The sequence below is a fragment of the Calliphora vicina genome, chromosome 2 (assembly GCF_958450345.1).
Source record: "Calliphora vicina chromosome 2, idCalVici1.1, whole genome shotgun sequence".
Classification (NCBI taxonomy): Eukaryota; Metazoa; Arthropoda; class Insecta; order Diptera; family Calliphoridae; genus Calliphora; species Calliphora vicina.
In genome coordinates this window covers 102,235,500-102,307,588 of record NC_088781.1, presented here as the reverse complement: position 1 = coordinate 102,307,588, position 72,089 = coordinate 102,235,500, and the positions used below count along the sequence as shown (strand labels likewise).

Sequence of the window (72,089 nt, the reverse complement as noted above, 5' to 3'; positions counted from 1 at the left end):
TTATGATTTATATAAAATATGTTGCATCTGTTCTAGATTTCTATAGAAAATATTGTGTTTCTATTGTGCTTTTCAAGTTCTTTATAGAAAATCTTGCGTCTGTCATTAAGATTTCTCTAGCTCATTTTTTTTGTAGCGAAGTATACGAATCTTTCAAGACTTCTTCAGATATAATGTCGATATTGATATTCCGAATTATTTTCTGTCAGTTTCTTTGAGGCGATTGCCTAAACTTCGGAAAATATGCCTCCGAAGAATTATTACAATTCCATAAAGAAAATAATACCACTCGAAAGAATATTCCAGGGCTTATCAAAATGTAATCTATTTACTTTGAAAATATCATGTTGGTATATCCCCGAAACAATTGTTGATGAACCCGTGAAGTCAAACAATAAACCATAGAAGACTGGGCTACAAATGCTGTTAATTTTTGTTCATTTCAGACGGATACCGGTTTGGGAACTTTCTCTAATGACAATACTCTCAGATCGTAAAGAGAATGGACAGCAGCCATTCTCTGGTCTAGCTAGGCACCACCTATTTTGTGTTTGCCCCGCTCTATAGATGTCTTATTAAAATACCTTAGAACGTGCTTCCCTCATTATCTGGTCTGTCTTAGATATGTGTCAATGACGGATCAGATTAGGAAAAAAACACCAGCTGGATTCTACAGAAGCCGCTGGATTTTTATTTCTTCCAGTCTGGTGTGAACGATTTTTATAATATTCAAGATCAATTTAGTTTTTAGTAATAAAAAGGGTCTACAAAAATTCACACAAGATTTGAATTAGCCGTCATTTGTGCATCAAATAAACTATTTGACATTAGACAGTTCAGGGTTAGTTAAAACAAAGCATTGCACGAGATAATAAAGAATTTTCATTGTAATAAAAGTATGCAAAGTGGGGGAAATGAAAAAAAAGTAGCTGAGTTTCAATTTTGAATTTGGACTTTAAACATTAAGGTGGGGCGGAGCCTCAAGGCCGAAATGGAATATCTCGAGTATATGAAAAATTAAAAATTATGACAATTTTTTGTTCTCGATCTGATTTGAAAGATTTTGATAAATGTAGAATCTACAAGAAGAGATCTACAAAAAATGTGGAAATAACTATATCTTAGGTTTTTTATCTACCTTAGTAGATCGAGAACACTTTTTTAAAAATCAGGAGCACGATATCGCGAAAAGATTATAGAGTTCTTTCTGCTTAAATTGGATGGTATTAATGTCATACATGAGCAATTTACTGTATCAGAACTGGCCCCCTAGATCGAGTGATTTAACACTATTGGATTTCATTTTATGGGGATATTTGAATTCAATGATCTATGCTAATAATCCCACAACTACTTGTTCATTGAAGGAGGAAATTCAACTTTGCATCAACAAAATTGAATCATGGAAAATGTAGACAAAATGCCAGCAAAGTCCTAGAGGCCATTTGTCCGATGATCTGTTTTATCCATTGCCCCATTTTCATATAAAAGCCCCATCATTATTTCTGAATGATTGGGGTGCATGGATTAATCACAGACCGAATTGTTTTAGGCAATCATACAGATTAAGACCCTCTGAATACTTAAGAGGCACCGGTTTTATTTTGTACAAAACAATTGTTGTTGCTATTTATTTTTTTTTCCTTTTCCATTAACATGCCATGAACTAACAACACAAAAAAACAACTTTGTTTATGATGGTTTTTGTTGTAGTTTCATATGTTTTAACAACAAAAACCATACAAACAACAACTACGGCAGCAGAGACAACATTTCAACTCAGCTGTTCAGCGATGGCTCCAAGCTGAGACAAGTCTCCAACAAACATTCAGTAATTAACGGACTTTCAGCGATCGCGGACGGTAAAACGGAATAATAAAGTAGCAAAAGAATAATAAAGAAGAAGAAAGAGATCTTAAAGAAGGAAAGAGTTGAAAGTGTGTGTCAGTGTTTAAAAAAGTGGTTGGTAACTAAAAGAAAACGGTAAAGAGTACAAAAACAAAATGCAAGGGAAAAATAACAACAAAGAGTGGGGGTCGGGCTAAAACGAAAAGCAGAAGCTCAAACGAATGAGAGAAGAAGAATTTTTGTAACTAGAAATAAAAAATAAATAAAATCATTAAACAAAGAGGATACAAATATAAAAAAAAACTAAAGAAATTCAAATTAAATCGAAAATGATGAAAACAAAATAAAGATAATTTAATAATTTATTTTTTATATTTTGAAAACAATAACAAATATGTAAGTGTTTAAATACTAAAAAACGGCAACGTTTAAGCTTAAAGTGAAATTAAGCAATTAATTATGAATATTTTTAAATTAAAATAAAACACAATTTTAAATGTTCAAATATGTCTTCAAGGGGTTTTCAGGCCTCTAAGCTGTGAATAATATTTAACAAAAAAATCTTTGTAATCGAAAACAAACATAAAAATTCAACAAGAAATAAAGAAATAAAAATATAATGACGTGGATAAAAAAAATTAAACACAGAAATGTGTGTGTTTGTGGTCGGTTCAGTTTTAAATAAAAAAATAAAACAAGAAAAATATACATAAATTGAAACCATAAGAAGCAGCGCCAGTAATTTCACCCAAAATAATTTGTATTTAATAAAACAAAACAACAACAATATGTAAAATTTAAAAAAAAAAGTAATTGGTGAATGTTTCAATTTTATGAGTTGGCTATGGAACGCAGGCGCATGGTGATCAAACGCTAATAATCTCAAAGCATCAAATACCTATTTTATAAAACATTTCTTTAAACAAGTTCAAATTGTAATTGTGCAAAAAAAAAAAACAAATTGTAATTTCTCTTTTCATTAAAAAGAAGAAACAAATAATTGTAACGAAATTAAATGATTTTAAATTTTGATTGGAAGTAAAATCGAACAAAACCATATCAAATGTTAGAGCAAACTCGAACAATAAAGCAGTTGGTGGGTGTAAACTTAAGCCATCAACTGTTTATCGCAGATAAAAACAGTTTTGTTAGAAACTAAACACAAATAAAAATTAGAAAACGTATAAAAATCTAACACTTAAAAACTTTCAAAATATTCAATCATCCATTAGAGTTTGTATTGATTGTACAAGAATATAATCAAACGGAATTCAGTGTTAATTTATTGTTCAATTTGACATACGAGTTTAATACTCTTTAACCGCAATGTTTAGCTACATTAATTGTTTCGGGTATTATCGTTTTAGCTTAAATGTTGGTGACATGATGAATAAAATTAATATTTAATTATACTGGCTTTATTGCACTCTGATATCCTTGTTTATTGACTGATCGTCACAAAAACCATATTATGAGTTTTGTTTAAAAAATATTTAATTTTTGAAATATTTTTCAAGTTTAAAACATAATTACATTTGCATTCAAGTCAAATTCCAACAAAATGTTCAAGTGCTTGAATTTTTGGAGCTTTGGTGCTTATTGGGAACTGATATGTTCAAAATTTTGGTTCGATATAAAAATTTATAAGATTTTTATTTGATTAATGTGTATTATGGGACCTATGACCAATTATGGGCCGATATTCATAAAATTGGTGAGGATTATTGACATCGAATTTAAAACTGATTATGATAGTTATAAGAAATTTATGCATATTTAATTGATTTTTGAAAGTGAAACACAAAATTCAGTAGTTTAATTCTTGGATACACATTGCTTATCCGCGTAAAGTATTAGTTCGAAATCGATAGTTATTTGTAAGCAATTTATGTAGGCCAATGTGGTTTTTGAAAGTGATCTTTATATGAAAGCTTTGACCAATTAAGGACTGATCTTCATAAAATTTGGGACGTGATTTCTATATATGTATTAGAGTGACAGCCGTTTTTATACCCTTCACCTTCGTGAGAAGGGTATATATAAGTTTGTCATTCCGTTTGTAATTTCTACATTTTTCATTTCCGACCCTATAAAGTATATATATTCTGGATCCTTATAGATAGCGGAGTCGATTAAGCCATGTCCGTCTGTCTGTCTGTTGAAATCAATTTTCTGAAGACCCCAGATATCTTCGATTTTTGACCTATTTTTGACCTATATCTGGATTACTAAGGCATTAATATAGACAATATGGATATCTAATGATAGATATTTCAAAGACATTTGCAACGTATATAAGACCATAGTAAGTTGGACCTACAATGGTTCAAAAAAAAAAAAAATGTTTAACCAGAATTTTTTATTTTCAAAAAAAAAAATTAAAAGACAAAAAAAAATTTTTTTTTAAATTTTAAAAAAAATTTTAAAATTTAAAACAAAAAAAATTTTAAAAATTTAAAAAAAATTTTAAAATTTAAAATAATTTAGTGAAGGGTATATAAGATTCGGCACAGCCGAATATAGCACTCTTAAAAATGCAAAATTCGGAAAAAATGCAAATTTTTCAGGTTTTGTAAAAATTTTGCTACTAAATAAACACTTTTGCAATTCAATGTAAAAGAATTGTAATGTGTACTTAATTATCGTTGTAATGAGATATAAATGTAAAAATTTGGTTAAAAAATGTTAAAGTTATTAAAAATTCGCCAGACCATTAACGTGTCTCAGGCCACTTGAACAAGAAATTTCGGAAAAAAAATTAACATATTTCCAGAAAAATTAAAATGAAAGCTAATTTTTATTTAAAATATATCCGTATTTACTTGTGCATGAGTTTTTGTCTTCGTAGGATACCGTTAACCTATTCGCAGGTATGGCCAAAAAAAATATTTTTTTAACGCCTGTTTCGAATCTCCATTTTCAAATTTTTAAAAATTTTGTTAAACAAATTTCAGAATTTTTTGATCATCGCATTGGGATTTATTGAGATCATAATAGGGCATAAAAATATGAAAAAATTATGTCAATACCTCTTACAGTTTTTCCGTACCTGCGATTTAAATTTAGCGATTTTCAATAAAAAATAATTGTTTGTCCATATTTTGAGCCCAATTTCCTTACTGTTATTAATTTTAAGTAAAATCTGTGCAGAATATTATAGTCCGGGTAATTTTAAATATAGTCTGAAACTTTTACTGAAATCGGAAGACGTTAACCCTTAAATGTGAATTTCAAAGTTAAAATGTTTCAATATTTGGAATTTCTAATGAAAATATAGCGAAATGTTATATATTTTGGGCCAAAATTTTAACAAACATTTTTTTTCCATACAACTGATTGTCACTCTAATATATGTATTAGAATTATTTATGTCGAATTTCAAACTGATAACGATATTTAAAAGAGATTTATGTGTATTTTGTGATTTTTGGAAGTGGACTCTATATGGCGGCTATAGTCAAATATGATCCCATCCAAACAAAATTTAGTTCTGTGATTTCTTCTTACATAGAACTTATTTTTCCTGATTTTTTTGTGAATACTGGATACATTCCGGGAATAAATTTGTATGGGGCTGTAGAAAAAATCAGTGTTTAAAAAGCTACGATAACTAACAAATTTTTAACTGTTGCTACAACTACTGCTTCAAAAAAGTGTATGTAGCGGTAGCAGTAGCATTTGTCTTTTTTCGTTTTCTTGTTTTTTTAAAACTACTGCTACCTTCAAAATATAAAACTCTTAACAGAGCAGTAGCAATAAAACATGAATTGTAAATGGAGTAGTAGCATAAAAATACAAATCATTGCTACTGCACCTTTAATTTTTAAGGTAGCAGTTAAGTAGCAGTTGATGCAGCAGTTAAGGTAGCAATAAAAGTAGTCAAAAAAAATCTTCAGTCATAACACCAAAATTGACAGAATTAAACACTGTGTGTTGTTTTTGTTTTGAGAGAGTTTGAAAGAATTATTCGTTTTTATTCATCTAGATGTTCGTGTTTCTAACAGAAAGATCGTGTTTTCTGTGTGTATAACAAAAAAGCCGAACTTTTGTTTATAACACGACCAACTTACACAAATATACATTCACAACAACACACTTTTTTGGCTGAAGATTTTTATTTTTGACTTATTTTATTGCTACCTCAACTGATACTTAGCTGCTACTTCAACTGCTACTTAACTGCTACTTCTTCTACTACCTCAACTGCTACTTCTATTACTACTAAATTTTAAAAGTAGCGGAATTGATAAAAAACTAATGACTGCTACAGCAAAACTTTTTCTTTTTTAAGGTAGCAATAGAAAATAAATTACTCTGCTACTTTTTAATTTTTCTTTTTTTAGTAGTAGTAGTAATTATTGACTCCGAGTTTTTATTAATTTTTTAACTAGACTACTTGTGTTTTTTCGTTGCTACTGCTACTTGTAGTCTTAAACACTGGCAAAAATACACCGATTCTTACCATTTTCAGTAGAACTTATCCTTCTATCATGTGCAAACTTAAATTTAAAGAAAATAGCAAACAAAATTTTAAAAATATGGACAAAATTTCCTCACATTTTGATCCATAACCCATTTTAATACCGAATTTTTGTGATAAATAAAGAATATATTGGGAAAATAGAATTTTAGAATTTTATAAGGACAGACTATATAACTTTAAAAATTTACAGGAATATTATGATTTCAAACACAATTATTCAAACACATAAAAATCGTTGCTACCTTCCAATTCTCAAATTATATCTTTAAGGGCCATTATTACAACTTGCCGTTATAGTTAAAGGTAACTTTAAGCAATAGAAAAAGGTACCCTTAAAGTTAACTTTAACTATAACTGCAAGTTGTAATAATGGCCCTAAATGTGTTAATATAATTAAATAATTAATTATATTTTTTTTATTATTTGCAACAAAGACTCATTCAATTTCCATATTTTCTTCTTGCCTGCGACGACATGTGTAATTTTTAGAAACACTTTTTAGTCGTAAAGTAAGTCTGGGTTGAGTAACAATATTTTAAGTGCAATCAGGCCCGTTTTCGTCTTTTTGCCTTCGACAATTTTGCGTCTCACTCTGGCGCGTGTGTGATGTATAATATATAGCTTTTATTTTGAAACATTTGTACAATATAATTCAAAGTATTGGCCATTGTTAGCTATGACCTTTTGCCATCTATTTGGTAACATATGGATTCCGTGCCAAAAGAACTGCTCATCTTTTAAGGCCAAGAACGAATTAAGCCAATTCGGATACTCTGTTCTGAAGTGAAGCGTATGCATCTATCGAAACAAATAGCACAGTCTGGGCTATAAATTGGGTGAGTCAAAACTTCCCAATCATTTCTTTCTAAATGTTTTTAAGAGGTATTGCAACATGTGGCCTATCGTTGACATGATGGTATATCACGGTTTCATATCCGGCCGCGACCAATGTTCGCTTCAAACGAATCAGTTGCGTTCGGTACAGGTTCCCTGTGCTGGCCTGGTCAGATTTCAGCAGCTCATAATAGATACTATGTCCTTTTTGGTCCCACCAAATACAGAGCATTAAATCAGTGCCATGGATATTTGGCTGGGCTTCACATACGATCTCTTATGCTTCGATTTATCGTAATGTATTCTGTGCAAAAATTATTTTCTTTTATAGCGATCAAGCAGCATTTCAGACTCTCAGTCTCTCGTCTTCAATTCGCATGGTAGCCAATTAAGTACCTCCCAATGATTTAGCAAGCTGTTGCTGAGGAGTAATGCCTTCAATTCGTTTGTCTTCTGTGTCAAAATCACCATTTCTCGGACGTTGAAACCAATGAAACACATTCACCATAACTATTCGCTGAGCAATTGGTGTGTTTTAGCGGCACTTTTTCACGTTCTTTAAAGCAGTTGCAGGCTCTTCCAAAACTTAGTTTAGCTCATCTCGGAGAGCATATCAATGATAATAAAGTTTGTGAGATGTATACAATTTGACCGTATCAAAGGCATTTTTTTTATCAAGTACTAATAAACCACGAGGATTAATTTTTCAAAATAATTGCAGATATTTGTCTATATAAAGTAATTATTTTGATATCCGACTCCACTATAGTTGGGTGCTGATGTTTGTAACTCTAAAAATAATAGTCTTACACCCACCTTAAAGTATACCTATCGATTTTAGATATTTAGGTAAAATTTGGCTCAAAGACGAAGGCCATTGAAACTGGTTAAAATCGGTTCATTATTCAGGCATATAAATCTGATTCTCCACAAAAATTTTTTTTATGAAAAATTAAATCACATTTAAACCTTTTGGAAGTTTTGATCCATAAATGTCCATAAATGTCATTTGCTGCATATCTGTAATAATCTGAGTAATCCCATGACAATTAACTAAATTAAATGTTTTAGGGCAATTTTCAGTCGACATTACTCGTCATTTCATTTACAGTTTAACACATTTAACTTCTAATGCTTGAATATTTGTATTCTTCTTTTGTTATACTTTATGCATAAGTATAAATTAAAAATCATTAATATCTTTTTTTTTGTAAATAATCTCTAAAAACGCTTTATAACAATTGAAACAAAATTTCAACTTTCTTACATACAGTCATTACCAGTCAGTGGACTTTACAAAGCAAAAAAATAAATAAAATAATATTACTTTAAGTTGCTGCTGCGCATGTAAAACTTTCTTAAAACTCAAAGCAGCCAGCCAAGTGTGTAAAAAAATGTTATTTATTTTTACACATTTTTATTTCTTTTAGCCGAAAATGATTACGTGCCCCTCAAATAGTAACGACATACATTTTTGAACACAGAAAAAACCGCCACTGTAATTACCGGTTGTGTAATAATTATTTTTAAAAGTCTTTTTTCATTATTATTATTATTTTGTTTTTCTCTCTCGCTCGCTCTTCTTCAGACTTGAAATTTTCATAAAACAAACAATGACTTTTAGATGGAAATTGAGTTTCCTCAGATGTGTTTGAGTTTGTATGTATGTATCTGTGTTGGAATATTTATTTTCATGCTTGCATCTCATTATGCTGATGAAAGATGTTTTTTTAGATCTTGAACTACTTTTCAAATGAATTCTTTATATTTCTTCAAGAATGAGTAAACAGCAGTGAAATATTTTATAAAGATAATGAAAATCATAAAATCTATCTATCTATCGATTAAAATTTAAAAGTTCGGTTCTGAATATAATTTTTTAGTTTTCAAATTTCCCAAGATTTCATCTTCTTAAAAAATCGAATAAAAACCTGCTTTTTCTTAAATGTTCCATATGAAACTTAAATTTCATATTTTGTCAGATGTCAAGGTTTATTTTCAGGTGTTTTTGTGTATGTTTTTTAATACAAAATGTTAATGATCTCATCTTAATTATCTTTTATAGAAATTTGGGATATATTTTTTTAAAACTTTTTCTTGTTATTAACAAATCTCACGAAATTCCTTGATTAATTTAAAATTCATTAAATATTTGTCACGAATATTATTTTGTTAAGCTGTTAATTATTCTAATTAATCAGGCTGTTTTTTTTTTTGGAAATGTGTCATTTACTTTGGCAGTCATATTAATTTAGATGTCCAAAATCAATGCACAGTGTCACGGATGCAGTATTTGCTATAAGAAAGTTATTAGTCTATTAGTTTTAGATTATTTCATGATATAGTAAGTGTTGTATGAGCATCGATATCTACTTGTTGTCTCTTTTTGGGGATTTTAATACTGTTACGTTTTTACCTTTTAAAAACGGTGGTTTATTTTCTTTAAATTCGTTTAATTGCAAATAAAAGCGAATAGTTGCTTAAAATTTTTAACAACTCTTTATTTAATTAAATTTACACAACATTTTAAACAGTCACTCTAGTTTAATACACATACACTTTAAAACACACTGGTAATGTACAATACTACACTGGTACTACTGTTGATGTTTATTCTAACAGCGCCTATAATAAACTGAACTGACTGTAATCGTTGCCACTATTCATCTCCCAGCAGTTTCATTAACGGACAAAACTGAAATGTTCTATTCCTAGAGCTTTTAGCAGTTTTAATGTTAATGTTAGCACCTTTAACATTTAATGTTGCCATACTTACAAACAATGTTAATAACTACGTGTTATCATCATTGATGGAAATAATAATAAACATGATGAATGTTGAAAGCAGTCGTTACAGACTGTTAAATTCCAATTGATAGTTCAATTTCGTAACAGTATTTATGTTCACTATTCCACGAAAATTACAGGTCGAATATACCAGTTCAGATTTAAACACAGTCACCAGAATGATTCACTTGCCTTTTAATTGCACTTTTGCATTTGTGAACTCTTTATCAATAAATCAGTTTCAAAAAAGAGTCTATAGTGGAAATCCCATTCGTATATCTAATTCAATTATTAAAACCTTCAGGATTTAGTAAAGCTACAAAAAAACATAAATGTTCGGATGGGTTTTACATGTCAGTTTGAAACGTAACATTATATTAAAGCCATTATAATGTTTATCTATCTCTATATCTTTTGTTTGCTTTTTTTGTATTTTTTTCAAAGAAATATTTTTTAATGGTCATTTATGAGTTAAATGTTGGGGGTATTTATTATTATTTTTTGCTCAAATCATTTCTGAAGGTCATAATCGGTAAAATACAAAAAAAAACATAAAAGACTTTTAACTTTTTTTTCATTTTTGTTAATTTTCTGCCAACAAAGAAACCAAAAAATGTTTAACAATTTATGTTGGTTTTGGTTTGTTTTCCTGTGGTATCACTTTAGCTCACATGTTATTATTTAATTATGAAGTATCGAATTTAATGGTTTCTTTTTCTTTAGGCATCCACTGTAATTGTCAATTTAAAGTTTTTGTTTCATTAATAACTTTTTGTTTCTTTGTCTAATCAAGAGTTTAAAGTTGAACATTAAATTGCAATTATTGAACCATTTTTCTTTGAGTGTAACTAATTCCATTTCAAGGTTTTTATTGTGGATTTAAAATGAGTTGCTTGCAGAAAAAAATCTTAGATTTTCAAACCATTAAAAAAATTATTATTTATTGTAAAATCATTGAAATTAATATTGATAAATTCTCATAAATTTTAATGTATTTCAATTTGTTAAAAGTGGAATAGTTTTGTGGGAATTTGTTAAACTTCTGGTTGCTCTAAAATTGTAAATGCCAAGTGTAATTATAGTCAAGGATTTTCGGTTTTTTTTTTTTAAAAAAATTTTGTAATGGGAAAGGGAAATTGTTTTTAAAATTCATAATTTCAGTTGAAATTATCTTAAGTGTCTTTCAATAGGGACTTCCGACAATTGACAATTGATAGTGGCTACATCTGTCGAATTGGCTGTCATTTGTTCAGTTTGTTTTCCCAAATCGCCATGGACGGTTAAAGCGTTCAACAACATGTGAAAATTATAAAATTGTTGTATCAAAATGGCTGTTCTGTTCAGACAATGTTTCGCGAGCTTCGCCCATTTTACGGTGAGGCCCATTTCTGGATGAATGGGTACGTCAGCAAACAAAATTGTCGAATTTGGGACGATATGAGATCCAAGAGCTTCCAATGCATCCCGAAAAAGTCCCTATTTGCTGTGGATTTTGGGCTGTCGGCGACATCGGTACATATTTCTTTGAGAACGACGTTGGCCGACCACCACCGTCAACGGTGAGCGCTATAGGTCGATGGTTTTCAACGACTTCTGGATTCAAATATATGGAGCTACGTATAACACAGCTTATGCCACATTGGACATTCTGAGATCGTAAGATTTGATCCTGTTTGACTTGTTCTTGTGGGGTTTTCTTATGTCGCAGGTCTCATAGCCAACATATTCCATGTCATCGTTCAAATTCAGTCGGTTTTATATGCCAGAGTCATGGAGAAATGAACATTTCGGATGCGCGCCACCCAGCGAAACCACAGCCGACATTTGCACGATCTTATTATAGCCATAGACCTTGCAAACGAATAAAATATTTTGATGATAACACATTCAGACTTCATCGAAATAACTTAAAAAATTCTGAGATGCTTCATTACGCAAATTTATAACTTTCGACTGAGCTGACTTTGTCTAAAGTATTTGAAAGTGAAAGATGTCAAAAAGCAGCAGAGTTGCGAAAGCTTGTATCTGAGAATTTATGGCGCATAATTATTTTGCTCTCATGTATATTTTTTGCATTATTGCCAAACCACTTCCTCACTTGTCTCGATTTGTATCTATAAATATGGTTGGTAAATAGAATTCGCAATAACCAATTCACATTCTCTTTAAATACACTTAAGACCAAAAATAAAAAGCAGAATTGAAAATAAAAACAAATAATGAAACACACACGTCTTAAGGTTTCTAAATATGTTCAGAAGACATTCATAAATATTTAAAGAATTTGAATAATTTTGTTGTATATACTCGTATTAGGAACAAACTTTGTTTTTTTTTACAAACTAATTATTACTCGTATTATTGTTTTTTTGTATTTCTGAACATAATCCGTTTTTGGATTCCGGCACAGAGGTATGATGACAGAATAAATTATTCACCAAATGGTCTGTCAAATGAAGTGAAGACATTTCAAAAATAGTTTGCACGTTTACGTGTTTTTATGTTTGTGTTTAAACTTAATTTATATTTAAATCATTTTATTATTATGAATCACAATGTTTAAATTTAGATATTCTAGAAAGACAAAATAAATAAAAAAAATAACAAAAATACTCTTTAAAAAATTATGAATAATGGAATTATAAGAAAAAACTTATATTTTAAGATAAATTTTAAAATAAATAACGAGTAATCATTGTTTATATATAATTTGAGTTAAATATTTAAAACAGCATCTAAAAGGGAATTTTTTCATTTCAGAAGAATGAAAAATTGGGAAAAGGTTTCCTGATGATGTGGCCTAAGCAACCAGTAAAATGCGCATAGGAACTAGCTTATCCCCCAACAATAAATTTCAAATTAAAAATTGGGAATTTAGCATAAAGCAATTTTACTAAAATACTAATTTTGTATTCCCGAATAACCTTTTAACGAAAAATTATTTAATTTTAAATTATTTTAGCCAATAAATCAAGGATTACCAATTACTTTTTAAAGATGAAAATAACCACGATTACTTTGAAAAACTGCAAGTTGCAATTGACACTGGTTTATCCACATTGAGGAGTGACTTTACATTAACCTATAAAGAATAATCTTACATTGCCAATTCAATTGTCTTAAATGTAAATTGATCGGCTAATTTATTTAACAACCGCTCCATTTTTATACCCTTCACCTTCGTGAGAAGGGTATATATAAGTTTGTCATTCCGTTTGTAATTTCCACAATATAATTTTCCGACCCTATAAAGTATATATATTCTGGATCTATATAGATAGCCGAGTCGATTGAGCCATGTCCGTCTGTCTGTCCGTCTGTTTGTTGAAATCAATTTTCTGAAGATCCCAGATATCTTCGGGATCCAAATCTTCAATAATTCTGTCGGACATGCTATCGAGAAGTTACCTATTTAAAATCAGCAAAATCGGTCCACAAATGGCTGAGATATGAGGAAAAAAACCAGGACCACCTCGACTTTTGACCTACAGTGAGCCTCAAAAGTAAGTATACACCAAAAATTATTTGATTTTTTTAAGATCATGAAAATCATTATAGTCAGACTTAAATATTTTTTTTCACAACCGAATCTATTGAGGCTCACTGTATATCTGGATTACTAAGTCATTAATATAGACAATATGGATATCTAATGATAGATATTTCAAAGACCTTTGCATGGATGTATATAAGACCATAGTAAGTTGGACCTTGGAGACCGACTGGAAGCGTAGTCACATGGCGCGAAAGTGAGACAACTTATTTATTTTACACACTAGCCGGGGTCTACAAACAAATCATGTAATTTTTTAGGTTATTTCCTAATCACTGATCCATTTTACACTAAACATTTTATATAACTTTAATAATTTGACAGCCTACCCTAAATGTGTGAAGTTAGACATTCAACCAATGTTAAGTTAGATATTCAACAAAATACGGACTTCGCCGATGAACACAATGTTGCACGAAAAACATTTATGCCAGCGATATAAAATATTATCCAAAAGCAAAAATCACAAATTTCAAGATCCGTCCAGCGGTAAAATGAAGAACTCCATTTCCCATTGAATAGAATATCTGGCTTCTAAAAGAAGAGAAGAAGTTTAATCATTCAACCAAATACTACATTCATGAAGACAATATTGCTCGAGAAACATTAATCTCATCGTTATAAAAGTTCATACACAACAGCAGTAAAATGAAAGATATCCTACTGGATATCCAATAATATCTGGCTTCTAAAAGAAGGAAAGTTGTCTTGAGTATGAGATCATTTAGAAAAAGCCTTCTAAAAGGACATCCAGAAATGTAAAGTGAATCTAAAAGAACGTCTAAGTCCCATTGCATACTAACTGTTTATACAATTTCTGAATCCCATTCTAAAACAAGTAAGAGAGCTATATTCGGCTTTGCCGAATCTTATATACCCTTCACCAAATTATACTTCAAAATAAAAAATTTTAAATATTTTTAGGTAAACAAACAATTTTTTTTTCCGAATTTGTTTATTAATTTTTTTGAAAAAAAAAAATTTCGAATTGTTTTTAAAATTTTGTTTTTGACCCATTGTAGGTCCAACTTACTATGCTCTTATATATGTATGTCGTTGCAAAGGTCTTTGAAATATCTATAATTAGATATCCATATTGTTTATATTAATGACTTAGTAATCCACAAAAATCAAGGTTATCCTCGTTTTTTCCTTATACATATCCCAGCCATTTGTGGACCGATTTTCTCGATTTTAAATAGCAAACGTGCCGAAAGAATTCGGAAGATATTGATGTATGAATCGTGTATGTAAGTTATTTGGGCGCTTCGGAAAGTTGATTTCAACAGACATAATCGACTCCGCTATCTATAAGGATCCAGAATATATATACTTTATACTGTCGAAAATTTATATTGTGGAAATTACAAACGGAATGACAAACTTATGTATATACCCTTCTCAGGAAGGTGAAGGGTATAAAAAGGAGAGTTGTCTTCAGTATCGGATCTTTTAAAAAGAAAGCAGAAGTTTACAAAAAGGGTTCAAAGAGTGGCAGACTGGAATGTGAAATAAAAAAAGAATAGAAGTCTAAGTAGACCTTCAAAAAGACCTGAAACTTTTCTTTATATGTATAGCAGTTCTGGTGACTGTTCTGGAAGTTATGATTGAGTTTAATAAATGTTACTGAACATAACCAAAATAATACTTTTTTAGACTTAGATTTTCGATTACAATTGTGTCATATGAATCATGATACAATTTGCAGATCCAAGAGTACTTTTAAGAAAAAAATACATTGAGTTTAGTTCTCTGTAAAGAGAAATCAAAGTTGACAATCAAGTCAAGGCAAATATTAAGTCAATAAGCATTTTTACTTGAATTCAATTCAAGCCTTGAATTATAGTCAAGCAATTGAATTACAGCTGTATTTCAATAGCATGCTCCAGTAAAAAGAAAACATAAATTCCAGCCATATGTTTTTTGTTTGAAAAATATTAAATTTTTTCAAATAAGTATGTTACAAGTTTAAAACAAAATTACCTTTGCATTCAAGTCAAATTCCAACAAAATGTTCAAGTGTTTGAATTTTTTGGGCTTTGGTGCTTATTGGGACACCTTCTTCAATGCTAGAAACTGTAAGAGGATAAATAATATTTGGAAAATTAATTTGTTAAGAATCAGGGACAATGGTAATTTATGTGTTAGATATTTATGAATTCAGTATCAAAATTCAAATAGGTTGTATAACAAAAACAACACTAAGAAAATATTTCAAAAAATGTAAAATTGTGATATTCACTACGATCAAAACGCTGAATTAAAATCTCAAAACTATAAATGACAATATAACAAAGCCAAACGTTTCTCCACAAAAAAATAAATAAACATTAAAAAATAAACTAAAATAAATTTCACAAAGTGTTTAAACTGAATTCAATTAAACAATTTAAACAAAATAATAATATTAACAGCAATTAATTAAATGTATACAAAAAATGTTAAAAAATAGTTACAAAATATAAAAAACCATAAATTAATACAAATTAAATAATTGTTACCAACCAATTAATTAAATAAATAAATAATTAAACAATTTATTTCTTTTCAGATAGAAAAATAATGTGATATTTAAACGAACAAAATACGAAATTATTAAATAAATAAATAAATTTTGAAATAAATTAAATGAAAAAAGCAAACACATGTCAAACACAAAGTGATAATAATTATTGTAATTTTAAGTTTAATTTAACGAATGTGTTACAAATCTACAAAAATTTTCAAGTGTTTGTTTTTAAAAATAAATAAATTATTATTTAATTTATGCAAATGTTACTAATACCACACAAATCATGCCCCCAAGGGGCAAAACGTCACCACTGGCTGCTGTCCCCTAAGTTGTGGTTTAGTTTAGTTGTAATTTTATTAGTTTGTTTGGATGTCAATTGTTATGGTGAGTAGAAATATTTTATAAAATTTTTAGTTTAAGTTAAAATTAATATTTATCCAATCTTATTTGTATTACATTTATATTTCGATTTCGACTAATTAAAATTTACAAGATCAAGTTCCATTGATAAAAATTAGGCTTGAAAATAAGTTGCTTGTTTCTTTTGATCTTATCAACTGTCTGTTGTTCTAATGATAAATTGACTGTTTCGTTGTTTGTTCAAACTAGATTAAGTTAATACCAAAATTGGCTTAAAAATCCAATTAGTTTTTTTTGTTTGTTAGCGATTTACTTAAATTATTTTATAGATAAAATATTGCGCAAAAACACAGATAGAAAAAAAAACATATAATGAAGTTATAGACACTTTTTGTGTTTGTGTTTTTTTTTTTGTCAATTAGTTGCAGCGATTTTAGTTGCCAATTATTGGCAACAAATAGTGAACAATTGAAAGAATTTTTACTAACTGTGGAAAAAAACAGGGTGTATAAAAATATATTAATATAGATTCGTATAGGTAATATTTGCAAACAATTATTCAACGGAAAGACAATATTTTTTTTTCCAATATTATTCCCAAAAGTTCTATTCTGTTTTGTGAATACATAGTCCTTATACACCACTCTTTTTAAAGAACCCTTTATAATTTACTTTTTCACTTTTAATTAAAATAATTCATTGCGATTTACTCTGTGTATGTCCATATTGGTTACTTTAGATCCTACCGAATAATCACAATAACACAACGGCCATATTTTACACCTTTTAAATTTGTTTATTTTAATTTAAAACCTAGATATAAATGTAGATAATCTTAGGATGTATTCTTTGCATTGCAAAGAGAGGTTAATTGGCTCATTATTTAAATATCCCATGTAAACTAGTGTAGAGTCAATTGTCACTTTAGTCCTAAGTAGTGTAGAGTGCAGTCACTTTAATTTTTTCTCAATTTAAATCTTTTCTCAAGAATTGGGTGCCCCGATAGACTAGTCCATAGTGTACTGGAATATTAATCTGAGGGTTGCAGGTTCGATTACCGCCAGAGACTCTGGGTGTATCTGCAGATAAACAAAACGCTTCGCAGTTAGTGTTTGTTTTTTTTTTAAAAAAAGGATTGTATTTTGCAGTTTTTGAATTTTTGATACTAAAGAGTTCTAAAATATATCTTAACAAATAAATTTAATCTATTTGATATTATTTAAATTAAATAATTAAATATTCAAGAGCTAAACAGCTGATCTCTCAATTGACGTTTGTTGATTCCATATTGAACGGACCAGATTCTCTCATAAATGAGTAGCTGTGTCTGAAATTGATCCTCAACTGCTTTTTCAAGCATAGCACAGTGGGGGATCTGAAAAAAAAAGTGGAAATAAATCTGTTACTTCTAAACGAATAGCCCGATTTTAATAAAATTTCCCATGGCTATAGAGGAGGTGTCGATAAGAAAATCGGGAAAGAATTGGATCCGTTATTAGCAAAATGGCAGACCAAGGTAGGCAAAAAAAATACAATTTTACTTTTCAAATGCGAATAACTCGTAAACTATAAGAGATAATATATGGCTAAAGCAATGTTTTTTGTATATCTCGTCTAGTACATTCCATATATATATAAAAATCTTTCAAATCGGATCGCAAACAAAAATTTGGCATCATTTTTAATTTTTGATATACCCGAGGTGCCCCAAATTGGGGCATTGTGGCTCGGCCCCCCCTTGTTTTTTTAAGCCCAAATTCAAAACTTAAACTTATCGACACCTCCTCTATAGCCATGGGGAATTTTATTAAAATCGGGCTATTCGTTTAGAAGTTACAGATTTATTTCCACTTTTTTTTTCAGATCCCCCACTGTGCATAGGTTCTCGCAAAATGTACGCTATCTTAAAGTTGCCAAGGTCGAACATTGCAAAATGCTGCTGTAGTCGTTGAAGCGTAGAACTAGTCTCATACCATAGGATCCAATGATGAATTTTCCTGTAATAGTTTATAACAGTAGCGTTATCTGCCAGCGACGGAATTCAATAAATGTGGACTGGTAGTTTCATCGGGCACCCAAATCTGGAATAACAATTAACAGTTTGCAAGTGGAATGCCAGAAAAGAAGTCGATCCTATTAGTAATGAACACTATAAATGCATTTCCAATAAGGACGCTTTGACACTTCCTTCCTGTGGTCATGTGTTTTTTTTTGGAGGTTTATTATTAAGTAACTGGTGCCAAATTACAATGGTGCATTTTGAATGGTGCATGTTAACAACCTAAATTTCCGAAATGGGACGACACCCACCCACAGGAGGTTTACTGTTACTTTGGTTACGATTTTGCGACAGCGGCATTATTGGTAGTGAGTCCGTGGCGAATGACCAAATGGCATTGATCGATTTGAAAGTATGATTTTTCTCTTAGGGAGCACAGTGGGTTCAATGGTACCCAATGTGGCGATTAATTCATAGAAGCCGTAGTTTTAAAAAATTTATATTTTTTATTGATGGCTAGCTGACCCGACAGACGTTGTCCTGTCCAAATTAAAAAAAATATTTGTGTTCGATTTGGGAGAAGCTGTTTAAAATGTGTAAAAATAGTAAAAAAAACGTATTTTTATTCATATAGGTTTGGGCTATGTTTGATGTACATTTGATTTGAAAATATGATGGTGGTCCGACACGGGAACCATAGAGAGAACCACGAGATGCATAGATTTTCAAGGTTAATGCCACAAAAAATTAATTTCCTTGAGATTTGTTAATTGTCATTGCGAATGCAAGCCGTTCCGGAAACTGCAAGGGTTTAAAATCGAATGGCATGTCGGTCTGAGCCATTGGGATCCGTGGCATCAAAACGTCTATCCTTTGTACTTTCTTTTAAGTATTGTTGCTTCAATGATATTATTTATCAGGTTTTTTACCGCAAGTCATGTCATTACGTTTCGTAACATTATGATTTCCGATCCGATTTTCAGTTGAAGATTGTAGTGCTAATCCGGGTATTTCCAGAGAGTTTAAAAACTGGGTTGGATAATGGACGACATCATCTTGGGAAGTAACGAAATCAACCGATTTGTACGTCATCAATTCGACAGCAATTTCACATTGAATCTTTTGCAAACAATTTATCTAAACAAAAAATATTTATTTATATAATCAAATACCTGAAGTTAATGGTTCCATTTTAATATTTCTACTTTTAACAGACTTAACAAATATCACAATTTTCAATTTTAACCACAGCTCGCATAATTTGTAAAAATTATTTGACTTTGATTGCCAATAAAGTAAGTTTCTCACAACTTAGTTAGTGATGTAGAATTTAATGCACTTTAACCCAATAACAAACATGATTGTGACAGATAAAGTTCAGCTTTTAAATTAATCGCAACTTTTGGTAGATTTCAACTCTCTGTGCGGAGCCCAGATAGACTTTTTCTTTTTAACGTTATTTATACATTTAAAGAAATGTTATATGTCGAATTAAATGTTACATGTTGGAATAATCGAGCAAATTTAAAAAGTTAATCACTAAAAACTTATATTCGATCAAAATTAAACTCTAATAATTGACAATAGTATACACTTTCAAGACACCTGTAGTACCCAGAGTCCGTAGCAGATTACGATCTCCCCGTATTTTAAACTCAAAGCAGAGTTGAGAGCCAACTGTACCGCCATCAAATCCATCATCAACATTATAAATTATGATTTCCTATGGCGATATCCTTACCGCTATCTGAATTTCAATAGTCCTTATATTCAACTAGCTTGACCCGGTGCGCTTCGCTACCCCTGTCGTAGTAAAATAAGAAAATATATAGCCTATTGACGCTTCCCAGTAAGGATCTATCTACGTTCCAAATTTCAATAAAATCGCTTCAGCCGTTTAGGCTTGATGCTCAAACAAATAAACAAACTTACAAAGACATTTATATAGATATAGATAGCCTTCTGCTGAAAAGTATGCTTCATATTGTTACGACATTGCATTATCAATTTGAATTTAACAGTATGTAATCTCTGCTTGCAACAGTCATCATGTTTATCAACATTTACATTAGCGGTATTCACTGTTAAGTGCGAATGGTCTAGCATCATTGCAAATGCAAAATTTTACCGTAATCCAATAACAAAATACACATAAAAACATTTACAATTTTGCATTTGCAATGATGCAATACCATTCGCACTTAATACTGAACTCCGCTATTATCTGTGAAGCAGATTTAAAAGCTCTGGGTAACCATTGTAGACGAGTGGTGTGGTCTTGTCAAAACGGGGTCCCTTCGACTCTACTTGATTGTAGAAATATATAGTACTATAATTCACTGAAAGATGGCGTTGTGTTTATAAATATTAACAGCAAGTTGCTGAGAAGTTAGTATATCATGTAAGCACTATTTGAGTTAGCATCAACCGTATTTCCAGTGTGTAATATAAGTGTGTGTATTAAAAGGAGTTGTTACAATTTTAAAACCACTTGGCGCTTTTATTTAAAAGAAATACGGTTTATTTAAAGGAAATAAACCAACGCTTTTAAAAGATAAAAGCGTAGCAATATAATGCCACAACACTATTACACTACAGCCTTGAATATCCAATTGAAACCACTCAGATAATTCCCCAATTAGTACCAATTAACTTCGGCATGAATATATGTATATACTCGTAGTCACATTGACCTTATTTATCCTATAGTATAGTCTTCTGATCAGGATTCTACCATCAATAGATACAAATCAACAGAAGCAGTGGTGCTCTTTCAGTTATGATGCGGGGAATTCTTAATGTCACGCACTTTTCTTCAACAATTTATGAGAAATATGCAATTTTCAAGAGAATTTTAAGAAGACGTGAATCGGGTTACCTAGTTGTCAAATAAAAAAAGCTTTCTCATCCTTTCACCATCTTTCCATCTCCAAAGTAACACAATTAATATATAGGCATTAATTGTCTGAGTGTTACTGCTCTTTTATATAAAAAAAACTACACTTTCCTGATATGAATTTTGTATCAGATGGACACATAGGCTTCAATAGAAGAAATAACAAAAATTATAGTTTATTTGTGGTACATTTATTTTAAAATTATTTGAGGAACTAAAACATTTGATCTAACTAGTTTTTAACATTTTGTTCACAATTTAAAATCAAGATTGTTCTATTCAAACCATTAGATTAAAAAATAAAATATTTAACATTTAACAAAACGTCCATTGACATTTGACTTTTGCGAGTCTTGAACATAATCTGACAGATAGATTAATAAAATAAATATAAAACTCACATGCATAATTGATTGAACGAATACTTAGTATGATTTTAATGATTTCTCTAATGTTTCAACATCAATTACCTGGCTCATCAGCCATAAATACATACATACGTATGTACAAGTAAGTACTTGTACAAAGAAAAAGTTTTCAATTCGTTTTTAATGATTCTTTGATACAAAATCTCCGATTACCAAGTGAAACGTGACCAACCAGACACCGTGGCAGACATTAGAAAACTATGCTGAAACTGAAAATAAAACACATTCCAGCACATACAAATACACATTCATAGCTACTCCGCTGGTAGTTATTGAACCTAAAATGTTCATAAACAAATTGATACTGAAAGTTTGTGTGTATTTTTTAAATACTTGATAATATTTTACCGGTTTTTCAAACAATATTTATTAAATTAAAACAATAATAATAGTCTGTGTTGGAGGCATTAACCAACAAACCATATGCATAAACTATTTACACTGCTCGTTTAAGCGTACTACGATCGCTGTGGAAGCTTCTTTCCATTGCTTAAACTACTACAAATTAGTGCCACAAATTACGGAAGCGTTTCACCGAACATCATTTGCTAATTATTATTCTTACAAAACATATCGCAACAGCAGCAACAATTCTAGCCAGCTACTACGATTCTAATGCAATTGAATTATTGAAGCGAAAAATCATTAGAATTACAAACAAATATTGTACTTATAAGCATATTCATATTTAGATATTTAATTTTATTAATTGTACAATAAATATTTGTAAATAATGACGTTGTTATTGTTTTCTATTTCCATTTAAAGTTGAATTTATGAGAACTTCCATCTAAAGTAAGTTGCTTTAAATAAAACGATGATGATACCGGAGAAAATTTATGATTGCTTGTGTAGGGAATTTGCAAATTAATTAACTATTTAATCGTTTACTTTGTTTCGATTTAATTAAAAGATTTCATGTTTTTATTGCATTTTTTGTAGAATTTTTTATAAATTTGCGCACCCCTTATTGTTTAAAAGGGGGAGTGTAGTAATGATATTTTACGAGTAATTTCAGTTAAAATTTAAAATATTTCACACCGAATTTATACGATAGCTTAGTGAACAAACGTGCTAAGTCCGCATTTTAATGAAAATTGAGATTTAAATACAAAACTTTTGAATAAGTAAAAAATAAGCTGTATCACATTTGCACACTAAGCCAACGATTTACTTTTTGATAAGGAATATATTCACATTCAATATATGCAATGTTTCTTAGAGATCTAGTTCTACACTATTTTTCATTGAAATTGAAAATTTCCATTTTAAATTGAGAAAATTCCAATTGAAATTGAGAATTTCCACTTGAAATTTAGAAAATTACAAATTAAATTGTGAAAATTCCAATTGAAATTGAGAAAATTCCAATTGAAATTGAGAAAATTCCAAATGAAATTGGGAAAATTCTAAATAAAATTGAGAAACATTATATGTATATGTAAATTATTTTAAACTAAAAAAAACAAAATTAACGATTATATTCAGATGTGGAAAGATGTGGTTGTCTGGATAGAGAGACCAATTTCAAATTATTTTGTCGTAGAAAACATGGTTGGTCTCGTGTTGGATCCCGAACAGTTCATTCAGAGGTTCGTACACTGCCGAAAACGCAAACGAATGGGTCAAAAGTGTTGACAGTTGGAGTTGGGTAATCAGTTATCTGAACTCGTTTTGGTATCTAACAATGCCCCTTGCCACAGTCGTTTACATGAAAATTTCGACAACTCTTCAGCAACATTTTTACCATTGAGTCCCTATTCACCAATGCTTAACCCTATTGAAATAATTTGGTTCAAAATCAAAAGTATTGTCAAGTCAAAGATGAATATACCAACCGTAAATCCTCCTAATATAGGAGAGCAGAGGATTTTATATCTTCAAGATATTAATTAACGATTCCAAGTCCTGTATAACTACTGGAGATTGCAGTAGAGCTATACAACATACAACATCATTCCACCAAAGCTCTTTGGAATTGCAAGATATGCCTGTTGGTCAATAAGACTGTAGAGTAAAATAAAATTTTCTCAATTTCATTCGGAATTTTCTTAATTTCAATTAGAATTTTCCCAATTTCATTTGGAATTTTCTCAATTTCAAATGGAAATTGTCAATTTCACTTGGAATTTTCTCAATTTAAAATGGAAATTCTCAATTTCAATTGAAAGTTTCTCAATTTAAAATGGAAATTCTCAATTTCAGTTGGAAGTTTCTCAATTTGAAATGGAAATTCTCAATTTCATTTGGAATTTTCTCAATATCATGTATAATGTTCTCAATTTCAATGAAAAATGGTGTAGAAAAGCCACCACAATAATAAGTAATCTGGATAATTATATTCCTTTATATCCAGAGAAGTATATATTGTTATTGTACCTCTCTTCATTATTCCATTTTCTCTTGATTTTACTTAGCAAACTTTGAAACGCTTCCCGGTTGGTTAGGATAAGTAATAAAGGTAGCAAATGATACCGGCTCACTCAGATACCAGGATTGCCTCTTTGTAATATAATAATCAGGACCTTTTCATTTCCGTGTGTGATTCAGTACCGAACCAACCAGATGTTCGAATGAAAGAATCCATCATCCTATATATAGTAGATCCTTCGTGCAGAAATGTACTGTCCATTATTGCAGTCCTACTCTCCGATAGATTAGTCTTCATCATGACAACATCTGCAGAAGCCATTAGACGAAAGATTAAATCTGCTAGTATCATCTCAATAAGGCTACCAGAACCCGTAGTCGATCCCATGAAAGTCCTATAAATATCAACCAATGAGCTAAAGTAGACTATAAAAAGTATCTACAAAAAAGCTCTCTTCGTTGTGATTTATTTCACATTTTAATTATTAACATTGTTTCCAGAAGAATAGTGACAATATCATTACAAAAATTCGATTAAGCCTTGATAATAGTCTTTCTTGCCCTTACTAAGGAAAGTGAGTTGTTTTATGTTCAACATAAGGAAACTGACAGTTATAATAATTAGACGTGAAAACGCTAAAAAGCTGTTATATTTTGTCATCGTGCTAAAGTTTTAACTGCTTTTCAAATAGTTATTAAACGAAAAAGTTATTATACATATAATTATGTAGAAAACTACCTTTCCTTCTCTATCTCTCTGGCTTAACTTCCAATTGTAGATCTCTACTTCTCTTTCTGGCTTAATTATTTCATCTAAGTTGCGCTGAAAGAGTATCAGTAACTATGCCGAATATATTCTTTCGCGCTAGCGCAGTTGAAAAGGTTATAGCGGATCTCAATATAAACAAGTCTCCTGGACCGGATGGTATACCAGCACTGGTCTTGAAGCAGTGTTCTTCTACGCTAGTCCGTCCGTTAGCAAACCTTTTCAACATATTATACTGTGCCGGAAAATTTTCTATATGTTGGAATTTTGCTAATGTAACGCCAATTCCAAAAAAAGCCTCTAACTTTTTTGGAACAACCCTGAAAATTATTGCCTAATAGCAATCTGTTCTGCACTTTCCAAAGTTATGGAGAGTATGGTTAACCACCATCTTGTGAAATATCTAGAGTCGAATAATTTACTTAGCGACCGGCAGTACGGCTTTCGTAGAGGATGCTCTACGGGGGACTTGCTTGCCTTCCTAACATGAATGATACACTTAACCGAGATCTTGTGACAATCTCTGAATGGGGTTATGCGACCAGAGTCGATTTTAATGCACGTAAGACTCAATGTAGTATGTTAACACACAAACGCACGTCAGATCATTTTGCTTCATCTGTTTTTATGGGTGGTGTAAATATTAAGGAATCAGAAGCTCTCGATGTTCTAGGCATGTCACTTATATCCGACCCAAAATGGAATACAACTCTCATGTATGGGCCTGTGCTTTGAAGTCTATGTTTGAGTTACTCGACTGCGTACAGGAGAAGGTGCTTATTGGTGACAGTATGGTATCCATCTCTATTGATTCTCTGGAGCATCGTCGCAATTTGGGTTGTGTTTCACTGTTCTATCGATACTACAATGGAATATGTTCTGATGAAATTAGGGAACTTGTTTCCGATACCCGTAGTTTTTTTACGAAACACACATTCATCAGCGGGGGCTCATCCATTCGTGGTCGATTGGCGACAACACACTAAACTCTCACTCTGTGACTGATCTCCACAACTGAATGATTACTGTCCAAAATGTTCGTCTTTTATACTCATGTTCCTGTTCCGTCCTGTCTCCATTCGTCTTAAACCCAATCCATTAACCAATATATTGTCTCTGCCATGTCAACCTAGCCGATCGTCCTGTCCCGTTCCTACATACATATATAAAACTTTTGCTAAACTATGACGAAAAGGTTTAAAGCACTGCTTGAACTTGAGATATATCCTGTTAATATGGATCTTAAAATGAATAAGCACTCTGAACAGAATGGTATGACTTCCAGATGGTAACTATGCAAGAACAATAAACAATTAGCCGGTTTTTGTTATATAGGTGCTGTACTATCTTCAAGTACGATATTCAAGCAGTATCCTACGACCGCGGTCTCTATAAATGTTGTTCAAAGCCACTGTATACGAATTACGATCAAATAGATCCTGCACAAACCTCTGTATGTTCTCCTCGTCCTGACATGTCTTGGTGGAGACTCCAACTGTGTGATGTCGAAGGTAGGATGACATCCCAGAGAGAACAGACGTTGTGTTCCATTACTGGGAGAACCTTAATTCCTTAAGGCAACATTTTGTTAGCTTTGTATATTTATCGCCTTTGATAATTTAGCTGCATTGATAGCCTCTGCAACTTCAGTTGATGTGTTAAGCACTTCGTTTTGCCTTGTTTCTCTCAGGGTGCTCAATGAAAGGCCGGAAAAACGCATGAATGACGCATGTCGAATATGTTGGTATTCGCAAACTTAATCGCGGGTTAGAGAGAGACCGAACTATAGACCACAACTTGCCAACTCCTGAACTGAAGTTTCAGCTCTTCAGATTATGTAACCATTGTTCCGCTAGTCCTTATTTAACAACCTCCTGGGCAATCATTGGGTCGTCAGGGTTGGTACTTCAAATGTCATCCGGCACATCTTCGAGTCTCACTGCTTTAGATTTCGAATTGATCAGACCCGTACTCTATATGGTTAGCTTTCGCCCATAATCCATGTGGGGCTGAATGCAGATTATTCGATTAATTCCGCCAACAATGCACATATTTTGTCTTCAGATTTGATGGTGTGAGATAAAGTCCCATAGGACCAGATATTTAGCAACCATTAGCTTTGTACCAGTTCCATTCCCTACGTACTACTTTGGGCCATGGTGTATTTTATCAAGACCCTGTAGTTCCTTCTTTCGATCTTGATTTTAAATACATTTGCTATAATATCATTATTCTGAGTGTGTAAATTTGGCATATGGCGCAAAAAGTGAAAAATATCATTACTTCTTGTTAGATCCTAGTCATCTTATTCTAATTAAGACCGTTTACCACACAAATTACATATTGTAAACCATTTCATGATCATTAATATTTACACTTAGTAACTAATATATATGTAGCTACTAAGAAAAGACATTTATGTTTTCATACAAGTATTCGTATCACAATATTGAAATTCAAAATTGAAATGTTACTTAAATTATAGACATTTTTAAATGCTGCAGGTGCAAGAAACAATCAAATGCTAATATTTCCATTTAAATATAGTTTGTCAATCAATTTATAGCGAAATTTAGTTTTAATTATAACTAACTTATAATTAATATTTAATAAATTTAACTTTTACTAGCATAGGTATAAAATAAATAATTAACATATTAATTTAAATAGAAAAAAATAATGTTGAAGAACAAATGTGAACTAAACAAATTGTGAGAAGAATTTGTTTAAATATTTTGAATAATAAAGGGTTTTTTCGAAAAGTTGATATAAAGTATGTTAATATTAAATTGATTGCAGGAGAGTAGATCTATTCATACTGTTCCCGTAATTAGTCGCTCGAGTTAGCGATCGGTTGTAGTTCTAAAACTTTATGTGAAAGGAACCTGTCACCGTAACATGATGATGGTGTCCTAGGAAGGGGTAAATTTAAATATTTTAGGATCTTAGTGATTGGTTCCTCTAGGGTAGAGACCTGTTCTTGTTCTAACATTTTATGTAAAAGGTCACAGGTCACTTTAAAATAGAGTTATCTTAGGATGGGGTGAATTCACAACTTTGAGACTATCTGTGACATGTCACGGTACAAACCGAAACGAACTTGTTATATTTTAGCTATTGGTCATAAAACTGGATTGAAATTTATCGATAAAATAGATAAATTGTGTACTTTTTGACAAAATTGTCCACAGATTGTGTCTAGCTTTTGACGAATGGGCCGAATTGTTAACGATCAGCTAGATCAGAAAGTTTCTTAGTAATTTTCAATGCGATTTTTACAGGGCACTGTTCTGAGTTTTAGAATATTTTTTTTCTTTCTCCAGTATTTGGCTTCCACAAAGTATCTCCATTATACGATTAGTTATTTTTCGCATAATTCCGATGTAAGATTGCACTCCTAGTACGTTGTTGCCATAAGTTCCAGTTTTATTGTTATTTTGTATCAGTTTCGGTTGTGGGTCCTGCGATACATGTACGATGTTGCCATAAGATCCAGTCTGTTCTTATTTTTGCCTTGTATCAGTTTCGTAAATCGGTTGTTGTTCCAGCTAAGTAGATGATTGGTCTGATGTAGCTGGTCTAGGATAATAGGGCTGCCATCTGTCGTTGCCTATTTTTTGGTGTAGTGGTTGGGAACCTGGCTTGTCTTTGATTCCTACCATTGTTCCCAGGGGGTGGTGTTATCCTCTTTTCCAGGGGGATGGCTGATCAGCTTCAGCTGATGGCTTCTTGGATGGATTTGTTTAGAGGGAGTTTAATTTTTAAAAAACCATGATGAACATTTTTCGTCCTCTGCCAGGAAGGCTACTAAAAAGTTTGGCACATATTCCCCCTAGTCACAGGACTAGAGCGTTTAAAACAATTGAAATATACATATTTCCCGCTGAGAATGTTCTACCCAATCATCCGTGCTCTCAGTCCACTCAACACACATTAAATATTTAAAGACAATATCAAAGTTGCTCAGGGTCCAGAAAAAAATCCAAAAATTGCCTGTAACACACACTAACCCCCAGTAACACGAAGGCTGGTTATGTATTAACTAATAGTTATACTGGCAGTTTTCATACAAAAATAATTTTAACCGACAGTATAACTATTAGTTAAGGCATAACCAGGCTTCGTGTTAATGGGGGTAAAGGGTAAATATTATTCTACCAAAACATTTTATTGCGATTTTTCCATGTTTTCTCTTGAATTAAGTCTTTGGCCCTTAAGATCCATGAAGGTCAGACATTTCAGATCTCTAGTATACATTTCATAAATTATAGCTATAATAACAATAAAAACAAAAACACAGAAACAGAAAAAAAACATAAATAAGTACCAAGTTTTGTGTATTAAAAAAAGAACAAAAAAAATAAATAAAATAACAATAATGGAAACCAGTTTTAAAACGTTAGTCTTTTTTGTTTTAGTTGTTGTATGTTTTTTGTATTATTATTAATGAACTGCAAAAATGAGAAGTCTTCAAACAACAATTAAGACGCCGAACATATGAGCAGAAGAAGAATCAACACAAAACAAATGACAGCGAAAAAAAAAACAAAGCAAAATCATAATAAACAAAGAGGCGACAATCAAAAGTTCGCTTTGTTGTTGTTGCTTGATGTTTTAGCAAATAATGAAAAAAAAAATAGTGACAATTACTCGGTTGGAACCATTTGGAGCACAACATAGTACAACAATTAAGTATATGAGTGTAGCAGCGTTTCTCATACAGGTGATCGATGACTAGAATTTAGAAACAACCATGATTAATGCAAACAAAAGCAAAAATTAATGAAACTCAAAAATAAAATAAAGAAACAGTGACAAAAATAACAGATCCGGTATCTTAAGCTACATTCGAATGTTATAAATACTATAAGACTAATTGGAATTTGTGGAAATTTAACAGAAATATAAAAAATAAACACAAAAAATGCAATTAGTCAAGGACAACTAAATGATGACCCTATCATAAGGTTGCTAGATTTGAATTCCGATTAACAAATAAATGTTAATGTTGTGTATTATTTATTTATGTACGTAAAGTCGAAAAGAAAAGAAAATAAAAATCAATCCGTATTTAAAGAAAGTGTTTTAAATGGAACGAAATACTATATTCCTGATGTAATAATTTAAATAATTTTATAAACAAATCAATAATCCGGAAGCTAATTCTCGCATTTATAACCGAAATAAATTTCGAATGTTTCTTAGCTTACGAATAAAAACTTGCTCGTTATCGAATGTCATCATAAAAAATGCGATTTGAATTAAACGGTCTGTAATGACTGCCTGCAACATTCATCATGTTTATAAACATGTCCATCAGTAGAAACTTGTACTTATCAACAATGTTGATAGCATGCGGTTGATTAGCATTGTGTTTACACTAAATGTTTATGCTGCTAACATTAACATCGAAAGCTCTAGAATTCGAATATACGAGTATTGACCGTTAGGAACAATCTAGGATACTCAGATGAAGATGGCAGTGTGTATAAATAGTGACTGCGGTTGCAGTAGTGAAAGAGTCTAATTTGAAGCATCGTTAAGTAAAGACATACAATGTATATTTGTACATTATAACGTGTATAAAAACACAGAGTGACTATTCAATTTTGTTGTTGTATAAATTTAAATAAATAAAGAGTTGTTACAAATTTTAAACTACTAAACTGCTTTTATTTGCAATCAAAAGTATCCAGTTTATTTAAGGATTATATTCGAGACCTGTCAAATATAGTTAGCGTTGTGTCCGTTCCCTTCTTTAGCGACTATATTGTGGCATGATATATTTCATCAAGACTCGGTAGTTCTGTTTTCGATCTTACTCAGTGTAAGCTTCATACGGGTATATGAAATCAAAGCTGTTAAAAATAGTTATATTCAAGAGGAGACAAAGGTAGTACATGTAAAGGAACACAATGTCATGCTGTTCTTTATGGAAGTCATCGGAGGTGTCATACATGCTATTCCAGCTAACCCTACTTCATTTTGTCTAGTGAATTTATGAACTCACATAATTATAATTGGACTAATTAGTAGTACAATTTGTTGGACTTAACCTACATGCAGAACCCCCAGATTAAAATTGGCATTATTCTAGAATCTAGATGTTACAACAACAAATATCATCCCAATTATGAATAATAGAAACCGCTGGTCTTTATTTTCCCAAAACCTTTTTTGGATTTTAAAATAGTCTTTCTGAATAACACTTCTGTGATCTGACTGACTGTAGCTAAGAATCATTGATTTAGTTAAGAAACTGCCCCAGTTTTAAAGAAATTGTACCGCATACTGTGCCAGGAAAAGCAGGCATTATATATAACATATCCCCATGAACATGGAAATGAATGTCAATAAGCATCTGAGAATCGGAAGTAAAATTCTCGACAAGCTAATTAAGCTACTAGCCTCAGTCTTTCCTTAACAAATGATTCATATATACTATATTTTACCACTTTTTTGGTATGCAAATAATTTAGTTTAGAAAGTGTATAAAAGTACACTTCCACTTGGAGTCCTATGGATCCAATGTGAATCACTTCAAGAAGAATAAAATAAATCTAAAATAATAGTATGTATCAACATTTTCATGGTCTAAGTCCAAAAGAACAAAATACAGGAGAATAACATAATGTCTAACATAATGCCACCTTATTCCCCTAAATATCCTCTGGCCTACTTCCCCCAACATTATCCAATCCCTTATGGAATTGTCGAAATAAATCTATGGCGTTCCAGATTCGAGGCAGTTCCACATTTTCCAACTCCTATTGTTCGATGCAGTAAGCCTCCCTTTTGTACAGCTGAGTCTTTATCTAAAAGGGTTTTGCAATATCGTTTTGCACAAATGTGTTTGAATTTCGTTGATGTAGCGTTAATTTCATTTTCTCTCTCACTGAAATGATAAAGCAAACTATCAAACAATTTCTCATACAGCACATCCTACAGTCGACTTGTCTTTGCCCTATCACTATAACTATTCTCTTATCCAGTTACAGTAGTTGTCTTGTACCTGTTATATTCAGTCTGAACCACAAGATCCTAGATTTCGTACAGTCCACATAACAGACATACAATATCACTAGAATTTTTCTTTTCCCTCACTTTTTCATTTCCCGGGAAATCGGGATAAATTTTTAAATTTCCCGGGATCCCGGAAATTCCCGCATACAGCAAATTATTCAATTTTAATAATATAGACTTCGTTAAAAATATAAACAAATTTCTTTAGTTTGAAATAAAAAAATTTAATATAAAAAAATAAACTGACTCGATTTCTAATTGTGGTTATATACAAACGTTTTTTCTACCTTCGTTAGACTCGAAATAATTGTGTTAATTCGCAAAAAATAAATATTTCTTTTTTTTAATTTTGAATTGGCAATGTTTTGCTTATTAAATCAAAAATTAAGTAAAGATGTTAATTAAAACTTGAAGAAAATTAAATTAATCGAAGGTGGTTTTCGACATTCACGAGTATTTGGAATAATTTGAATAATGAAAATGATATTGGTCCATATGGGTTAAATCTTTTTTGTTGTATGAATCTTCTGCATTTGTTTTGGAGTTTTTATCAAATTAAACTAAGGAAAATAATTCCCTGGAGTTCTCTCACAATTTCCCGGGATATCGGGATTGAAAATATTGCGGAATTCCGGGGATTTCTCGTCCCGGGAATTCCCGTGAAAGACTCTAAATATCATGTATGTAGCTCCGTAAATTTCCCATACATTGAAATCTTCCAATTGTGAGTTGGAAAATCATGTAAGCAGTTGGTTGAAAATTGTAAAGTTTTGGAACCACGCACAAATATTCACAATCTACCGGATTTCCATAACACCATTGTTCGTCTAGATGTAGATATGATTTGGCTTCTAGTTTGAAACTTGACCAATGCAGCAGTCAGAGCAAAATTTTTACAAGATTTAGACCCTTTTCGAGCTATCCAATGTTCGGATTGTCATGCGGAGTTTTAAACGTTTCAATATTATCATTGGTTTTTATATACACCACTCCTTGGTGATGTTAGTGATGATATTTGAACCTTCGTTAAAGTATCATTCCATAATATTAACATTGGATGATCGGACTTGCATTAAATGTTGTAAAAACGATTTGTTATTAAGTTTTTAACTTTAGATTGATCACTGAAGTGGTCATTTCAGAAGCTTTTATTTAGGAAGCCGGAATCCAACCTACACATAAGACCCCTATCAATATGTCCGTCAGTACCTAAAAGCCTTCTCAAATATTGACCTGTTATTTTCTTATAAACGAAGTGGACACTATTATACTTTTCGATGTGTCAGTACATTAATTTCTATTAAATCGCCAAACGTTATAAAACTAAGGGAAACGATAAGCCGGGAATGGTAATTAATCATGCTTTCTAGTTGCAAATAATATGACAAGTTAAATATGTCATATTATTAATGCATAGCGTACACAAAAATCAAGAATACATTATTTTAACTGGTAAAGGGAAAGACTAATAAACAATTAAGCAAAAACAATTAAAAAAATAAAACATTTAAAGAAGCTGAATTTTTATTTCAATAATCATAAAACAAATATTAATGATCCGATCAGATGTTTATATGTGGGATTTAAAAAGTTGAGAGAGAATGTACTCAAGCAAACAAAGAAAAAAACTGTTTAGTTAAAGTAAACTGGGTGAGAAATAAGGTGACCAGACACAAGAACACTGACAATAACTCGAGTATTTTTTTTTTAATGAGTATCCATGCATTGAAAGTATATATTAGTCAAATGTGCTCAAATCCTCGTTGAAACGATCCAATTGCTTGCAATTATACCTTATTTTTAAGAGAATTTCTCGCCCGGAGAAACCGAATTCTTCGACTGGAGTGTGGATTTGGAGATGTTAGCAATACTGAATATTAGACCTGATTTACGGGTTCTTTTAAATAATTTTAACTGAAGTTCTGGCGTTTTTGATGTTGATATACAGAGAAACTTGATGGAAAAAATCATTTTTTTCCATCAAGTTTCTCTGTAAAATTGGTCACCTTAAGTGAAGATCTTTACTTCTCAAATGTGGTGGGCATATATTTTTTTTCTAATGTTTATTTGGCTCTCGTTTTATTGTATACTAAGTGTATATAGTTGTATCAATCATCATCACCATCATCATCATCTAAAACTACATTAAGAATGACGTTAACTTTAGTTATTTTTTATGGTGAAACAAATAAAAAAAAATAAACTTGAAGCTATTAAACACGGAATCCCCAAAACTAGCAGCGTCATCACGTCGATCTGTACGTCTGTCTATCCGTCATTGTATAAAGTATTAATTTAAGTGGTAACTGTGTATAAATTGTTGTTAAATACTTGTACAAGTAAAAATGAACAGATGTTGGTATTTTTTCTTACTATATTTAACTATTTTTTGTTTGCGCTCACAAAACACCATAAAATACAGTGACTATCTTTTTAGCAATACAATTTACTCATACTGTGGAAGATAATTACAAGACTAGTTTAGTTGTGATGATTTATTTCTCTGAAAAACAGATTTCTTTAAAATTCGAAAGCGAATTATTAAAATAATATGAAAATTAGCGAAGATTCCCAGATCAGTAATTTAAACAAATCTTACAGCTACTTAATCCAAACCGTTTTATTGAAATTACAAATAAACTGGCGTTATTTTACACTAAACAACTGATTTTGGGAGATCTTTATGATATTAATAGAGACGTTTAATATTATATTTTTGTTGCTAAAATGTTTTCATGTTTTTCAGTGAATTATATTTAATGATTCACTCTTTCTTAATTACAAGAACTATTAGTCGTAACAATATTGCGTCGAAACTCGAGGACTATTAAAAACTTGCTTTGATGAAGAACTTTTTTAAAATTAGTTCAAATTTATTAAGATTATTCTTTCAAGTTACTTTATAAAATTCAATACCATAATGCACCTGTTAAAACACGATTTCCATCAATAGATGGAAAGAGTATGTAGCTGTGGAAATTGGAATCGTGATAATTAGAGAAGCATGGTTTGTAAATAATCTATTAAATTTTACTAAATCGAACACGATTCAAGAAACCTGACTTCAGTTCAAATATATCGATCATTTAATAGTCTATGCTTAAACGAAGAGTACAACTCTAGTTTGCATTAGGTTAGTTTGCAAATTTTCCAAAAGTAAGCAGTCTTTGAGAAAAAATAAGCTTAATAAATGGGCAGTTTACAACAATAGTGACATATTCGATATAATGACAAGGGTAAGCAATGGTGCTTACTTTGACCTCTGCTGCTGGTAAATGCGTTATTTTGGGATAATGTTACAGTAAATAATGACAATTTTACACTCGTTACCATAATGACATACACAGATAAATTTGATGAAAACTTACGGCATAATCGACATTTTCATTTTGAAAAATCGGCAAAACAAATCGGGAATGTGAAAAATGCTGATATACCTAAGTGACTTAGGTATATAATAAGCAGATCCTTCCAAATAAGATTAAAATGTTTGATCTCTCCACGTCGACAAAATTATATACGATATATCTATTCATGAGTTATGTGTGTGAAGATAAATTTAAATTTATTTAGCACAGGCATAAACCACATATTTTAGCTCAGCCCATTTTGCAGTTAACAGAGCACTGTTAATCACTTAACAGTCATAATACTTGAATTATAATAAAGAAATTTATACCTACAATATCTGAAATAATTTCAGAATAAGAAAAAAAAATGGACAAAATTAAAAAAAAACTATCCATCTAAAATTCTATATAGTGTCATATCCGAGCCCTTTTCCTAATTTCCATAATGGCCAAAAATCCTCTCCAGATTTATTTTTTCAAAAAACTCAAATTTATTGGAATCCTGATATTACGATGTGTTCAAATATCCATCTATTATTTCAGATGGATAGTTTTTTTTAGTTTTTTCCATTTTATTTTCTTATTCTGAAATTATTTCAGATATTGTAGGTATAAATTTCTTTATTATTATAATTCAAGTATTATGACTGTTAAGTGATTAACAGTGCTCTGTTAACTGCAAAATTATTTCAGATATCCCACTACCACAGTTCCATTCAGTGACCCTAGGGCTACCATTTCTATATAATGTCATATCCGAGCCCTTTTCCTAATTTCCATAATGGCCAAAAATCCTCTCCAGATTTATTTTTTCAAAAAACTCAAATTTATTGGAATCCTGATATTACGATGTGTTCAAATATCCATCTATTATTTCAGATGGATAGTTTTTTTAAATTTTTTCCATTTTTTTTCTTATTCTGAAATTATTTCAGATATTGTAGGTATAAATTTGTTTATTATAATTCAAGTATTATAACTGTTAAGGGATTAACAGTGCTCTGTTAACTGCAAAATGGGCTGAGCTAAAATATGTGGTTTATGTCTGTGCTAAATAAATTTAAATTTTTATTCACACACATTCATGAGTTATCTTTCTGTGACGTTTGAAAAGCTCCAGCCTCACATCTATTAGTTGGGGAAATGTCTAAACAAAATCAAAATAAAACTTAATGTTACAATATGTTTCCACATTACGCTATTGAATCATTCAAATATCATTTTCAAGGGAGCTGTCCATTTCCATTCGACATACATTGATACCTATGAAGAATGTAAAGTTGGGAGATAGCCAGATCTGGTCAAATTTTATACATATTTAATTTAACTTCAATACTTATTGCACATTTCCAAAAAGGAAGAATAAAGAACTAGCAAATCTAAAAAAATAATATTTTGCACCAGAATTTTGTCCAGAATTTCAAGAGCTTCCGATTCCATTATATTTAAACCACCTTTAAATACTGATGAGAAAACACAATCCGTTGGGCAACACAATCCCTATTCAGTGTTTTATTACAGGGTCGGTGGTGGATTCATTGAGAACTTTGGGATAAAATTCAGCTTCAGGCTACCTAACTTATGCATTACTCTTCAGGCGGAAATTACTCTTATCAAACGAGCATCCAACTACATAGGATTCCGTCGTGAGCAAATAAGGCTACTTGCTTCTACCATTACAGGATACTGTATAATTGGAATAGATGCTGAGGGAATGGGCCTACGATTCAACGATTAAGGAGGAGACTGTGTCCCAGCTATTATGCCATTACCGGCTCTTTCCAACATGAAGTATCGTAGACACTCTCGTGTCTAGAAGAGTTATCGAGGACGAAACTAAGACTTGTCCATTCCTTCATCAGAGAATCTGGTTGGTTCAATTTGGAAACAACAAGTGCTGTTTACTCTTGGGTATCACAACGGGATCAACATTTTAATTAACACAAGTGAGTTGCTTGAAGTGTGGCTGCCCACGGAATCTAATATATTATCGTTGTGGTCCAGCTTCCGACTACCTTAGACTATAATTGAATAAACAAGAGTGGCAAATGTTGTTTGCATTGGACTTTGGGGAAACCAAAACCTAGAGAGAACAAGGATAGTGTTAACCTCAGAAGACTAAATATTATGTTAACTGGGCATACAAATCTGATGTCTCTTTGGATCGCATTGAACTATTCGACAATACGAAATGCAGCGGGTGTGACCTGTATTTGGTGGACTTAAAGACGAACATTTTTATATGAATCCATATTAGACCTGGAATATCTTAGAAATATACTGATTGGAAATCACTATGAAATAATATTGAGGAAACTAAGTTCTTAACTTAGAATACCATGATTTAGGATTATGAAAATCGGTGAAGAACACTTCCTCACGAGAGCACAACATATCCAGATAGACATAAGGTATGGACCATATAACTGACCCTCTACTTAACCCAGCATAAGGCAGTGTTAGGTAGAACTTTACATGTCCTACATTCTAGTGCTGGTAAATAAATGAGTAATCTATATCGATTATTTTTATCATAAGTAAAAATAGCATTATTTGTCAGCTGTCCTACATTCTTAATAATCTGTTTTGTTTTAACTTGAACTTTATTTATATCAATAAACTCTATCGTTCGGTCTTATAACATTATTGTCAGCACTGTAGTTTTATAGTTATTTTTATAGAGATCATACTGTAACATCTTTTTATATATATTTTTTTAATGACTATTTGAAATTTTTATGTAGTGTTTTTATACCTACATATTTTTTGGTGTTAAGATGTTGTTAATAATATTTTGTTTACCACGTTCTTGTCATTAATTAATTTTTTCTCATTTTACATTCTTAAAAAATTAATGTTTGTTTAAATTACATACGATTTAACCATATTGCAGACATGAATATCGAATGTTCTTTTTAAGAAATTTTCCATACCGAAAAAAAATGTTTTAAAATGATTTAGATTTGAAAAAACTTGCAATATCATGCAAAGCTCTCTAAAACTTGTACTTATGTTATTCAGTTATTGATACATCCCACTTAAAATACAAACTAATAAAACATATTTTTTTAATTTAAATTTAAATACCGAGGAAAATCGTTATTAGTAATTAAAATTTTTTTAGCTCATACGAGAAAATAGTTGCTTCTAGAGGATATTGTTAATGCGGGACCTTTTAATTTCTAAAATAAAATTTAATTGGAAATATGTATCTATCTGCATAAACAGTTTTATTTAAAACATTGTTTTTTTTAGAAAAAATCTTAAAAACTGATCACTTTACTAGAGCATACAAGTTCATCTAAGTTGAACTTTTATTGGCTTAACTTTTGGCCATTTGCCATTATAAAAACATGGCTTAAATCATGCAGCTGCATTCTTACTGACTTCTTTCCGAAATCAAAAATTAACAACAAATATATGTACAATACAAGATCTTTATCAATTGTAAATGTTAATGATGATGATCAGTTGGTTTTTAGTAAACTCATTCAGTTTACATAGGTGCATAAATGTGATTGCTATTGTTAATGTAGAAGAAGTCAAGATACAAACGTATTTCCATAACTCATAATGACTCTCATTTCCTTAACATGCAAACTGTGAATTTGACAAATTGAAATACATAATCGAATAAAAATCTTGAGCATTTTTGACGTAAGCAAAAAATGGTGCGACTGTTTCAACAATCACTTCAAATTAATATTTCTGGTAAATTACTTCAAACTAAGTCATAGAACAGTTTTAAAATTGTTTAAACATTCCAGCGCTATAGTCAAAAATTGTATAAAAAAGTACAAATTATAAAAAAACAAGTAAGCGAGCTATATTCGGCTGTGCCGAATCTTATATACCCTTCACCAAATTATACTTAAAAATATTTTTATTTAAACAGTTTTTAATTTTTTAAATTGTTTTTAAATTTTTTTTCCAAATTGTTTTTTAATTTTTTTAAAAAAAGTTTTTTCAAAATTTTGTTTTAATTTTTAAATTTTTTCCAAATTGTTTTTTAATTTTTTAAAAAAAAAAATTCTGGAAAAAATTTTTTGGTAAAAAAAATTCGGGTTAAAAAATAATTTTCTCGATTTTGACCAATTGTAGGTCCAACTTACTATAATAGCCTTACATACATCGTTGCAATGAACTTTGAAATATCTATCATTAGATATCCATATTGTCTATATTATTGACTTAGTAATCCAGATATAGATAAAAAAAATAGGGCAAAAAATCGAGGATGTCCCGGTTTTTTCCTTATATCTCAGCCATTTATGGGCGATTTTGTCGATTTTAACGACCCGAAAGAATTATCGATATATTGATGTATGAATCATGTATGTAAGTTATTAGCCGGCTACGGAAAGTTGATTTCAACATACAAACGGACAGACGGACATGGCTATATCGACTTCCCTATCTATAACGATCTTTGTCGGGTCGCAAATGAAAAATGTATAAATTACAAACGGAATGCCAAACTTATATATACCCTTGCCGCTCATGGCGAAGGGTATAAAAATCGGACACGTTTCATGTAAACTTACAAATCTTACTACACCATTTCTAATTGTAATTCAGAAGTTTCTAATTGTATTTCAGAATTTTCAAATTGTATTTCCGAAATTCCTATTTGTATTTCAAAAATTTTCATTGGTATTGTTATTATAATTTTCTGAAATAAAAATTAAAATTCTGAAATACAATAAGAAAATTTTGAAATACAAAGGAAATTTCAGAAATACAGTTGGAAATTTCTGAAATTCAATTAGAAATTTCTGAAATACAATTGGAAATGGTGTAGTACTGGAACAAGGCTATTAATTTAAGAGCCCTGTAACACAAGACTCAATTGGCCCATTCCAATACTATTCAGATTCACAGGTTTTAGTCAGAATTTGTTATCATTGTACATATATGAGGAGCCGCAGAACAAAAGGTACTTTTTTGAAAATTTAAAAATTTAAAAATTTTGGGAAATTGATTTTTTCTTGAAGATTTCAACCCAAATATTATAAAAATACCAAAAAATCAATTTGTAAAAAAATTCGAAAAAATACCTTTTGTTCTGCGGCTCCTCATATTATTCAAAAATGCTTCGAATTTAAATTAGGCACTTGAAATTGTAAAAAATAACACAAAAAAGTAAATTTTAATAAAAACAAGTAAGAAAGTATGGTCGGTCAAGCCCGACCATATAAAACCCTACACTAAGTAAAAGAGCAAAAAAAAATTTTCTTTTAAAATTTCAATAATTTATATTTTTGAGTGATTTTCGGAAGTGGGCCTTATATGGGGGCTATGACCAATTATGGACCGATCACCATGAAATTAGGTCGTGTGATTTATGTGTATATTAAAGTTAACTATGTTGAATTTTGTGTGTTTGCCAACATTTTTAAGCGATTTATGCACGTTAAAGTGATTTTCGGAAGCGGGTCTATATGGGAGCTATGACTAAATATGGACCGATCGTAACAAAATTTGGTGACATGAATTTTGTGTATATAAAACATATTTGGAGCGGAATTTGTGGAGATACATATATAAATTAAACATTTATGACCGATAAAGTCCAATTTCGGGAGGACATTTGTATGGGGGCTAGGTGAAATAATGGACCGATTTCAGCCAGTTTCAATAGGCTTGGTTCTTGAGCCGAAAAAATAATATGTATCAAATTTCATCGAAATATCTTCAAAATTGCGACCTGTACTCTGCGCACAAGGTTTACATGGACAGCCAGCCAGCCAGCCAGCCAGCCAGCCAGCCAGCCAACCAGACGGACGGACGGACGGACATCGCTTAATCGACTCAGAAAGTGATTCTAAGTCGATCGGTATACTTTAAGGTGGGTGTTAGACTAATATTTTTGGGCGTTACAAACATCTGCACAAACGCATAATACCCTCCCCACTATGGTGGTGTAGGGTATAAAAATGTTTTTATTCAAAAGATCAATACATGGCATTAATATTATTGGCGAAGCGCATTCTGGACGTTTAATGTTGGACCTCTTTTTTGAGTATTGCTTGAGTATTGAGTATTGTCACGAATAACACGAACAATGTTGGCTTCCAAGGCGTTAAACGTGGCCCCACATGGAAATAATCGAGAGGTGTCAAACCGCACGACCTTGGAGACCAATTGACTGGTCCTTTTCTCGAAATCAAGTTATAAATCTCCATATCTTGCTCGGATAAATGTCATCCACATTTTCAAACAAAACATCATATCTCATGGTGCGGTAACGATCTCCTTTGACCGTAACGCGACCTTCAGATTCCTTTTTGAAGAAATAAGATCCGATGATGCCACCAGCGTGTAAACCGGACCAAAAGGAACAGTTTTCTGGATGTAATGGAGTCTGAAGGGTCTGTTGTTGATTGGTCTTACTCCATTTGTGGCAATTTTGTTTATTAACAAATCCGTTAAGACAAAATTAGCATCATTGCTGAACACAATTTTGCGATAAAACAGTCGTCTATCGGTGACTGTTTTTTAAAGTAAATTTGGATAATTTGGTACTGATCATAAATGTCAAAAAGTGAGCGCAATATGACAGTTAACCGACTCTTTTTGACTTTTTTATTAACTGCAATGTATTTGCTGATGTCTGTAGAGTCTGATCAACACAGATAACAACTACGCTGTTTTTGTAGAGTCTGCAGATACACCCAGAGGCTCTGGTGGGAATTGAACCCACAACTCTCATATTGATAGCCCAACATATTATCGTCTAGTCTATCGAGGCATATTTGACATAATTTATGAGAGTATCATCATCAGCTGAATAAATGAAACATTTTAATACATCCATTACTTTATATGATCCATCCATTAATGACATAACTACTCTACTCTGCAGAACAGCAGAGTATTAGCAACACAACTGAAATGATTTTTACTAAACGACATCTGGGAGTTGGATGTCAGTTTTTTATCACAATTTTATTTAAGTGTAAAAGAGATGTCAATGACCAAAATAATATGTGGTGTGTATTTAAAAAAAATGTTGCTGACATGTACTTTTAGTTAGATGTTAATAATTGTCATGCGAAAACGATTTTTGCAAATGACAGTCTTTCAAGAAATATTCGCATTGAAATTCACCCACATTTTATTAAGTATTACTTTAATTTTTGGGTGTGTAGCTGCTTATGTTTTTTATGGACTAGATTTTAAGTTGAAATTATCTTAGGTATGTAAATGGAGTGTTAGCGTGTCAGTCACATAAAGTCACGGGTTATTTTTTTTGCGCATTCAAATTTTAACTAAACACAGTTTGGACCACTAACCACTACAAATTTTCGAAAGTAACAATGTTGCAAACTAGATCCTACCACGCATGAAATGTTAGATTTCTTATTTTATTTGAAAACTGCTTGAATTATGTATGTTTATTGAATACGATTTTGTGCAAATAATCCTTGAACTAAAATTTGTACTTGATACAACATTTTATTTATTTATTTAGTATGTAACTATAACTTTAACTTTATTTTATTTTTACTATATTTTACATGACAGGTGTCTTTGTGTCTGCTCTCATTTCATGGACGAAACAAAAAAAAAATAAAATAAAACGCATAAATATTTTTATCACTATTGCGATTATTATTGAGTAAAAAATTGCAATTTTTATTATTTATGCCAAGCTTGAAATACATACAAATCTATAATTCACAAAACAAACTAGTCTACAATTTCCAAATATTATCGAATAAATTTCAAATCTGCTACAATAAAATTTAAAACATAAAAAACCAAGAAAAATTAACATTTTTAAAGGCAAACCATGACTAGTCTAGTCTGAACACTGACAACACTTGTGTAGAGTGTAGTAAATCAATTTGATTCTTGATTTTGTTTTTTTTTATGTAGATCAATGTTGAACTTAAAATTAGAAATAAATAAATAAAACACTCTAAGCAATTCAATACTTTTTTTTAATAGAGATAAAATTCTGCAACATATTTTTTTCTACTTATTTTTTCTATTTGAATTGAATTTTTTGAAGTCATTACTTTTAATGAATTTAATTGTCACCAAATGTGTATTACAATTAAAAAATCATTTAATGACAAATGAAAAATTTGTTAACGAAAATTGAGTAAAGTACTCGAACATACAATCTAAATGTTACTTTTGTGCACCGAAATAAAATTAATAAAAAAAAAAACTTAAATCTTGTTGGTGGTAGGCTTTGAAAGTAGCGACAAAATACGATTTGACGTTAAGTCGCTTAATCCTAAAGCTTACAAGATTTAATAAAACAGAGCTAGAGCTAAAACTAGTCCAGAATAGGGGATTTTTGAGGACATTGAAATAAGTTGTTTTTAATACCAACTCTCACATGGCGGCTTTATTATCTCTAATCACTTGCTGACATTTGTCGTTTCAAAATAAATTTATCAAAAAAAAAAAAAAAAAACACCAACCACACCTTTATTTAAACAAAAACAAAATTCAACATGACTTTTTAATTATTAATTATTTTATGCGTAATTTGTTAGTTTATGTTACATTAATTAATGTTTTGTTTTTTAATCTACAGTTTTATTTTATTCCTTTTTTGTAATTAAAACAATGACTTTGTATTTTTTAATAATGTTATTTAAACAATTAATTAGCTAAAATACCTATGTACATATGTATAAAGTTTAATATGAAGAATTTAATAGATAAAATTTAAGATTTGTAATTAAAATTTATGTTTATTTTTTATCTTTTCAGAAAAAATTTATAGTCAAATTGAAAAACAAAGATACGATGGCTGGTACAATAATTTAGCACACCCCGATTGGGGTTCTGTAGGTAAGTGGTCATTCTTAATTTTACAAAAATATTTTAATAAAAACTAACGAAATCTCTGAGCTGAAACTGTTATTAAAAAAACTTTTCCATATGAAAATGATTTTCCAATAAGTTCGGCACGATATTGAAAGTCTGCGGCGGCTAAGTTGTTTTGGCGGCGTCTGTCAAATCTGTTGTTTATTATTCAGTTTCTGATGCCAAATTATCGCTGAAAGTTACACGTCCAAGTCAGGGTTCCCAATTACTAATTTCTTCAAGATTTAACTTTGTCGGACTTCTTATTGATTTTACTAGTTTTTGACTTAATTTAGTATTAAACAAGTAAGAGAGCTATATTCGGCTGTGCCGAATCTTATATACCCTTTACCAAATTATACTTCAAAATATTTTTAGGTAAATAAAATTATTTTTTTTTCCAAAGTTGTTTTTTCATTTTTTGGAAAAAAATTTTTCGAATAGTTTTTTTTAAATTTTTTGGAATTTAAAGTTTTTAATTATTTAAAATGTACAACAACAGAATTAAATAATCACTCAGTGTTTTTTATACACGTTTATAAATTCGCAGAAATAAATACACAGTTTAAGGCACTCAGTTGATGTTTATTTGAATAGCGTCTCAGATAAACTCACTCACGACTGTCAAAGCTCGAATATTCTAGATCTTACTAATACATACGCCATCTGTGGTGTACTTTTTACAATGTTCTTTAACTGAATATTCGTATTCGAATATACGGTCGCAGCAAACAGCGTTGCCAACTTACAATCAATGGTCAACTGAAAGCTTTTATTCAATGTTAATAATGCCCACAGATATGTTAAAGTTTGGGCACTGCTATTTGAAAGCATTCTGCTACTTTTAAATCAGCCGTTAAAATCGTTACATTTGAATTCAAGTACAATTTCGTAACAGTATTTTATTTAGTGGTTACGTCTTTTTCGTCAAATATTTGTCATGTATAGGTCAACAATCGAGGAGATTTGTGAACCGATTTTCTCGATTTTAAATAGCAACCGAGCCGGAAGAGTTCCGGAGATATTGATGTATGAATTGTGTATGTAAGTTATTTGCGGGCTTCGGAAAGTTGATTTCGACAGACAGACGGACATGGCTTAATCGACTCCGCTATCTATAAGAATCCAGAATATATTTACTTTATAGGGTCGGAAATGAAAAATGTAGAAATTACAAACGGAATGACAAACTATATATACACTTCTCACGAAGGTGAAGGGTATAAAAATGGAAAGAACTGCTCCTCTTTTGAGGCCAATAACGGATCAAGCCAATATCGGATACTCTATTCCAAAGTGAAGAGTATCCTAGAGGGGGCGTTCAGCATCGATCGAAACAAATAGTAGTCGGACGGGGCACGATCTGGACTATAAAGCTGGTGAGGCGAAACTCCCCAACCACTTCATTCTAAATACTTTTTAACAGGTATTGCAACATGTGGCCGTGCGTTGTCATGATGGAATATTACGGCCCATGTATGGCCTCATATTCAATGAGTTTTTCGGCAAATTCTCGCTTCAAACGAATCAATTGCATTCGGTACAGTTTCCCTGTGGCCAGATTTCAGCAGCACATAATAGATAGGATAATTTTGTTGCCACCAAATACAGAGCATTATCTTAGCGTCATGAATATTTTACTTTGGTGTCGATTCGGCTGGTTGGCCGGACTTCTCATATGATCACTTACGCTTCAGATTATCGTAATGGATCTATTTCTCATCGCAAGTAATGATTCGGAGCAAAATTGCAAAATTAGGACACGCAAAATCGTCTTTTAATGCCTCTCGGCTTCAATTCGTATGATATCCAATTTCTCTGCTTTTGGATGAATCCTGCTGCTCGCAAATGTTTTAAAATTGCTTCTTGAGTAGCTCCCAATGATTTTGCAAGCTGTTGTTAAGTTTTACAACAATCTTCATGGAGTAACGCCTACAATCGGTGTGCATCAGCAGCAGGTTTTTTCATTTAAAGAAATAAAGCGAAACTTCCCGAAAATAACGATTCGTTGCTACAAAAGTTGTCACCAAAATCATGCGATGTATGCCCGCTAAACTTTTTTATGAATGGTTTGTGAAGTAACAGGTCTCTATGCCAATATGCCGCAATTGACCGATACTCTCAAAATAAACACATAACTCAGGCATCTCTCCAATTCAGACGGATCAATGCGGCAGAGTCATTGAAAATTAGGCTTCTCGGATCTGTGTCATCGTATGAAGCTTCGGGGGCATTTCAACGAAGTCATATTCCATACATAAACGAATTTCGTTAATACCTCACACACAGCTTGTTTTATTCCTTTTCAACATCGACCCGCTCACTCTTATTGAAAATCGTGATATACCTACATATGATGCTAAAACACTTGCCTCATGATTGCAGATAATATGTGGGATACATGGAATAATTTATTGAAATTTCAATATTTAAATTAAGGGCCTATAGATTTTTATGTTACTGCTTATTACCTAATAAAGATTATATATTTTATTTCTAAATAGAATTAAAAAAATTACTAAATAGTATTGACTAATCAAACAAACATTTTAAATAATATAAAATAATTTAGCATTAACGTGATTGATTAAATTTATCGTGACCTAATTCAATTTATTGAGAAAAAAACAAATATTAAATAGAAATTGAATGTAAATTTCTATTAATATTTCATGTTAAATAACTTTCCAATACAAACATTTTTTATTTAAATTCCTATTGTTTTTTTTTTGTTGTAATTTCAGATAGTCATTTGGTGCGCAAAGCACCGCCCTCATATTCAGATGGCGTTTACGCTATGGCCGGTTCAAATCGACCCTCCACCAGACGATTGAGTCGTCTGTTTATGGGAGGTCGCGATGGTCTCGGCTCAAAATTCAATCGTACTGCCCTGTTGGCCTTTTTTGGTCAAGTTGTAGCCAATGAGATTGTTATGGCATCCGAATCGGGATGTCCCATAGAAATGCATCGCATTGAAATTGATAAATGCGATGAAATGTATGATAAAGAATGTCGTGGTGATAAGTACATACCTTTTCATCGAGCGGCATATGATCGTAGCACGGGCCAGAGTCCCAATGCTCCACGAGAACAAATTAATCAAATGACTGCCTGGATAGATGGAAGTTTTATTTATAGTACCTCGGAGGCATGGCTAAATGCCATGCGTTCCTTTCACAATGGCACAATGCTGACAGATAAGAGTGGCAAAATGCCGGTTAAGAATACCATGAGGGTGCCGCTGTTTAACAATCCGGTGCCGAATGTTATGAAGATGTTAAGTCCTGAAAGATTATTTTGTAAGTTTATGTGTAAATCCATTTTTTAAAGACACTTGTTAACTTGTTGTTTACATTATTGTTATTAAAGTATTGGGAGATCCTAGAACTAACCAAAATCCGGCTATGCTATCCTTTGCCATACTGTTTTTACGCTGGCACAATACACTTGCTCAGCGTATTAAGCGTGAGCATAACGACTGGACCGATGAGGATATTTTCCAACGTGCTCGTCGTACTGTAATCGCCACCTTGCAAAATGTTATAATGTATGAGTATTTGCCCTCATTTTTGGGTTCCGACATACCCGCTTATGAGGGTTATAATCGTGATATACATCCGGGTATTGGTCATGTATTTCAAGCAGCTGCCTTCCGTTTTGGTCATACCATGATACCACCGGGTATTTATAGACGTGATTCAAGTTGTAATTATAAGAAAACGCCTATGGGTTATCCGGCCATACGTTTGTGTTCAACTTGGTGGGATTCGAGTGTAAGTTATCAGTCAAGTTTTCCTATATTCTTCAATTTTTTATTAACAATTATTGTTTCCCTTTTAGGACTTTCTTACCGACACCACAATTGAGGAAATTCTCATGGGTTTGTCTTCCCAAATCTCAGAACGTGAAGATCCTGTGCTCTGTTCCGATGTACGTGATAAACTCTTTGGTCCCATGGAATTTACACGCCGTGATTTGGGAGCCTTGAATATAATGCGTGGTCGTGATAATGGCCTACCCGATTACAACAGTGCCCGAGAGGCGTTTGGCCTAAATAGGCGCCAAAATTGGACTGATATAAATCCTGAACTTTTTGCAAAACAACCCGATCTCTTGAGTATGTTGATCTCAGCCTATGATAACCAATTGGACGATGTGGATGTTTATGTGGGCGGCATGTTGGAATCGTATGGTCAACCTGGTGAATTATTTACTGCCGTTATTAAAGAACAGTTTCAACGTTTAAGAGATGCTGATCGTTTTTGGTTTGAAAATGATCGCAATGGTATTTTTACCAAAGAGGAAATCGAGGAGATTCGTAAAATAAGAATGTATGACATTATTGTAAATAGTACGGATATAAATGATAGTGATATACAGGAGGATGTTTTTATGTGGCACGAGGGAGATCCTTGTCAACAACCCATGCAATTGAATGCTACCGAATTGGAACCTTGTACCTATTTGGAGGGCTATGACTACTTTTCGGGTTCGGAATTAATGTTTATTTATGTCTGTGTATTTTTGGGTTTTGTACCCATTCTATGCGCTGGAGCAGGTTATTGTGTGGTCAAGCTGCAAAACAGTAAGAGAAGGAAATTGAAAATACGCCAAGAAGCTTTAAGAGCGCCCCAGCACAAGGGTTCAGTGGATAAAATGTTGGCTCGTGAATGGTTGCATGCCAATCACAAACGTTTGGTAACAGTTAAATTTGGCCCAGAGGCTGCCATTTACACCGTGGATCGTAAAGGAGAAAAGTTACGCTCTTTCAGTTTGAAAACTGTAGATGTGGTAACTGTTGAAGAATCGGCCCATAATCATATTAAAAAGAAACCTTACATACTCTTAAGGGTACCTAATGATCATGATTTGGTCTTGGAGCTGGAATCTTATGGAGCTCGAAGAAAGTTTGTTAAAAAATTGGAAGACTTTTTAATTTTACACAAAAAAGAAATGACTCTGGTGGAGGTAAATCGTGATATGATGTTGGCCGGAGCGGAAACACGTGAGAGGCGACAAAAGCGTTTGGAATATTTCTTCCGTGAGGCTTATGCTTTAACCTTTGGCTTGAGACCGGGAGAAAGACGTCGCAGATCTGATGCTTCCACCGATGGCGAGGTAATGACTGTCATGCGCACCTCACTATCGAAAGCAGAATTTGCTGCTGCTCTCGGCATGAAACCCAATGATATGTTTGTACGCAAAATGTTCAATATCGTAGATAAAGATCAAGATGGCCGCATAAGTTTCCAAGAGTTTCTGGAAACTGTGGTACTCTTCTCACGCGGCAAAACCGATGATAAACTACGAATAATTTTCGATATGTGTGACAATGATCGTAATGGTGTCATTGACAAGGGCGAACTAAGTGAAATGATGCGCTCTTTGGTGGAAATTGCTCGTACCACTAGTCTGGGCGATGATCAAGTAACCGAATTAATTGATGGCATGTTCCAGGATGTGGGTTTGGAGCACAAGAATCATCTAACCTATCAGGACTTCAAACTAATGATGAAAGAATATAAAGGCGACTTTGTGGCCATTGGTTTAGATTGTAAAGGAGCCAAACAGAATTTCCTGGACACGTCGACAAATGTGGCACGCATGACTTCGTTTAATATTGAGCCCATGCAAGAGAGACCACGCCACTGGATGCAAGAGAAATGGGATAGTTATATAACGTTTTTGGAGGAGAATCGTCAGAATATTTTCTATTTATTCCTGTTTTATGTCATAACCATTGTGTTGTTTGTGGAACGTTTTATACGTAAGTTTTGTGGAGATTTTATTAAAGTAAATATTAAATATTTTTTTTATTTTTCAGATTACTCCTTTATGGCTGAACATACGGACTTGAGACATATTATGGGTGTGGGTATTGCCATCACTCGAGGATCGGCTGCTTCATTGTCATTTTGTTACTCGCTGCTGTTGCTTACTATGTCCAGGTATGAAACAGTTCTAAATATTGAATTACTTTTGTGGAAGTTTCGGAGGATTTTATGTCATAGGGTTTAGAATATCAATGTTAGCTCTTTTCAGAGATCTTATTTGAGTTTGATATTCATTTTCTATTCGGTTTTTAATTTATAATAATCTTTAAACTCTCTTCTATTTAAAAAATGTCAAAAAACCCTAAATTCCTTTGAATTTAAAAATAGTGGGAAATTTTACTTTACACTAACAAAATATACAGAAATACACCATTGCATAAATTTGTAATACAAATGCACAAGATTGTGAATACCGCTATTATTTCAAATTTATGTATTTCTTTCATATTTTCTTCATTCCAGAAATCTGATAACTAAACTTAAAGAATTTCCCATACAACAGTATATACCCTTGGATTCTCATATACAATTTCATAAAATTGCTGCCTGTACTGCCCTGTTCTTTTCGGTGCTACATACAGTGGGTCACATAGTTAATTTCTATCATGTCTCAACACAATCACACGAAAATCTCAGATGTCTGACCAGAGAAGTGCACTTTGCCTCGGATTACAAGCCAGATATAACATTCTGGTTATTCCAAACGGTGACAGGTAAGTTTCCGCACAAAATGAAACAATTTTTAAACTTAAACGATTTTAATATTTATTTGTTTACTAGGAACCACTGGCGTTTTACTGTTTATTATAATGTGCATAATCTTTGTATTTGCCCATCCCACTATACGCAAAAAGGCCTATAACTTCTTTTGGAATATGCATACCCTTTACATAGGGCTCTACTTATTAAGTCTTATACACGGTCTGGCCCGTTTAACAGGACCTCCCCGCTTTTGGATGTTCTTTTTGGGTCCCGGCATTATTTATACTTTGGATAAAATTGTTTCTCTACGCACCAAATACATGGCTTTGGATGTCATTGAAACCGATCTACTGCCTTCCGATGTTATTAAAATTAAGTTCTATCGTCCACCCAACCTAAAATATCTTTCCGGACAATGGGTGCGCTTATCCTGCACTGCCTTTAGACCTCATGAAATGCACAGTTTTACGCTCACTTCGGCTCCCCATGAAAATTGCCTCAGCTGCCACATTAAGGCTCAGGGACCTTGGACCTGGAAGCTGCGCAACTATTTTGATCCTTGCAATTACAATCCCGAAGATCAGCCCAAAATACGTATTGAGGGTCCCTTTGGTGGAGGCAATCAGGATTGGTATAAATTTGAAGTGGCAGTTATGGTGGGTGGTGGCATTGGTGTCACCCCTTACGCATCGATTTTAAACGATTTGGTATTTGGCACAAGTACAAATCGATATTCGGGAGTTGCTTGCAAGAAGGTCTACTTCTTGTGGATTTGTCCATCGCACAAACACTTTGAATGGTTTATTGATGTTCTGCGTGATGTGGAGAAGAAGGATGTGACGAATGTGCTGGAGATTCACATATTTATAACGCAATTTTTCCACAAATTCGATTTGAGAACAACAATGTTGGTGAGTATTTAGATGAACTAGTTTGAAATGAAACAGTTGGGAATTTCCTGCTTATTGTTATACTCTTCACTATGAGTAGCAAGTTTGTCATTCCGTTTGTTATAGACAGCGGAGTCGATATAGCCATGTCCATCTGTCTGTTGAAACCAACTTTCCGAAGCCCCCAAATAAAGTTCATACAAGATTGATACAGTAATTTTCACCAATTTTTTTTTCTTTTAAATTTTATCTAACCATTCATTACTAATCAGTTCATATGTTTAATTTCTTAGTAATTCAACGTATTGAAATTATTCCTTTCTTTATAGAATTCATTCCTTATTGAATCACTCAAGTTTTCTATCATTTGTTGAATGATTCTATTTTTCTTCAATTCAAATGTATTACAAAAATTTAATGAAGAGAAAATATTTTCTCAGGAACATTTTTAGAACATGTTCTAAAATCACATGTTCTCGAAAGACTATAAATAGAATAACTTCATATTCCATGGAACTATTGATATCACAACTAATACGTTGGTTGAAACGTCTCTGGAACCAACTCTATAATCAATGATTTCTGCATGAAATTTTCACCTTCGGAACCAAAGGGTCTTCCAATAAAGACTTCCGAACTTTGACAATTGATAGCGGCCATATTGTTGAAGCTTCATCTGTCGAATTGACTGTTATTTATTCAGTTTGTTTTTGATGAGGCCCATTTCTGGATGAATGGGTAAGTCAACAATTGAAATTGTAGAATTTGGCACAGGAGATCCAAGAGCGTCCAATACATCCCGAAAACGTCACTGTTTGGTGTGGATTTTGGGCTGGAGGGATCATAGTTCCATATTTCTTTGAGAACGATTTTGGTCTGACCATCACCGTCAACGTCGAGCGCTATAGGCCAATGATTACCATCTTATTTTGGCCTGAATTGAATGATATGAACACCAACGATATGTTGTTCCAACATGACATTGACATGTTGTCACAATTTGACATTCTGCACGAGCGATTTGAGGGCATGGTCATCTTACATGAAGGTGATATGCACTGACCATCGATATGGTGCGATTTGACTTCGTTATTCATATTCATGTGGGCTTTTCTTAAATCGCAGGTCAAATACAAAATAACCTATTCCATTTATGCGTCAGATCAAGCGAAGCAGCGGTGGACATTTCCACGATGTTTTATTCCATACATAATGACGTCGATAGGCCTTTCATACGAATAAAAAATTTCAATATCTCACACACACTTTGTTTTATTTAAATTTAAAGAAAGACGCTTAATGAGAGACCCTTTACAAAAGTCATGTCATCAAATTTTATATTGATCGGTCCATAATTAATCTACCTCCCATATACATTTTAAAAGAAAACTGTTATTACTCATATACTCGGTGTAGGGTATCATATGGTCGGGCTTGACCGACTATACTTTCCTAATTGTTGTATTATATATTAATTTGTAACTTTCTACTTTCAGTATATTTGTGAAAATCACTTCCAACGTCTATCGAAAACATCGATATTTACTGGTCTCAAGGCTGTTAATCATTTCGGTCGACCGGATATGTCCAGTTTCTTGAAATTTGTACAAAAGAAACATTCTTATGTAAGTATATCGGTTTTAATTGTATTCATTTTGATTTTAACTAATGACGTTTCCTTTTCACACTAAAATGTTGTTTTCATTGCTCTTAAATTGCATTTTTTAAAAGAAAACTCTCTAATTTTAATTAATTAAATTTTCTAACTAACAAATTAAAATTTATTTCAAACAGATAAATAGAAAATCTAAATATATTTGTTTTTTTTTATTTTAGGTCTCAAAAATTGGCGTATTTTCTTGCGGTCCCCGGCCCTTAACCAAGAGTGTTATGTCCGCCTGTGATGAGGTCAACAAGACTAGAAAGTTACCATACTTTATTCACCACTTTGAGAATTTCGGTTAAATATTAACAATTTCACTCACAAAACAAATCGAAAATAAATAAATTCATTATAAATCTATAGAAAATACCCACTGTTTTAACAATCAGGCATTTAAACAAATTAAACATTTAATAAATTATATTAAAAATCTTTAAGAAACAAAAAAGTTAATGTATGTGTATTAAACTTGCGAACTTAAGAATGTATCTAATATTTATAACAAAAAGAAAAGAAAATTTTTAGTCAAATTTTATATATGTAAAAGCAAATTAAAATATTTAAACTAAAACAAATTCAAATTAGAAACATGTATTTATTTAAATATGTTTATTATTTTTAAAAAAAATTTTTTTCTTTAGTTTTTTCTCTCGTTATCATCGGTGTTTCAAACCAATAACAAAACACTGAATAACTTATTTATTATTTTTTTTATGTTTAATAAAATTAAGTCAATATTTTCAAAATGATATTATGAGTTTTATTCGTTTTACAAATAACTTTATTGAACATCAAACTTGGGCAACAGGTGCAACAACATAAAGGAATGCAAACAATTCCTTAAAAATTCGTAAGCAACAAACATGAATCGTCCGTATTGTTTGGGTGTATATGAACGGATAGCAAAATTTAAAATTTCCATACAACATAAAACCGGAAGACGTTTTCGATAAGTGTTGGCAGTATTATCATAGCTGTAATTTAAAAAGTATTTTAAATAATATTAAAATATTTGTATCAAAACCTACCTTTTAAATAATGGACATGAAAGGGCTACACCCAAGAGGTAACCAAAGTCCCGGCTCAGTGTAAATACCGGGGTGCTTTCATGTTTCAAATACAAGGGATCCGCACACCATTTGAAAGCCTGTTTTTGAGGAAAATAAACAATTGTTTTTAGGTGAATATTTCTAAAAATTTTTCCTGCTAACCGACACATAGTAACATTGTTTGAGTTCTTAAAACTAACCTAAGATAACCGAGATATTTTTGATGTCTTGATCTACTTTATCTTTTCATACTCTTCCATGTCTCCTCAATTATTAAATACTAAAAATAGTTTACGATCTAAATAAATAGCGTATCAATAGTACCAAATATGAATTTTGTGCGCTATCAACTGTCATAGTTCGGAAGTTCCTATTGGAAGACCCTCTGTGTTAGGAATAATTTAATTCGGTATACGCTTTTCTTTTTTTAATCAAGCCTTTTTGAATCATAGAAATCAATCATTGTCGGTATTGAGAATGACAAAAAAAACATTTGACTTATGAAATCCAATGTAATTTTTTGTTTAATCGATAAAGAATTTAATTCTAGATCAAATATAAAACTGTTAACTTTCAATTTCACGAGACCAATGTACTTTTTCTTTTACTAACATTTTTTATAGAAATAATGAAAGTTGCGACAGTACTTCTTAATATGAAATAGTATCAACCAATTTTTTCAGTGAATATTGTAAATTTATTTTATAAAACTGGGATAGATTAAGTTAAGTATCATTTGGAAAGAAATTCCAAAATTGTATACTATTTACTATCATTATTATTTTTTCACTTACCATTCGAACAGACCAAAACGGATCCACATCCATATATAACATGCCAAAATATGCACTTATCGGTAACGAGGCCAGACCGAAAACCACCAACACAGCTTTCAATTTTCTTAAACTCAGCAGTGACGTAGAAAAGCGATTAAATATATGAATCAAACCAACAGCGAACAGAGAGCCCAAAATACATTGATGTAAAAATTCAAACAGAAAATATAGACGGCTGAACCACAATGCAGCTGACAACAAAGAAGCAATGGCATAAATTAACAAATACTTGTCATAGAGCATAAAATCAAATGAAGACAAAATAGATTTAACAAGACGCCAAACTAGAACGAAAACAAATGTGGTAAAGGCTGCAGCATGTGTTGAGGGAAACCCGGCACTGGTGTCACAGCTAAAAGGATCAATTTGTATATCTTTAAAATTATATTTGTAGTTGTCAGCATTTTCCTTAAGCCACCAAATGGGGCGGTATTCGGGAGAGCACCTAGAATTCACATTAGATTAGCAAAATTTAATGATAATTCTTCAAAGTAAAAACTTACCATTTTATTACTGATGCTAAGGTATTTATAATACCTATTGATGCTGTTAGTTGTATCAGTAATTTATGATTGAACGCTCCCACTAAAGGTATCCAAAAATTTAATATGTATATAGGATCAAGGTAATCATTTATGTTTCTTAGTGTTTGCTCTAAATTAAAAAATCTTTAAGCAAAACAATTAATTAATACAAATCCGTGTGTTTGATATTTTATTTCATGGACTTACTGTTTTTGTACGTTTTTATTTATATTTATTTCGAATTCATATAAGGATGTCAACGAAAAATCCATGGTTTTTTTTTCTTTTTGTTATTAACTATTTCTCCATTGGTGTCTCTATTATTAAATTATTTAAGTTTCACTGCAAGTCCTTTGTTTTATGTAAGGATTATTTTTATTTATTATTGTTGTGTTGTATGAATTGTATGCAAACAAATGTTAAGGATCATATGGTTGCAAGAAGCATGCGCACTATTAGAGAGTTACAAAATTGTAAGAAGAAAACACTTTCAGAAACGAATATAGCAATAGTTATAGCGATATATTTTTCGCAATTGCCACATGTTCGTCATCGAAAAAATAAATAACATATGTTTCATAGAAAAAAATCAACAATTAACAAAAAAAACTATTTTCAATACCACCGTTATGAATCAAAATGATTCATAACAAACCGAATGGATTTAACATTAAAAATTTGGATAGTATTAATAAACAGTGTTGTCCCTTGTAAATACCTTAACGATTTGCTATTGATATCGTTTTCCAAGACCTTCACGAACGAAAGTTTTGCTGCCACAAACTGAGCGAAATTGTATTGTAAAGAGGTAAATTGTTTTTCAATCCAAATAATCGCCAACTAAATCTTTCTACCTACATTTGGTTTTGTAAAATCCAATAGGAAATCAGCCGGTTAGGTCAGTACTCGGACTATTTGGTACGAAAAGTTGAAGACAATGAAGGTTTAAAAGCATACAAGGCTTAAAAAGTTCCTGACAGGAACTCTGCTAAAAATTTAGCGGCCAAAGACAGAGCACAGAAATTGAAGTCAAATTCTATACAAAAAATATACCTGCTGCATAATGGATGACGAAACGTATGTTCTGTAATATTTTTTTCAGGTCCGGGTCAATATTTTTATGTTGCTGATACTCGAGGGAATGTTGTAGAAAAGTTTACGACCCAAAAGCAGAAAATTTTTCCAAAAAGTTCTTGGTATGGCAAGCAATATGCAGTTCCGGCAAAAGAAGCCAAAGGGCTCTATAAATACCGAAATTTACATCAAGGAATGTTTACAAAAGAGGATGCTTCCATTCATAAGACTTCTTAATGTGTCCACTTATTTTTGGCCTGAATTGGCATCCTTTCACTATGGTAAGCAATGTCTTGAGTGGTACAAGAACAATAATTTAATATTTGTACCAAAAGATGCAAATCCTCCAAACTGCCTAGAGCTAAGGCCAGTGGAGAGATATTGGGTTCTTGTTAAAAGAGAATTGAAGAGCACAAAAAAGGTGTCCAAAAGTGTGGTAGATTTTAATCGGAGATGGACAACCGAACAAAGTAATACAATGCACTATAAAAACCATAATGGAAGGGTTTTCGAAAAAGGTTAGAACTAGTGGTTAGAACTATAAAAATATATTTTTTTTTTAATTGTAATAATAATTTCATCAAATAAAAAAAAAAATAAAAACTAAGTTTACTGGTTTAATTTTTATTAACATAACGTATGCGGAATGAAATTGCAAGAAAACAGAAAACGCTATATTTGTTTCCAACGTTAAAACAAATAATTTATAAAACCTTTATAAAATAGCCCATTGTATTGTTTTAATGTAAGCAAAAAATTATTATATTCATGTACTTTTGTGGCAGTTATGAAGAAATTTATATACAAGTGTTGAAAATACCGATGTTTGCACTTTTATGAGCTCCTATTTGAGTTTCATGGTCTTATTTTTCTCCATTTTTAATTTTAAATAATCTACAAAAACTCTTCCATTTAAAAAGGTCCAAAAACTCTCTAATTATTTTTAATTTAAAAAAATATGGAAATTTTTTCACATTAGAAAGTCTGGAATTTCAAGGGTGTTGGAAACACCATAATCATGTGGGCGTGACAGTTGGATGATGGAACAGTTAAGAAGAACTTTCTTTTCAAAAAAAATAATCTCTGTTGGGTCTTTTTATGAAATGATTAATTTTGTGTACACATACATTTCATAATATATTAATTAGAATTGATGGTCAAATCAAATTCCAAAAAAGTCAAAACTTTTAATTTACATCTGATTGATTAAGATCCATATATATTTTTTTAGAAAAAAGATTATGTTCTATTTTAATAGATTTATTTACTTCCAAAAAAAGTCCACTTCCCTGCCTTTCTCTGCCACTTGATGTAAAATATAACAAATTTTTCCCGATGATAATTGATAAAATATGGAAAAAGTTACAAATGTTTTTTCAAGGTAGTTTTGAGATAACTAAAAGCCAGATTTTCAAATGGGATTTTAAAGTATTAATAATGCAAAACATAACGTAATTCAAAATAAGTCCTAAAACAATAATTGCTCATATACTTTTTTTTTTGTTCAGTGTCAAATTTTTGTTGCAGTTTCATTCCGTATACGTTATATGTATGTATGTTAAGAATTTTTCGATCTCTGTCATTAGCAAGTAAAGTCAAATCATTCGCCCCATAGCACTATAGGAAATTTTCCCCATTTCTTGGCCAAAATGAAAAATTTTAATTTTTGAAAAATAAATTTTTTATGCTTTAGTATAAATAAAAATATAACAAAGTAAACATATATTTTTAAATTTTGCAAAAAAGTTGATTATTTGTCACTTTATCAGTTGTTTTATGTTCGATTTCTAAATAAGCTTTCATATAACGATTGAGTGCAGCAAATTTTGATACAATTTCTAATAAAAGTTTTCATAATAAATATATAAAATTTTTAAAAATTAAAAAATGGAAAATAATGTTGCAAGTGAGTACTTTATTAATCTATAGAGAAATCTTGGTGAACTTGGCTATTAGACCGATTAAATTGGAAAAATTAAAGTGACCTTACGATGAAATAATAAAATTATGAAACTGAATTTTATTTGGACTTACAAAAAAATGTTAGCAGATATTAGTTATAACATCATAACAGTTCTTTAGGACAGTCAATTACCTACAGAATTTTTCATATTTCAGATGCATATATTTGCATACTTTTTCAAAAAACGCATTTTTTCAAAAAACGCAGGTAAATAAAGTGTGAAAAACTCAGAATTATTTAATGTATGGCATGAGAAATATGGTGAAAATGAAAAAAGAGCCGCCATATATGCATATTTCTTGTCACATATTGATGAAAGTGATTGTTCAGAAAATCTAAATCAATGTTTAGAGGAGCAGTCACGAATGTTTTGTGCAAATATAAAAACCAAATGGAGTAAAAGTTATAGGAGTTTATATAATTTTAATAAACAACATGCTGTTTGGCTTAAATAGATAAAGTGCACCCTGCCCCCACTAAATTGAAGCCTGGTCGACCGCAATTAACATTTTGTCAATATGCTGAAATCTTATCCTATTTCTTTAGAAAATTACCAAACAGATGAAGAGCAATCGGAAAGTGAAGATGAAGAAATAGAATCGAGCGGTCTTTTGAACCCTTGTTTTTTAAATATGGTTGATAATTTAGAATTAGAAAATCAAATTGACGAATAAATTAAAATTTTAAACATAACTAAGTTTATTTTATTATCAAAAGTTAGTTTACACTCAAAAAACAAAATAGAAGAAAAGAGTTTAGGCAAATACCTAAGAGTTACAGGTATGGACTGGATCCAGGAACATACAACCCGGTAAACACAGTTTGGAAGAAATTTTTAGTTAATTTTATTTTTGTCTTTGAAATATTTTTTTTAATGTATGGAAAAGTTTTAATGGATCCTCCCTCCCTTTTAAGAGTCTTCAAAAATTCGAATCCAAAAAAATTATTTAAATCGGTCCAGCCGTTTGGCTGTAATTAATTATGGCCAAAAAATGTGGAAAATTTCCTATAGTGCATAGTTGCAATAGCGGGAAGTCATCGAGCATCTTCGGAAAAGTATCACATCCGAACAGGCTCGATCGGTATGCTTTATCCATCCATGAAGTCAAAAATATGTTTTATAACTTTTGATTATCAGCATTATTCTCCCATTTTACTAAAAGGTACACATTTGTTCATAAGTTGGCCAACGTATTATATTTAATACTAGCTGTCCCGACAAACGTTGTTCTGCCATAGCTCACACAACCATTTTTAGTTACTTTGATCCGCTTTCAGATACAGTATCTCGAAAACTAGATAACGAATCGTCATTCATTGATTCTATTGATAGATAGGTATATTAAGAAAAGAATAAAAAAAATTGTTCTGTTTGGTTTGGATTGTCCAGGTAAATCGATATTTACCAAATATCTATTTTTCCAATATTTCTCAACTTTGATGGAAAATAAAAAAAAACTATAAATTTTCTATATTTGCCATATGGGGCATTTCATGTCAAGTGAACCAACTTTTGAAATCGATGTCTTCCGATCGGGATGAAATTTGCACCAAGGTTAGCTCTATTGGATAGTAACTCAGACACAATTTTTCAACAACATCGGTCGAGAACTCTCTGAGTTATAGGGGGTAAAATTTTGACAATTTGGTCAAACAGGGGTTTTTTCTTATCCATGTAACTTATTACCTATTGTTCTTAGCAAAATGTGTCCCAAATAGTATAGATAGCTATTTCTTCGATCTTTCGAAAAAAAATATTAAAAAAAAAAAATAAAAAATTTTTAATATTTTTTTTCCGAAATCAAAAACTTTTTTGACTTTTTTTTAAAATGCGTCCTTTTTTTTTTTTTTTTTTTTTTTTCTTAAAATAAAGTTTAGATATTTTCCTTGAACACCTACTTGGTCTCTTAGTGGGATGCGAGTGGGATATCTATCAAAATTAATATTTTGTAACTCAAAACATAAAATTTTTGACTTTTTTTGCAAAATCAAAAACTTTGTTGACTTTTTTTTTCAAAATGGACCCTTTTTTAATCTTTTTTTTTAGGTCAAACAAAAGCTTAGATATTATCCTTGAAGACCCTTTTGGTCGCTTAGTGGGATGCGAGTGGGATATCTATCAAAATAAATATTTTTTAACTCAAGACTTACAATTTTTGACTTTTTTTTTTGCAAATACGATTTTTTTTCCAAATGGGCCCTTTTTTTAAAATTTTTTTTGTAGTCAAAAGAAAGCTTAGGTCCATTCCTTTAAGATATTTTTAGTCCCTTAGTGGGATGCGAGTGGGATATCTATCAAAATAAATATTTTGTAACGCAAGACATACAATTTTTTAATTTTTTTTTGCAAAATCAAAATTTTTTTCCAATATGGGCCCTTTTTTAATTTTTTTTTTGCTCAAAAGAAAGCCTAGGTCCATTCCTTTAAGATATTTTTAGTCCCTTAGTGGGATGCGAGTGGGATATCTATCAAAATAAATATTTTGTAACAATTTTTTAATTTTTTTTTGCAAAATCGAAATTTTTTTCCAATATGGGACTTTTTTTAAAATTTTTTTTTTGCTCAAAAGAAAGCTTAGGTCTTTTCCTTTAAGACCTATTTTGTCACTTAGGAAGATGTGAGTAGGATATCTATTAAAATAAAAATGTTGTAACTCAAGACATTCAATTATTGACTTTTTTTTTGCAAATTCGATTTTTTTTTTCAAAATGGGCCCTTTTTTAAAAATTTTTTTTTAGTCAAAAGAAAGCTTAGGTCCATTCCTTTAAGATATTTTAGGTCCCTTAGTGGGATACGAGTGGGATATCTATCAAAATAAATATTTTGTAACTCAAGATATACAATTTTTGATTTTTTGGCAAAATCAAAAACTTTTTTGACTTTTTTTTAAAATGGGCCCTTTTTGTAATTTTTTTTTTTTGCTATAAAGAAAGCTTAGGCATATTCCTTTAAGATGGTTTTGATCGCTTAGTGGGATGCGAGTGGGATATATATCAAAATAAATGTTTTGTAACTCAAGACATACAATTTTTGTGTTAAAACATTTATTTTGATAGATATCCCACTCGCATCCCACTAAGGGACTAAAAATATCTTAAAGGAATGGACCTAAGCTTTCTTTTGACTACAAAAAAAATTTTAAAAAAAGGGCCCCTTTGGAAAAAAAATCGTATTTGCAAAAAAAAAGTCAAAAATTGTAAGTCTTGAGTTAAAAATATTTATTTTGATAGATATCCCACTCGCATCCCACTAAGCGACCAAAAGGGTCTTCAAGGATAATATCTAAGCTTTTGTTTGAACAAAACAAAAAAGATTAAAAAAGGGTCCATTTTGAAAAAAAAAGTCAACAAAGTTTTTGATTTTGCAAAAAAAGTCAAAAATTTTATGTTTTGAGTTACAAAATATTTATTTTGATAGATATCCCACTCGCATTCCACTAAGCGACCAAGTAGGTGTTCAAGGAAAATATCTAAACTTTATTTTAAGAAAAAAAAAAAAAGGACGCATTTTAAAAAAAAGTCAAAAAAGTTTTTGATTTCGGAAAAAAAATATTAAAAATTTTTTATTTTTTTTTTAAATATTTTTTTTCGAAAGATCGAAGAAATAGCTATCTATACTATTTGGGACACATTTTGCTAAGAACAATAGGTAATAAGTTACATGGATAAGAAAAAACCCCTGTTTGACCAAATTGTCAAAATTTTACCCCCTATAACTCAGAGAGTTCTCGACCGATGTTGTTGAAAAATTGTGTCTGAGTTACTATCCAATAGAGCTAACCTTGGTGCAAATTTCATCCCGATCGGAAGACATCGATTTCAAAAGTTGGTTCACTTGACATGAAATGCCCCATATATATTTCAAAAAAAGTTATTTACGCAATATTGAGCAATATTATTTGAGCAATATTTTATAAAATATTGAAAAATAAATTAAAAAAGAAAAAAATAAATCTTTTCTGTAATATTTTACAAAAAATTAAAAAATAAATTTTTTTTTAAATAATTTTAAAGCATAAAAGCCTTTAAAAAGAAACAAAAAATCAAAAATTTAAAAAAAAATATTTTAATTTACTTCCCATAAAATTGAGTTTTCCAACAATTATTAACATTGCTAACCCATAAGTAGGCACCTAAAAGGCGTAGGTAGAACCCTATCATATGTCTTTTAAATTTTTTGAATATCTCATTGGGTTCCAAAATTTTGATTTTTGCAACGAAAAAAACTCAAATGGCGCCACTGTGGTTTGTTCTTGGAATGAATTATTTAAAAAGTTGCATTTGGAAACACATCTCACCTTAAGTTTCATTCAAATTAGTAGACAAGGCACAAATATATTTGTTAAAGAAACTTTTGTTTAAACCCCAATTTAATATGAAAGCCAGGCGTTCCAGTTTATGTTGAAAAATCGGCTAATATTTCCAAAATCTGAGCACATGCAATGATATATTATACGTTAAATTAAAACTTAATGTATTGGCTATACAATGTCTTTATCTGGGCTATTTATTTTTAAAAATATTTAAATACAATTGTGAATATACTAAATAATTATTTAAAGAAATAGTTTGAGTTTAACAAAATAGTACTTCTTGCTAACAAAAAAAAAAAATAAGATCCAAATAAAAATGTAACAAAAAATTAATAATTTTGAATATAATTAAAAACATATTCATAAAATAATAAAACTTAATTCATTCAAAAACATAACAAAATCGAATACAGCAAGAAGAAACATAATTTCAACATAAATAACTCTTCAATTCATATTTACACTGCCAAACATATATTTGAGGAAAATATTCAAATCGTTTAAAGTATTAAACAATTCAAATTGTTTGGTCGCATAGGCAAAATGCAAAAAACTGATTAATTTTTAATATAATTAAAACATATTTATAAAATAACAAAACGCAATTCATTTTAAAACATAACAAAACCTAATACAGCAAGAAGGGACATAATTTCAACATAAATACCTCTTCAATTCATATTTACACTGCCAAACAAATATTTGAGGAAAACATTCAAATCGTTTAAATTATTAAACAATTCAAATTGCACGGGCGAATAGCCAAAATGCATTAAATGATTATTGATAAAGGCACGTTCAGCAGCAATTTCTAAAAGTAAAGTTTTATTGCAATTAGCATGAGGTTGCTGCACGCTTGGTGTTGAGGTCGAAACACCACTATCTAGGTGGCCACTATACATTGAAGAGCCATCTGGTGTAGAAGCGTTAAACAGGGAATACAGTTCTTGAGGACTGAAATATTTCGAATCTCCTTCAGCAAGAGATTCATTTGGCGTATCCATTGGCATGCTGTAGGGTGTTGTTAAACGACTGTACAATGAGGGCTGGTTGTTGTTGTTGTTATGATAAAAAGAATGGTCATTATCAATGCTTAAACGATTTAATTTGATGCGTTGATTCAAGCTAAAAGCATTTTGTATAAGAAAATCACGTCTATTGTCGCTAGACATTTGGGGAAAACTTGAACGTTGTTGAGATTTCCTTACACGTTTTTTCTTTAACGGCACCAGTAGTTCCTCACTTTTTAAACGTTTCAAGCGTACGAACGGCTGAAATTCCGGTTTAAGATAGGCTTTTGTATTATTAACGTTTACGTCTGCCTCACTTTTAAACATCATGGGTTTGGGCAGTTCCGTAGCAATGCTGTGCTCTTTATCCAGCGATTGAGGTTCCGATTTGAATGGTTTTGGAAAATCGTTTTTAGTTTTTGTAGTATTATTTGCTTTTTTCCTGGTTTTTATACAAGTTTTAGGTAGATTTTTTAAAATGTTTTTCTTTGAAGGAAATATATGATCTCTTTGAGTTTTTTTGAAAGTTTTAGATTGGGGCTGAAAATGTAAAAAAGGAGTATTAAAAAGTATTTGATAAATATACGCCCCCGTTCTAAAAATCGAAAGATGTCAAGAGTATATCATATGAATTCGATTTACTGAAGGCAAAAATATGTGAATAAGTTTTAAAAATAAAAATGTTACTCGTATTCGGTTTACAGAACAGGCGATAAAAATAAATCAAAAAAATTTACTGCCGAAAAAAGTAGAAAAAACGCAGTTTTAAACATTTTTGATTTAAAAAGAAAATCTTCGAATTCATATGTAATTCGAAATTTAGCCGTTCGAATCGATTTATGCCAAAACTAACCTTTCTACCACGTTTCTTTTGTATACTGCCACGATTTGTAATTTGTATTTGTCGCGTTTGTCTCTTTTTATACGGCCTGCGTTTAGAGCTTAATTTACTTGATTTTGGTTTTTTCTGAGTTTTGGGCGTTGAGGTTATAGTAGTCTCCTTAATCGGTAAATTGCCATTGTCTACAGAAGATATTTCAATTATAGAATAATATGTCAAAGAATCTCGTGAAGAATTTATAGAGATGTTCGATACAACATCTTCAATAGATTGTGTTGACAGGGCTTCATCAAAATCAGTATCTACATTACTTATGTTTACATCCAAAGATGAATTTAAATTACAACTTAAACAATTGATATTTAAATTGGTATTTGTATGAAATTCCTAAAAGTAACAAATATTTGTAAACATGTAGTAGTTATAAAAAGTTTCATTTTAATTATTTACCAAATTATCATCAGGCGAAGTTTCAGTTTCTGACTTAATAATTAACTCATTAAGATTGATCTGTAGTAAAAGAAAAGTTAGAAATTATAGTTGGGAAATAATATTTATTGTTTGTGCGGTTACCTCATCTAATACGATATTAACTGATGATGAATTTTCTGTTGATGTTGGTTTTAGTGGTTTTGCGTTATTCAATTCTTCAGTAGAGTGTATAAGTTCCGATTTTATAATTTGCTTTTCAATATCATCCTGACAACAAACAAACAAAAAGTGTGATATTTTTACAATTTTATTTACTTGGGGTCAATCACTAAAATGGCATAAATCAATATCGTCGTAACAGCTTGCATTTTCATAATTTTTTCTGTTAATAGCTCTCCTAATTATAAACACACAAATGTTAAAATATGTGTATCTCTTAGTTTAGGAGTTATAGGAATTTAAAGTCATATGTATAGTAAATTTTTCATATACAGTATCGGCCATAACCTCGGTGATTTTTTTTCATATTATATCTATATATATAAAAAGAAGTGTACACTTAGATGTTACCACTAACTGCGGAGGACCCGTCTCCGATCGATTTCAACGGTTTTTAGATGGTTTATGTGAAGTTTGCACAAAATCGGCATACAAACATAAAAATGGATGTGGGTATGTGTGTATGTATGTTCCGAATGAACTCAAAAACGGCTGGACCGATTTTGATGAAATTTTCAGGGAATCTTCACAATAGTCTAGCGGGTAACACTGTAAGGTCCGTGGGCGGAGGGGCGTGTAAAAATAAAATTTTTACATTATACCGCTAATGCCCTATCTATATAGTATATAAAAATGAAATGGTCCATGTATGTAATGTCATCACGTGAGAACGGCTGGAGCGATTTGGCTGATTTTTTTTTATTCGTTTCGAAATTTTCAGGAGATGGTTTGTAAAGAAAAAAAAGTCCAGTCAACTGTAATAAAACAAAGCCCCCTAAAGTATGCAATACAAATTTAGATATTTTATTTCCAAAAGACCGACCACCTCCTACCCATAAAGATTCTAAAATTTTAAAAATTTTGTATCGAACTTATTTGCCAAATATATTTTTCATTCCCCAAAATAAATTCTTAAATATTTTTGGTTTCCTTTTACCCTTTTTGTGACTTTTGGCCATCTATTTTTAATAAAATTTTGTTTGGGGATATCGCATCCTGTCCCACGACATTGACATTTTAGCTTCAGAAATTTTACCTTTAATAGAGGATGTTATATTGTTATTGGTGAAACTTTTCTAAGATTTAAATAATTTAAATTTTGTTCTTATAATGGTCAGCGAATAACTGCAACACTAGTCGTCACTTTTGACCTCCGTGCAGAACATAAATGCCTGATTTTCGAAACGGTGGGCCAAGAGTGTTATGATTAAAAGCGATAAGCGGTTGCGCAACCTAAAATTTATATTTTTATTTCAACGCAATGTTTTTTAAAACCATTTCTATATATCTATAAATAGTTTTATTCTGTATTAAGCTAATTTGTATGTTCAGAAATCATAATTTTTTAAACTAGAGCTCACATGTACCACTTTTTTTGTTACTTTTTTGTTTTTAATTTTATTAATTTGGATATACAGTGGTGGTCAAAACATATGCAACCAGCAACAGAATTTTACAAAAGTTGTTTAAACTAGTTTAAGATGTAAACAAAAATATTCATTCATAATGGTATGGGGGCAGTTTTTCTGCTGCTGGAGTTGGCCCATCGCTCTAAATGAATGAAATAATGGATGGATTTATCTATAGAGACATCTTGGAAAGAGTAATGCTTCCAAATTCTGAGGATAATAAGCCTCTTCGATGAGTTATTCAGCACGATAGCGACCCCAAGCACTCTGCACATGTTGATAAATCGTGGTTAGCACAAGAAAGAGTTTCGGTAATGGAATGGCCACCACAATTACCAGATCTAAATCCCATTGAGAACATTTGGGAAATCGTTAATCAAAGAATCGACCCCGAAAATTGTACTAATTCAGATATTATGTTTCAAGGATTGGTAGATGCTTGTAACGCTATTCCTGCAAATTTTATTGCCAATTTGATAGCTTCACTGCCTTGCCGATGTAAGGCCGTCATTGAAAATATAGGATTTGCCACGAAATATTAAGTTTTATAGACAGAAATGTTTTAGAAGCAATTAGTTGCATATGTTTTGGCCAATGAAATATCAACCCATACGTAGTTTTTTAAATTTTTTTCTTTTCAATGCAAAAAATTCTGAATAAAATTTCATATTCTTATTTTTAAAGCATTAATTAAAAAATATTATAAGCAAATGAATATTTTTGTTTACATCTTAAACTAGTTTAAACAACTTTTGTAAAATTCTGTTGCTGGTTGCATATGTTTTGACCACCACTGTAAATAGATTCAAATTATAATTTTATGGTTTTTTAAAACAAAAACATGACTACACAAAATCTGGGTATTTTTCAAAAATACCATATAATTGATTGAAAGGTTAATATTTCTTAAAGAAAACTTTACTCAAAGAAGAAATAGAGATCAATTAACGATCTTATATTATATTTAATTAAAATTACTATGTTAATTGCTTTAAGGTTCTGTGGTGCTATTATTTTGAGCGGCACTGTATGTTCCATATGGACTCAAAATTAGTTTACTCTTGCATATTAGGTGCATGAATAAGAAATGTTCATACTAAATTTTTGAATTCATTGGAACCAGCCGAAATGCCATTACATGTATTAAAATTGAAGGTTGGATCACCGACTTTGTCCGACACTGTATATTAAAATCGAGATGCAATATAAAACAATTTCTGTACCCAAAAGCTTTCCTTCTGTTTTAATATATTAAATATTTTTGGAATTAATAAATTACACGGACTCTGAAGAACCTAAAACGAAATCGATCGGAATAAAAACTACGGAATTGAAACCATTCCGAACAAAATGTGTGACAGGCCTGTATATCTGAAAACCTGAAACGAAATCGATCAGAATAAAAACTACGGAATTGACACCATTAAACAAATCGTGTCACAGGCCTGATAATATGGTAACATTGGAACCAAACAATTATTTTAAGCTGCCCACACATGGGTGATTTGTGAATGCGATTTTTTCGTGTAAGACTTGTTAATGGGGTTGTGCGCGCTCAAAATCACAAGTAATTGAAAATTTTCAATCACAAATCAGGCGAACAAATCATTTTGTGTGTGACCAGCTTTAGCCAAGCCGATGTTCGATATACCCAAGAGTCTCTTTGCGAAGGCCGGCAATACAGAAAATATGATTATTAACAGAAAAACAATTATGAAACTGTTACTGGGATTTTGATTTGTTTCAAATTAAAGTTATACCTATAATTATATGAAAAATTACATGATAACAGTATCAACTTTTTTCTGAAAGTGTACTTTGGTCAAGTATACGATTCGGAGTAGCTGAATATAGCACTCTTACTTGTCTTATATTTACCTTGTTTTTGTTTTCAATCAATCGATGTTGTTTTACGAATTTCTTTTGATTATAGCTCTTTCTATAAAATGGATTTTTGACCAATTGCAGGTCTTTGTCACAAAAAGTTTCTTTATGATTTTCTTCTTGCTGATTAATGTCGTGTTCCTCGCGAGAAATTTCTTTTTTAATAATTTCCTCCTTAAATGTAATATTATCAGTAGCAGGCAGCACTATATTTTCATCCCGATACTTTTCGGCAATGCTATAATCTTCAATGGATTCAGTTTTTACTGCATTATGGTGGATATTATTCCTATTTTCATCTGTTAGCTCATCAGTTAATGTTGGTAGGGTGCTGTTTTGGAATACTACATCAACTTGTTTATCTTTTCTGGAGTCACTTTCAACACCATGTGATTCTAATAATTCTTTTTTCACTTCGATATTTGATATATTTGGCAATGTACCATTGTTGGACAAAGTATTCAACACAAGACCGTTTACTTCAGCCTCTGAAGAAAATACATCAAATGCTACTCCTATAGCTTCTTTGGATGATAGTACTGAACTTATATTACTACTTTCTGTAGAAACTAGTTCATCTTTTTGATTTTCTGTATCCTGATACTTTTTGCTTTGCTCTTCAACCTGTGTAGTTTCAACAACTACTAACTTATTTTGATCCTCTTCCACAGCTTGTGGTTCTGTTTTAATTTTAGCAAAATTAGCCACAGTAATACGTTGTGGACTGGCCATCGAAGTGAGGTTTTGTTCAGACATAACTGTATCTATGTGAATTTCATTCATGAGTTCTTGACCATTTTTTGCTTCTCTTTCTAGTGCGTCGTATTGTTTTTTGTCACTATGTATTATTATTAACTCATCGTCGGATTTTGATTGCTGGGCTCCCATAATATTATATCTTTGAATAATATTATAAAAAAATTACTTCCTAAAAATACTATTGATATAATTTACATACCAAAGGAAATATTTCAAATGAAATTCCTAGAAAATAATCTAACAAATTCAAATTGAAGCTTCTAAAAGTTGTCGATAAGGCAGTTTACTAAACAATCAAAATAAACAAACACTATTGTGAATTGAATTCCGTTAGCTTTAAAACAATGGTGCTAATTACTGATTTTTTTTAAATCGCTAAATATTGATAAATTTCATTCCATCTATCCGACACAAGAAAAAGTTATATATAATTAAAAAAGTACAATATTTACATATACTGGTTGTCAAAATTTACAAATATTGAAAGCTGTGACATAGGATGCACGCAACTTGAAAACAATTTTAGTACATATTGTCCAAAAATATGTTATCAGTTGTTTTCTTGATTGAAAATTTAAACACTAACTTGTATAAGAAATTCTTTTATATAAATTTAATATATAAATAAGCATTTTTTCTTAAAAAGTAAATCGCTCACTAAATGCGAACGAAAATTTTTTTCTTATTTTATATTGAACAAATTTGATTTTTTTTATTGTTTTCAATATAAAATAAGAAAGAAAATGTTCGTTAGCATTTAGTGAGCCAGGCCCTATATTTTTTCCAATGTTCAATTTTTGCCTCAAATTAGTATTTTGAAAATTCTGCAATTATTTATTACTTTTATTTTAAACGTTGGGGAAAAACTATAATAATAATTAAAATACATTATTATTGTTATTTGATTTTTTTTAAATATTTTATAGTTTTTGAAATTCCTCATTTGTGCTACAAAATAAGTTTATTATAAATTTGCATAAACGCTTAAATGACATCACTTAAACAGCTGACAGTCTTTTTTATTGTAAACAAAAAACCGTGTAACCATTAGTGGTAGAAAAAAAATAAAACATAAACAAACGAAACAAATATGAGCAAAATTATTGAAATAATCGATTCAGATGATGATAATCACACGCCAACAGATACACCATCAACTTCAATCGAATCATCAATCAACAGTATGGAACCGGATGACAACCTAAATCAATCCCAGTCAAGACGTCGTCGACGCAAAAGTGTTCTACATGCAATGAATGATCCAGACATGCATTTTCTAACAATATCCCTCGAAGATGATGATGACGAAGTTGAAGCTAATAATTCCGTTCAATCAGCGTCCTTTCAAAACTATCAATCTAAAAATCCATCCGGTGCAGTGGCACCGCCTTCACGTACCCTCTTGAAAACACCGAGAACAGCTCCTAAAATTCTTGCTCCCAAAGCACCAACAACTGCTGACATTGTGGATGCACATTTTGACAAATTCCTTAATGATCCAGAGACCATAAGTGATGTTTATGCAATTGCTGAAGAGCGTGCTCGTATTAATTATTTACTTTCGGTAAATGGTATGCCGGAGATAAACTTCACACTGTACACACGGCCGGAACGGCTGCAATTTCAATTCGAAGAACGTTTGAAACAACGCAAAATGGTGCACAATTGGGACAACGCACGTTTGCAAGAGAATCGTCGTAGTTTATTGCAAAAAACTAATGAACAGAATACAACGTAAATTTGTATTTTTATTTGAAAGTATAAACTAGTAAATGAATATAAAATAAATTATAATAAAATGAACTAAAGCCTAATTAAAAATTTACTTTCAAATTTAAAATATCTAAACATATGGAAGGTGTTGATTTATTGCTCGTTCCATCAAAATTGATATTGATTTTAAAAGTTATGGAGACTATTCAAAAAAAAATTCAGTAGAACCCGTAGTAATTGATTTTGTGTGGTTCAATTTGTGTTGCGTTCAGCTAGAATTATTTATATAATCTGCCATCAAAATTAGGATGAGGACTACAGATTTGAAGTGTTTAACAGGTAACTTCAGTTTGGATTATTACGAAAGCGATAATTTAGCGGTAGCTCCAAATTCGAATATTCTCGTAACGGTAATTGTAGTTATAAGGTAACAGTATTTTAAAGATAAAAGTAGTCTGGCTGAAAGTATATTTTAAAGTATTTTGGTAAGTACTCAAACAATCAATAGGGCTTAACACTCTAACCAGCCAATTTTATTTTGAGGTAAAAAAATATACCAAAAAATAAAAAAAAATACGTTTGAATAAAAAAAAACAAAAGACAAGTCACGTTCATATTTATCACAATAAGTAAATTGTTTGTCTTTTTACACATATTTACCGTTATAACGGGAGAAATAAGCAAATGAAGCAGCTTAAATACATTTAACATACCCCGTCTAAAGTCAGCCTTGCCGGTTAGAGGGTTAAAGATGGTCCAATAAAAAATGTTTAAAAACTTCACATAGATCTACATATTTGAAAGCGTATCGACGATAATGCATAATCAAAAGTTAAAAAAAAACAAATTTTGTATAGAACGTCATGACCCAGAACTAATTTCAATATTTTACCTATTATTTTAATATTTGAAGGCATGTTTAAATAAATTATGTCT

General features: G+C 31.1%; 4 protein-coding genes across 4 annotated transcripts; 2 read left to right on the top strand and 2 right to left on the bottom strand.

Moving 5' to 3' along the window:
• Positions 1 to 16,060: 16,060 nt before the first annotated feature.
• Duox (dual oxidase) lies at positions 16,061 to 53,708 on the top strand. Its single transcript, XM_065499596.1, has 10 exons — positions 16,061 to 16,401; positions 43,943 to 44,023; positions 46,783 to 47,337; positions 47,408 to 47,811; positions 47,879 to 49,805; positions 49,863 to 49,986; positions 50,335 to 50,585; positions 50,653 to 51,485; positions 52,961 to 53,089; positions 53,301 to 53,708. Exons 1-10 carry the CDS (start codon positions 16,272 to 16,274, stop codon positions 53,427 to 53,429), a joined length of 4,563 nt encoding a protein of 1,520 aa, XP_065355668.1. The 5' UTR covers positions 16,061 to 16,271; the 3' UTR covers positions 53,430 to 53,708.
• Positions 53,709 to 53,908: 200 nt separating this feature from the next.
• On the bottom strand, positions 53,909 to 55,884 carry G6P (Glucose-6-Phosphatase). The gene is made up of 5 exons (XM_065500289.1): positions 55,744 to 55,884; positions 55,516 to 55,680; positions 54,971 to 55,457; positions 54,156 to 54,274; positions 53,909 to 54,101 (listed from the first exon to the last, which is right to left on the bottom strand). Exons 1-5 carry the CDS (start codon positions 55,806 to 55,808, stop codon positions 53,909 to 53,911), a joined length of 1,029 nt encoding a protein of 342 aa, XP_065356361.1. The 5' UTR covers positions 55,809 to 55,884.
• Positions 55,885 to 63,544: 7,660 nt separating this feature from the next.
• On the bottom strand, positions 63,545 to 69,569 carry LOC135950757 (uncharacterized). Its single transcript, XM_065500288.1, has 5 exons — positions 68,676 to 69,569; positions 65,311 to 65,436; positions 65,188 to 65,247; positions 64,750 to 65,124; positions 63,545 to 64,436 (listed from the first exon to the last, which is right to left on the bottom strand). The coding sequence occupies exons 1-5, from the start codon at positions 69,567 to 69,569 to the stop codon at positions 63,558 to 63,560; spliced, it is 2,334 nt and encodes a 777-aa protein (XP_065356360.1). The 3' UTR covers positions 63,545 to 63,557.
• Positions 69,570 to 70,461: 892 nt separating this feature from the next.
• Positions 70,462 to 71,290, top strand: LOC135950635 (uncharacterized). The gene has a single exon (XM_065500165.1). The coding sequence runs from the start codon at positions 70,531 to 70,533 to the stop codon at positions 71,176 to 71,178; it is 648 nt and encodes a 215-aa protein (XP_065356237.1). The 5' UTR covers positions 70,462 to 70,530; the 3' UTR covers positions 71,179 to 71,290.
• Positions 71,291 to 72,089: the final 799 nt, after the last annotated feature.

What these genes read in the sequence shown, in the direction of transcription:
- Duox (XM_065499596.1), top strand. Translation starts at nt 16,272, where the DNA reads ATGCAAATGTTACTAATACCACACAAATCATGCCCCCAAGGGGCAAAA. An exon ending in CCCCGATTGGGGTTCTGTAG is followed by an intron (nt 44,024 to 46,782) that starts GTAAGTGGTCAT and finishes TTGTAATTTCAG; the next exon opens with ATAGTCATTTGGTGCGCAAA. An exon ending in TACAAAAGAAACATTCTTAT is followed by an intron (nt 53,090 to 53,300) that starts GTAAGTATATCG and finishes TTTTTATTTTAG; the next exon opens with GTCTCAAAAATTGGCGTATT.
- G6P (XM_065500289.1), bottom strand. Translation starts at nt 55,808, where the DNA reads ATGGATTTTTCGTTGACATCCTTATATGAATTCGAAATAAATATAAAT. An exon ending in TTAGCATCAGTAATAAAATG is followed by an intron (nt 55,458 to 55,515) that starts GTAAGTTTTTAC and finishes TGTGAATTCTAG; the next exon opens with GTGCTCTCCCGAATACCGCC. An exon ending in TCATGTCCATTATTTAAAAG is followed by an intron (nt 54,102 to 54,155) that starts GTAGGTTTTGAT and finishes TTTAAATTACAG; the next exon opens with CTATGATAATACTGCCAACA.
- LOC135950757 (XM_065500288.1), bottom strand. Translation starts at nt 69,569, where the DNA reads ATGGGAGCCCAGCAATCAAAATCCGACGATGAGTTAATAATAATACAT. An exon ending in TGATTGAAAACAAAAACAAG is followed by an intron (nt 65,437 to 68,675) that starts GTAAATATAAGA and finishes GTTTGTTGTCAG; the next exon opens with GATGATATTGAAAAGCAAAT. An exon ending in CTTCGCCTGATGATAATTTG is followed by an intron (nt 65,125 to 65,187) that starts GTAAATAATTAA and finishes TGTTACTTTTAG; the next exon opens with GAATTTCATACAAATACCAA.
- LOC135950635 (XM_065500165.1), top strand. Translation starts at nt 70,531, where the DNA reads ATGAGCAAAATTATTGAAATAATCGATTCAGATGATGATAATCACACG.